We start from the raw sequence: 72,089 nt of genomic DNA, 5'->3' as shown, positions 1-72,089 counted from the left end.
CCAAATGATTCAAAAATCGAATGACTCCAAAAATCCATTTGCATGGAGTTTCTTCATGCGTTCCTTTCTAACATGACCTAAATGGCGGTTCCACAAATAAGTGGAATTCAAATCATTTGCCTTATGGCATTTTAGCGTCAGTGTTATGCATGTATGTTTCACCATTAAGATTTATAATAACTTATCCATCGTACATGGAGTATTGTCATAATTTAAACAACTCATTGTTTTCATTTGACCAGAGCAAAATAACAATTATTAAGTTCTTTATTATAAATCTGAAGGGCTAGGTAGAATGCCAAGGACGAACATAATAACACTTTATTTTGTTCCAGACGTGCATTATTACCACATTCCTTGTCAGTCACATAGGCCATTGTATTCTTGTATTGCGTTGTGTTGTATGACATCTCATACCAACCAATATGGTACTTATACCCAAGAATTCCATTGTGTGACCAATCAAAGAATACATTCATAACATGTATATCATCTATATACACCTGAGCTAGACTTCCTAGTCTTTTCTTTCTTTCTGCCAAAATCCTTTTGTAGTTTCTCTTTCGACTTTCCTCATATTTCTGAAAACACTTCAACATCAATAACTTCTAGGCTTGTTGGTCAAATACCAATAACCTTGAGGTTCGCACTTTGAAGTTGATCATCACATGACAAGTGTTCCGGATTTCACTATTACTAACTTTTTAATGTGATGAACAATTTCACTCATAATTTTACCCATCAAATCATGACAACTTCATGATGAAGCTACTATGGCTTACATGGATATGCGAATAATGTTAGTGCCCAACTAGTTGGAGGATCGGGACGCCTAGCGTCTTCAACCTTCGTACATTCCCATAAAACTTATGAGTTTATGTAGTCTCACTAAATTATATTCTATTATCTTGTAATAAGGTCTTAGATATCACATATATCTCACACCTTGCTTATTTCTGAAAACAAACTTTTCAGCTCCTTACTTTTCAAACGGATTTGAACATCATGTTTCACGGAGACAAGATAATTTTAGATACTAATTGAAACCATTGCTTTTCGAATCAGCAATTTGAGGATTATCAAAAGTTTGCTATAGGACTTAATCACTTCTTTATTCTTTAACAATACGGTACCAGTCCGTAAAGTTACTTGTCAGACTTAACAGTATTTCTATCTCAATTACAAGCCTAGCGTAAAGTAGAAAACGGATGCCAATTCTACAAAATTTAATTCAAATACAATTTAGACTTTGTTCAGGATAAATTTGAGTTTACTATTAATTCTTAAATTAACTAAGTGAACTCCCACTCAAAACAACATACCTCACGTTGCCTTAGTGATTACACGAACCAAATCCACTACACCAAGTCCGATCATCACGAGAGATGATGTAGCTTCAATGGCGAACATCGACATGTTCATCATATCATCTATATGATTCATGCTTAACCTTTCGGTCTACCGTGTTCCGAGGCCATGTTTGTACATGCTAGGCTCGTCAAGTCAAACCCTAATTTCCGCATGTGCAAATCTGGCTTGCACCCGTTGTATGCACACGTTGAGTCTATCACACCCGATCATCACGTGATGCTTCGAAACAACGAGTCTTAGCAACGGTGCTAACTAAGGACGAACACTTTATTATCTTGATTTTTAGTGAGAGGGATCATCTTATAATGCTACCGTCGCGATCTAAGCAATATAAGATGCATAAGAGGATTAACATCACATGCAATTCATAATGTGATATGATATGGCCCTTTTGTCTTTGCGCCTTTGATCTTCATCTCCAAAGCACGGACATGATCTCCATCATCAACGGGCATGATCTCCATCATCGTCGGCGGGGCGTCAAGGTCCATGGCGCCGTCATCACGGTTGTCCACCACGTGTAGCAACTATTACAACTACTTTGAAATAATACTACTACATGAAATATAAAGACAACAATAAGGCTCCTGCCGGTTGACACAATACAATAATGATCATCTCATACATATTCATTATCACATCATGGCCATATCACATCACCAAACCCTGCAAAAACAAGTTAGACGCCTCTAATTTGGTTTGCATATTTTACGTGGTTTAGGGTTTTCGAGTAAGATCCAATCTACCTACGAACATGAACCACAACGTTGATACAAGTGTTATCAATTGAAATTGTAAATTGAATCTTAACTATGGTGAGAGAGACAGACACCCGCAAAGCCACTTATGCAATACAAGTTGCATGTCAAGCGTGGAGCAGGTCTCATGAACGCGGTCATGTAAAGTTAGCCCGGGCCGCTTCATACCACCATCCCGCAAGATGCAAAGTACACATAACAAGAGACAACAAAAGCATCAACGCCCACAAAACCATTGTGTTCTACTCGTGCAACCAATCTATGCATAGACCTGGCTCTGATACCACTGTAGGGATTCGTAGCATAGAAAACAAAAATTTTCCTACCGCAAGAACGAATAACAAGCCAAGATCTAATCTAGTAGATGGTAGCAACGAGGTGAAGATCAACATACCCTCGAAGATCGCTAAGCGTTAACGAGATAAATCTCGTGGTGGATGTAGTCGATCACTTGCCGCTTTCAAAAGCGTGTAGAAGATCTTGACTGTGCCACAATCGGGCAGCACCTCCGCACTCCGTCACACGTACGGTGTTGATGACGACGTCCTTCTCCCCGTTCCAGCGGGCAGCGGATGTAGTAGATCCTCCTCGGAATCCCGCCAGCACGACGGCGTGGTGACGGTGGTGGTGGAGATCTCCGGCAGCGCTTCGCCGTAAGCACCGCGGGAGAGGATAGAAGAGGGGAGTGGCTAGGGTTTGGGAGAGGGGTCACTTGGGCGCCGGCCTTGGGTGCCCTTTGATGGTGCGGCTCTAGAGGTGGCCGGCCCCTTCCCTCTCCCCTTCATTATATAGGTGGAATCCCTAAGGGTTTGCCCAAGATTCGAATAAGACCCCAATTCAAAACTTTCCATATGGGCGAAACCTAGGGGAAGTGGGACTCCTCCCTTTCCTTCCCCTATGGCCGGCCATGGTGGTGGAGTCCACCATGGACTCCACCTTCCCCTTTGGTCGGCCGGCTAGGGTTGGTGGAGTCCATCCGGGACTCCACCTTCCATGGTGATTTCTTCCGGAAGGTTCTAGAACATTCTAGCGCCTTCCATAAATGCACCGGATCATTTCCAAACTTGGAAAGTGACTTCCTATATATGAATCTTATTCTCCGGACCATTCCGGAACTCCTCGTGATGTCCTGGATCCCATCCGAGACTCCGAACAACATTCGAACTCCATTCCATTTTCCATATCTACTTATAACGACATCAAACCTTAAGTGTGTCACCCTACGGTTCGAGAACTATGTGGACATGATCGAGACTCCTCTCCGATCAATAACTAATAGCGGGACCTGGAGATCCATAATAGCTCCCACATATTCAACGATGACTTCGTGATCGAAAGAACCATTCACATAAAATAACAAATCCCTTTGTCTCGCGATATTTTACTTATCCGAAGTTTGATCGTCGGTATCTCCATACCTAGTTCAACCTCATTACCGATAAGTACTCTTTACTCATACCATGATATGATATCCCTTGTGAACTAGTCACATGCTTGCAAGCTAATTGGATGTCATTCCACCGAGAGGGCCCAGAGTATATCTATCCTTCATTACGATGGACAAATCCCACTATTGATACAAGTGCCTCAACCCTATACTTTCCGAACACTTAATGCCACCTTTATAACAACCCATTTACGCAGTAGTGTTTGGTGTCATCAAAGCATCCATCCGGTGTAGGTGATTAACATGATCTCATGGTCGAAGGATTAAGTTACTATGCATATTAAAGCTTGAAGCACAAAGAACTAAATGACTTGATCATATGCTATGCTTACTATGGGTGTATGTCCATCACATCATTCACCTAATGATATGATCTTGTTATTAATAACATCCAATGTTCATGATCAGGAAACCATGATCATCAATTAATCAACAAGCTAGTTTAACAAGAGGCTTACTAGGGACTCATTTATGTTTACAAAACACACAAGTATTAATGTTTCCGGTTAATACAATTATAGCATGGGATGTAAACATTTATCATGAACACTAAGATATAACAATAAACACTTTTATTATTGCCTCTTGGGCATATCTCCAACACACCTTACAATGATTTGTTTGTCATTACCCCATATAAAAATATATATTTGTATCCTCGGGTCTGACAAAGCACTTAGGTATATTCTTAATGTTGTCCAATGATCATCATATGAATCATTCTGATATATGCTCTTAACACCTTGGAGCATAGGACATCTTATTGTGTACATATTATTCGTGATCTAAAATCACTTCATGTGCTTTTACTCATTGAGTGTCAAATATACTCAAGTTTTGTTTAAACCTCCACATGGAAAAGAACACCTTCTTGACGTTTTCATATTGAACTACTTCAATATTTATTCTATGTACTTTGACTTAAACTTATTATGCGCTTCAATCTATCTTCAAAGATCTTGACGCTAAATAGGTTTTTAGTCCATATCATTTCATTAAAGTTAATTTTCAATGAAACATTTTAATCATATCAAGTTCATAATTACATCATTTCTAATCAACGATATGTCATCTACATAAAGTATTAAAATATGTCCCAGCGCTCCCACTTAATTTCTTGCGAATGCAAGCATCTTCATTGTTTCTGATGAAATAAAAAATTCTTCGATTATTTCATCCGGTGAAGATTCCAACTCCGTGATACTCACTTCATCCATTGAAGTTTGTATACCTTTCTAGTATTCTACGGACTAGCAAAACTCTCAGCTGTATCTTATATACACCTTTAATACACACTTCTGTTAAGGAATGTATTTTGCCATCCTACTAACATATCTCATAAAAGAAATATGTAGAGATTACTAGAACAATCCGCATAGACTATAAGCATCGCTGCTGAAGATCTAATCTTATTGCAGTCAACTCTTTGAACTTTGTCAAACAATCTTTTGAGAAGTCGAGCTTGTTCAAGGATATTATATCCAAGTCTATTAATTTTATAGATCCATTTACTTTTAAAAAGTATTTATTCCTTCAAAAGGTTTACCAAGCTCCAAACTTGATTATAGATACTATCTTGGATTTCATGGCACTTAGCCATTTTAACGGAGTCAGGGCCCATTATAGCTTATTTGTATGTAGTTGGTTTATCATTGTTCGAAATCAATCCTTTGTCCACAAATCATTTATTTGATCACAAAGTAAACCATACCTACAAAGTTCAATAGGTACTTCGATCTCCATGACTAAAACATTTTGTAGACATGGGAGCCATGATCGTCGTGGCCGCTTCCGGAACCATTTCCGATGTTGCGCTACTCTGATCATCATGCTCAGGTTCATCAACCTTATCAAGTTCCATTGTCCTCCCACTCAAATATTTCGCGAGAAACAATTTATTAGAAATAAGCAAGAAACATCGACAAACACTTTTTTTGTCTTTGACTTCATAGTGGAAAGAATTCCCAATTTGTTCTCTAGGATAACCAACAAAGACATTTATCCAATTTCGGTTGTAAACTCATTTACTTATGCTATGCATACCAAAATTTAAGAAAGGACTATTAGGGTTTATACCCATGCCATAGCTCGTATGGTGTCATTTCAACGGATTATGATGATGCTCTATCTATTATATAATAAAAGCAAAATAAGGGTGTTTTTCGAGGCGTTACGTTAATCCACATCATCTAAATTATTTAGATGGTTAGATATATAATTGATGGCCCTGATTAAACTAAAATTACGTAACGCGTTGTTTAACGTGTACACGTTTGACATGTACAACATCCGCAAGTCATGCCATCTACCGATGGAAGATTATAAATTTTAAACAAGAGATTGGTAGTCATACAAGGATAAAACCGTTTAGATATGAAACTGCATGCGCACAGAATATGTCACGTTGTAACCAATCCCAAAATTTCCTTTCATTGCGTGCCTTTCTTTCTTTCCTTTGTTGATCGACCAGTCCATTGTATCTTATGATTTTTTTCCTTCTTTACACGTACCCACCCAAAGGAACGGAAAGAAATAAGGAAATCCGATCGCTAGCCCAAATGAACGGAAAGAAATTAGAGAATCCGATCGCTAGCTATACAAGTCTATTCCTTAAAAAATAAAGGCTACCTTGGTACCGAAATCCCTCGCTGGCGCTCGACCGCGCGAGCGGTTACTTCGCGCGAAGCGCTCGCGCGAAATGCGCAAATCAATTCCCTTTCCTTTTTTGTCGTTTTCTGTTACCCCGCGCATTAAATTGCGTTAATTAATTATAGCAGTAAATCCCGCGTATTTAATTCGTGATTCGTTGTCGCGCATAAATTACGTTAGTTAATTACGACAGTAAATATTGCACATTTAATTCGCTGGAGCAATTCTATTTCCATTTTTGGAGCGTTATTCCACATGTTTAATTTCGTATAGTACTAGTAATTTCGCGCATTTAATTCGCGAATTTAATTCCGTCCAGTTAATTCCTTTTTTTTTGGCAGTGTCATGTTTTGTCGCTTTAGTTTCTATTTTTTACCGACATCCTTTTTTTTCAATTCTCTTTACTCAATTCCCTTTTATCAATTCCCTTTATTTTTTCTATTTTTTCTTTCTACTTTTGTATATAAATTCATGTTATTTGGAGTAATTTTTTAAATTCCCTTTTTCGGGCTAGTGGTTTTTATAGGGGAAAATAACGGGTGGGGAAACCACTTGCGACTCAAATGAACTACCACTTGCAACTTAAATAAATATCACTTTTCAACTTAGTTAGCTTTTCGGGTCGGTAACTTTTCACATTTTAGCATTGATAAATAGCATGCATAAGGTTTGAAAACTTATGAGCTAAAAATATTGCTAAAATATTCGAAATGATATTTAACTTTTGGGGTTTGTAACTTTTTCATTTTACTCGCTGATAAATAATGAGACGTGGGGTTGATAACTTTTGGGCTAAAAAAATCGTCAAAATAGTTAAAATGAAATTAACTTTTCGGGTCGGTAACGTTTCTCATTTTACCGTTGATAAATAACGAGAAGATGGTTGATAACTTTTGAGCCAAAAAAATTCGCAAATTAATCTAAATGAAATTAACTTTTCTAGTTGATAATTATTCACATTTAACGTTGATAAATAATGCGAAAAGGGGTTGATAAATTGTAAGATAAATAATCGCTAAAATATTCTAAGTGAAATTAGTTTTTTGGGACGATAACTTTTCATATTTACCATTGATAAATAATGGCAGAGGGGTTGATAAATTGTGACCTAAAAATAGCTAAAATATTCTAATTGAAATCAGGTTTTCGTGTCGATAACTTTTCACATTTATCATTGATAAAGAACGGGACGAGGGGTTGATAAATTGTAAGCTAAAAAAGTTGCTAACATATTCTAAATAAAATTAGCTTGTTAGGTCGATAAGTTTTCACATTTACCATTGATAAATAATGGGTAGAGCGGTTGATAAATTGTGAGTTAAATTGTTTTCCAAAATATTCTAAATGAAAATAGCTTTTTGGATCGATAACTTTTCACATTTGCCGTTGATAAATAATAGGAAGGGGGATTGATAAATAACGGCAAGGGGGATTGATAAATAACGGGAAGGGGGATTGATAAATAACAGGAAGGGGGTTGATAAATTGTGAGCTAAAAAATCGCTATAATTTTCTAAATGAAATTAGCCTTTGGATCGATAAGTTTTCATATTTATCGTTGATAAAGAACGGGACGAGGGGTTGATAAATTGTAAGCTAAAAAAGTTGCTAACATATTCTAAATGAAATTAGCTTGTTAGGTCGATAAGTTTTCACATTTACCATTGATAAATAATGGGTAGAGCGGTTGATAAATTGTGAGTTAAATTTTTTTCCAAAATATTCTAAATGAAAATAGCTTTTTGATCGATAACTTTTCACATTTGCCGTTGATAAATAATAGGAAGGGGGATTGATAAATAACGGGAAGGGGGTTGATAAATTGTAAGCTAAAAAATCGCTATAATTTTCTAAATGAAATTAGCCTTTTGGGTCGATAAGTTTTCATATTTATCGTTGATAAATAATAGGCAAACAGTTAGATAAATTGTGAGCTAATTTTTTTTTCCAAAATATTCGAAATTTGTAGCCAAAATAGATCACATTTTTCAGTTTCCTAATTTAGAGCGATTGTGGCACCAACAATTTTCGTATAATAACGCACGCATCATACTGCATTTTTTATCGCGAATTGTTAAATTAATTGGTCAAGGATCATACTTTAAAAACCAACGCAAAGTGGGCCTCGTAGTCACTATTTCATTCGATTTTTTCTGTTTTTTCTACTTTAGAACGTGTTTACCTTTTTTGCTTTTTACCGTGTTGTTTATACTACAAAAGCATATTCGCGCGCTTTGTAACACAAACAAACTGCAGCACAGTTGGTCGACGCGCCGGGGCAAAGCAGTAGGTCGCGGGTTCGAATCCCAGCTCCCTCGTTTATTTATCGAGCGCGGTCTCTTAAAGGCGGAAATGGAAAAGAAGGGATCGATCGCGATTTTCTTTTCGGGAATGTCGGAAATCGACCGCTTCGCGCAAAGAGAGCGGTCAACCGCTAGCTAGGGTCGCCCCCTTGGTACCTCCGTAGAAAAGCTGAGTCCATACAGAATAAAAAATGGTACATGGCAAGATGCTAGCTAGAACGCTGAAACATGATTTCATGAATCTTTTTGCTATGCTTGCCATGATTAAACTAAAATTAGGTAACGCGTTGTTTAACGTGTACACGTTTGACACATATAACGTCCGCAAGTCAGACCATCTACCCAATGGAAGATTATAAATTTTAAACAAGAGAGCAGTAGTCATACAAGGATAGAACCGTTTAGATATGAAACTCCATGCACACGTAATAGAGTCCAGCTCCATTTCAAGCACACGGACCAGAGTCCAGCTCCATTGCACATGACAATGACATTGATGACATCATACATATTTTTTTCTTCCTTTTCACACAAGAACGGGAATTTATCTCCCGATTGCACAGTTTAGAAAAAAAGGAAGTGCATGTTTCAAGATTATTTATAGATTATTTAGATGGTTAGATGTATATAGTTGCTGGCCATGATTTAACCAAAAACCGGAAACGCACACATACCTGAAGCCACCTCCAAAAACTCAAAAGCTTATCCGTGCATACGATTTTAGCTTATGCGCACATGTTGTCACGTATAGGTGTACTTATATACGACACGGTGGCATCACAGAAAAAATATATATGCAAAGGTTGTAAAATTTGGCATATTTGGAATACCTTCCCACAAAAAATAAAATCATTGTATGATACACAACTATTTTTTAAACAACGAATAATAAAAAACTTGAAAGATAATTTGTAAACCTTAAATTAACCTCACATGTTTTGAAAATCCATATGATACATAATTAAGGGCCTCACATCATTGAAATTTACGATCCCCGATTTTAACCGATACTCAGATTTCTGACCGGTACCCAAATCCCTGGTCGTCGTAGATTTATAGTATGCAACCGATAATCGATAACATCTCATTGGAAATACAAAATCTCTTTGGAAAGAGTTGCGCCACACCCGAACATGAAATAGTGGGAAAGTGCGACCCTTAATCAATAATACTGCAGGTGAGCTGTCAAACCTCTAAAAGAAAAACATTACTATTAATAATTTGGTGTCTTTCTATATGATATAAGCAAAAGAAAAGATTAGCAAAAAAAGTAAAAAAGTTATACAGGCTGGTACAAATGTACGGTAGCATTGATCCGCGCTGACCCAAGAAAACATCATCCAACAGGCCCTAAGTAGACGGCTGGCAATCTATGCAACTTGCGCCGCAAGCCTCAAGCTCTTGCTCAGACCGAAGGTGCCTGACACTCTTCAGCCCGGACGTCCTCCATGATCTTCCTTTATCACTACCTCATGCGCCATTTGTAGACTCTATTTTTGGGCGAGAGAGAACGTCGCTGATCTGAATTTTGTGGATTCCTGGGAGCGGAAAAAACCATATTTCGAAGCTAGCGGTTTGCAAGAAAAAGAAGAAGTGGAGATGTAATCAATAAAGGGGATTGTTTGTACTACTTTTCAGAGGATGGGTGTACCTGGGTGAATTAAAATGGTAAGAAAAAAAAATAGTTCCTGCCCTTCGGTGCTACCAATTGTATCAGAAGAGTAAATCAATTGGCTAAGGAATTCGTGTCGGTGGGACTAGGAGCATATAGCGGACAAATACGTGGGAGAAAAGGTTGGACACACTACGCTACACATAATGCTTATTTAAACTTCTATACACATAATATTATGAAACTTTTTATTTGGCATCCAGTCCAAAAAATTTAGAGAGTTAAAGAAAATTATGATATTATATAGGTTTCTAACAAGCCACTTAATCACAAAGTAAGAAAAAGCACAATATGCATCGAGACCCACAAGCTCATTAGCTTTGAGCAAAAATAAAAGTGAACTAATTCAAAACATCCAAAAAAATATTTTAAAATATATATTAGCCATGAAATTCATTTCCATATTAATATATATAGATATGTTATTTAACATAGATCGATAATACAATATCAATTGAGTAGTAATTTTATGCATAAATATTGTGTTAGATTACAAAGTTATTATTTATATTCATACAAAATATTATAAAAATGTTATTATTTTTAGCATGCCATCCTAGGATTATATTAAATTCTAAATTAACTGGTTGTCTAGAGTTGTCTCTCTTTCATGGATCGTGTAAGAATCTAATAGACTATCAAGGTGTCGCACGCGCATGTGCGCGGGCCACTGTGCTAGTTTAGTGTAAAAGCGGTAGTCACTAAAGCATAAACCACAAATATATAATGGCATCATTTTAGTTTATTTCATCATTAATCCAACAAGGTTTGGATACGTCTTTCGAATACTCCATCATAACTATGGTGTTTCAAGAAACGTGAGTTGTGGAACAATTTCGTAACTCTCTTAGATGTTTGCTAAAACTCGTAATTCAAATATTTCCACCATGATCCAATCATATATATTTGACTTTTCTATTACGATGATTTCCATGAAATTTATTTGAATCTATCCAAATGTTTCAGACTTCTTCCTCATCGAATAAATATCTTTACTATTAAATCCCAATCGGTCTGGTGCGTCGTGCATCGCTGGTTGTTTTTCATTTTGGCCCCTCACAAATCTAGAAATCAACCCGCAGACCTTCTCCACGTCGTCAATCCTGTTCCCGAACTTCTCCGATTTTACCAGACGCGACGCGACCCCCGACCTCAAATCCCATCGGGTGGTGGTGAAGCATGTGAGGCCGGGGGACATGAAGGAGTCGCTTCAGGTCCGCGCCGCGTGCCGGGTTGCAGGCCAGCGCGTCTTTGGCCTGGGGTCTACGCGGGCCACGAGGGAGCGGAGGAGATGCTCGTGGAGAGATGGACGGGCACGGTAGGGCGCTGGTGCTGCTGCTTCCGAACAAGTCAGTGAGGAGATTGGGGGATGGGAGGAGGCCACGGAAGCAGAATTTCCTGCGTGGATAGGTAGAGTCGTAGAGATCAGATGGGGACGGAAAGCGGCTGTATGCTTCTCTTGGGGAGAGACGTAGCGAGATAGTATATCTACGGCTGTGTTGCTTGGCTGATTTCTGCAGGCTATTTCGTGATTTTCATTGATTTACTAGCTATGTACTGATATTCATGTCTGCAGCTGCTTTACTGAGACGTATGAGAGAAACCAGATTTTTTTAATACAGTCTTGCCTATTGCTAGATGTATCTATGGTCAAGTGATTTGGAAAGTCGATCCATCAGAATAGTACTAGCTGGTCAAGTACTACATCGACCAATAAGTTCAATCGTTCCTCTCGTCAGCATGCCTAACTGCCCAACCTAGCTACTCTATTTCTTGCTTCTCCTGATCCGATTGATCTGCCGCACAAGATGGAATGCAATGGTGCATGGCACCTATCCTATTTCTCACGTCCGCTCCAAGATCTTTGACCGATAGATATAAGAGCATCTCATAGCGGTCTCGATAGCATTTTAGGGGCCGGCATCGACAATGGGCTCGCACCGACACCCCAAATAGCGCCATCGCTTTTTCGAGTCTAATAGAAGCATCGGCAACCCGTGCCGGTCCCTTCGCGAAGGGCGTGAATCGGGCGCGTCGGCGCCTCGCGGCACGACGGTTTTTCGCGGGTAGGGACGTCTTGTCAGCGAGAAGACGGGACGGTTCGTATCGGAAACGACACGGGAAGGTTGGTCGTCGGCATTAATGGCCTTCCGCGCGGAAACCCAAGCGGAGACGAGGGCGGCGACTGGCCACGCGACGTCCACCCACCTTCTCCACGCGCCTTCAATGCGCGTCTGCCGCCTCCCTTAAAACCCCACCGGCGCGCACTTCTCTTCTTCCCCGCCTTCCAACCCTAGACGCCACCGTCGCAACCGCCGCGCAAACCTCCCTCGCACACTCCGTTCGGAAATAAGTATTGCAGATTTTTCTACCGATTTGTTTACACTCGCATATATGTGGACAGATTTTAGTGTGTACATGCGAACCTAAACAAATCTGCAACACTTATTTCTGGACGCAGGGAGTAGTATTTATACAAAGAAAAAACTATGGCCTGGATGCACGAGGGCTGCTCTCTCAGGTCAGTCTACTTACAAGCAAGTTTGAGATCTCCTCCTTACATATTTACTATTTGCATCAAAATAAGTTTGGAGATTGCATGAGTTAAATGTTACCTTTTTTGATTTTTTGACCATGTACACCATATTTCGAACAGGATAAAATAGTGCACTATACAAGCAAAGCCTTCTTTGTTCATCCTAAAGACCATCATAAATCTTAGTGGGAAAACAAGAGGAAATTGATTGGAAGTAAATCTTGTTTCTTGTAAGCCATAACATAGAGCATCATTGTTTTTCTAACAGTAGGATGAAACTGTAAGAATCTTAGTATTGCATATCTCCGGAGTAACAATACTACATGTAATAAGATATAAGACTTAGTGAATTGATAAACAAATATTGGAACAATGGAGGACCTTTATTTGTATTCGAAACCATGATGGTTCAACCAGCTACAAAAAAAATATATGTGCACGCCCTAAGTTAGTGTTACTATAAATAAATCCAACACAATTAATTTACACAAAAGAATCAGGATAGTGTTGGTTTCTGTTAATTATCTGCAGAAATTTGCATAAGTTCCATCATGACTACAGGCATTTGAAAACCATCCGCAGAAAAGAACACATATAAATCATGTCAGATTAAAGGAATTTTAGAGTGTGATTAAAAAATCAGACCTGTGACTTGGAATCAGAACCACCTCTGAACACAGAGCAGCCAATCAACTGTGCAAGATTCCATGCCTCTTCAATATGTGAAACACATATCCTGCATAACAGAAGATACGAGATGTGACGGAATTGAACTAAATATGCCAATGAAAATAAACACACGAGTGCATACTGTTACATTGTGAAGTATGAAGTGTAACTGAGACATAGTTGCATATACTCCCTCCATTTTTTATTACTTCGCGTTCTAGATTTAGTCAAAGTCAAAATTTATTAAGTTTGACCAAAACTATTGAAAAAAATATCAACAACCATAACACCAAATACATATAATATGTTGATATTTTCTCCTAAATATCTCGTCAAACCTTACAATGTTTGACTTTGACTAAACCCGAAACGCAAATAAATTGTGAAACGGAGGGAGTACTCAAAACATAGAATAATTACATATCCGAGCAAGGACATACCAATCATGTTTGTCAAGAACTGGAGGATCGGGTTTCTCAGGAAATTCAAAAACAACGGAAAATAATCCCAAATCACGGATATAGCACATTGCATTAACCGGATCTTTGCCTAACATCATACGGTCAACCTGGACATTTTACACTTGTCTAAAATTGGGACCTAAGGAAACATGGATTACAATAAGAAGCGTAGAAATCAAACCTCAATACCAATACGTTCTCTGCTAATCTTGCTACGAAGACCCGATTTCACCTCTTCATCAGAAGCGGCTTTTTTCAAATCTTCAGCTAATGTAAAGCTTAATCTAGCAGCTGCGAGAGATAAATATTAGCACATCAAACGAAAAATAAATGTTCGAAGTCGCTGCTCCACTATTTTAATTCATGACTAGATCAGGCATATGCACAGCCTCACAAGTAAATGAACTATGAATTGACTACTTATGAACACACAGAAAAGATTATTGACTTACCAGCTAGAGAAACATTTTTATTAGTTTTATTAAGCATATATTACCCCAGCAACGGACTTTACATGTCATATAAGGATATCAAGTCAACTTATACTCCTCCATAATCTTAATAGTTTAGATAATAGTATCATAAAAAAGATAATAAATATCGCAATAGAAAATTGCATGATGTTTCAATATACCAAATCGGATCGCTCGAAGAACCCGGAGGGGATCATCCAGGAATGTAGCTTTGGCAGGTGAAGGAGTAGCAATGAGGCCATTTTTCAGATCTTGATGACCTTCATAGAGTATAAGATCAATTATTATTATGTAGAAGCCTGAACTTAAAAACTGGTCACACAAATTTATAAACCTGTAATAACGACTAAACTCACCTCTTCCAGTCAAATCTTCCAATGATTTAGTTGTGATATTATAGAATAAGCTGTCGAAATTTAAATTTCAGAGAATACATCATAGGATACCATGTAGCAATGAAAGCATAACTCTAAATAAAAAACAATCTCATTTGAAAATGAAAACTGATATAACCTATTGATTGTTAGGTCCCTGCGGAGCGCATCTACTTTGGCTTCACAATTCTCCTGCTCGTCGAAAAAAGTATCACTGGTGGAAAAAGGGCCTTTGGTCGCGGTTCGCAACGGGCTTTAGTCCCGGTTGCGCAACCGCGACCAAATAAGCGCGACTAAAGCCCCCCCCCCCCCCCTTTAGTCGCGGTTGCTTACGAACCGCGACTAAAGGCCCATCCACGTGGGCGCCAGGCGTCCGTCGGGGCGGAGGACCTTTAGTCGCGGTTCGTCTGGCCAACCGCGACTAAAGGCCTCCGCGGGATAATTTTTTTTAATCCATTTGGTTTTCTAATTATTTTTCACTCCTTTTTTTTTCTTTTTTTTTCCACAATTTCTAGTATTTCAGTTATTGGCCAAGTTTAGTCACTAACTACACTTAATCTCTAGTCAAATTCCTCACCTGTGGTCAAACTTCCCGCTCGGTCACCCATCCTCCCACTACTCCAGCACTAGCACGCTTAACTTCTGAGTTCCATCCCGTCTCGTTTCCAAGTGCTTCGCGCGCATGTTGTTGATACTAGTATCATATCAATCCTATTAACATGTTGGGTCGATGTCACACTTCTTTATTGTTTGAATTTCAAATAATTATTTTAATAAACAAAAGTAATGATGTAATAATAATCTTGAATAAATAAATAAATATTAACTTTTTAAATTTATATTATAATTAATTTTTTAATTTTATAATTTTTTAAATATTTTTTTTTGCCAAACCTAAAACCTGAATTTCTGGCTAACTTTATGGTTAACTTTATGGTTAAGTAATAGTAATCTTTATGCAAGATGCAATTATTAATTTAAAATTTAAAAAAAATATAAAATACTGAATTTCTGGCAAAAACTAAAATCTTCCTGCTTTCATATTTTCATTTGGAATTTTGAGAATCTAAAAATTGGCTAACCGGGTAAACCCGGGTGAATTCGGATGTAACTTTTTCCCAGGATTTTTTTGATATATTATACGTTTTTTTCCGACGTCGTATGCAAAAGTTATTGCGGTTTTACCATTTTTTAAACTTTTTTTGCAAAAAAAATGAAAATTCGAATTTCTTAATTTCTCCGAATAGTAGGTTGCATAACATACAAGAATCTGAAAACAATTTTTTTTTTGAATTTTCTATCATTTTCTTTTGTATTTTACAAACCAAAACAAGGCGATCCACGGGGGGGGGGGGGGGTGCAGGGTGCGTGGGAGTAAAAAAACTTGGAAAAACCATTAGTCCCGGTTGGGGACACCAACCGCGACTAAAGGTTTTTCCACCGGCCGCATCCCTCCATAGCCCTTTAGTCCCGGTTGGTGTTACCAACCGCGACTAAAGGGGTACCCTTTCATCGCGGATGGAGCATTAGTCGCGGGTCGCCTCCCGAACCGCGACTAAAGCCTCATTTAGTCGCGGTTCGAATATTTCCGGGACTAATGGGGGTGGACGGAAGCCTCTTTTTCTACTAGTGCATGGCGGTAAATTGGTTGTAACAACTTTAGAAAGCAATGAAAGGGAAGGGGGGATGGAAATCTGAAGCGCGCAAAAAAATAAGTTGAACCCTACGAAATGCCCCTAGTAACATTGCAAGAAGCGTGTTTAAGAAATACATAACAACAATGGCAGCAAAACGAATATGCGAAGAGATGATCATACCACGATGGGAATCCGACTGTTTTCAGCATATGTTTCAGACCGCAAGTTGACAAAATCAATCGAGAATTCAAAGATTTCCATCTTTGCGGTTTCCAAGTGCTTGGATTTGTCAGGATTGCTGCAGGAAACAATAATATGCCACAAATTCATGATAAAAAGAATTTAATGCACATGTTAATGCGACAAAGTATGGCGCAATTAGGAGCATATGGATACTACTCTGCTTGGACCAGAGAACGGCCTTTCATGACATTGATGTTAAGTTTGAATGTACCACATGAACGTGTATAGTTTATGGGTATAAGGGGTTAGTCACAATGCCGGCCATTGCTGTTAAGTCTGACCAGAGAAGATACAAAATGGCAGTAGCCGTGGCGGTAGTAAGATTACTTGTCAGAATTATCAGCGCAATGAATAAAGATCGCATACCGTTGGCTAACACAAACTGTTTTCTGCTCCTCGCCTATCCACTCCAGGTATTTGTTGACTTGGCGGCAGAAATCTTGGCCCGTCATGTTGTTATCGAGCGCGATGTCGATGTCCTTAGACTCCTCCCCCAATAGCTGCCGATCGACAACATGCCAAAGCAAGGGTTAAGTCACGAAACCACATTGTAGAAATCATTTCATAAACTGCAAGTTAAGTCCAACGATTTTTATATATACAAGCCCAATCATATATAGATTTCGATACTTGTACCGTTCGTCTTCTAGAAAGAACTTTTACTGATCCCCATCCCCTGCACTGAAGGAAATAAAAAGCGATCATCCAGTCTAGGATTTTTTATAGAAACAACTTTTATTGATCCCCTACACTGAAAGAACTTTTAGTGAACCAATGTTTAGGGTTTCTTTGCAAGAAATGATACACTAGTGGAATCACACGTGGGCTGACAAATGGGGTCTGCAGCTGGGTCACGTCAGCAAATATATTGCACCATCTCCACCGGTGACCGTCTATGAGCCGCTAAGTCGTCTTTGATGACCGTAAATGCGTATTCTTTCTCAGTACGGTGATCTAATTGAACCCCACCGACAAGTTCGAGTACCCATCATGTTTTTCCTGAAATCTTATGAGCGGGCGCGTGCCAGACAGACGTCCCAGGCACACACACTAGGCGACAGCTATTGCGTCCGACTTTTACAGAAATGGTAGGCTAGCTGATATCAGGTGTCGTTTTTTAAAAAACTGTAACTTTTAAACTGTGCGGAGAAATTATAATTTGTTTTCACTTCTAAAATCTCCACGACGAGAGCTTCGAAACTAGACCACATTTTCATATGTTTCGACGAAATTTTTTAACAAGCAACTTTGAAGCGCGATAGAGCAACTTTATTGTGCAGCAAAACAACTTTGGTGTGCAACAAAACAACTTTGGTGTGCAACGAACATGTACACTTTTTGGTACACGAAGGCACAACTTTGGTGCTCGACAATAATTTTGGTGTCCATCGAAGCAATTTCAATGTGTGACGAAGCAACTTAAGTGCCCTGCAGAGCAACATTGGTGCCCGGCGATGCAGTTTTCGAACCCTGCAGAGCAACTTTGTCGCCCGACCGAGCAAATCTAATGTCCTGCAGAGCAACTTTGGTACTCGACAGAGCAAATTTGGTTTGTGATGGTCCAATTTTGGCGTCCAGCGAAGCAACTTTGGTGCTCAACGAATAAATTTTGATGAATGGCTGAGCAACTTTGGTGTCCAGCGATACAACTTTTATTGTGAATGTAGATTTACATTGTGCAGCAAAGTTGCTTCACCCCGCACTAAAGTTGCACCGTCTCGCATTATAATTGCTTTGTGGCACATAGAAGTTGCTTTAGAAAAAACTTCATCAAAATACATAGAAATGAGATCTAGTTTTGAAGAGCTCGCCGCAAGAAATTCATAAGTGAAAGCGGATCCTAATTTCGACATCTGGTGCAAAAGTTATATGATTTTGAATATTTGAAAAGGAAAATTAATGTGCATGATATCATCGTAGTGCATGTGCTACAATCACTGAATGTCTAACCATAAATAGCAGGCGTTCACACTGACAAAACTAGCATGCTTCCTTTTTTAGTCACCCGCTCGGATGCACCAGTAGGCACGCGGCCGCCCGCTAGACACATCCATGTTTTTTTGCCCTTTTATATTTTACTAGCAGAGTGACCGTGCGTTGCTACGGCTTTTCTAATAATTTTGCTTTTACATGTAGACACAATGCCATATGCACTTATCTTTTTAACATGCATTTCACATGGTGCTTTACTTGTGTGACAGTGTTTTCCTTTTGCTTTAACTATATCTCCATTCTTTGTAAGATATTCAGTCGGTTAGAGCATCTCCACCGGTGGCCCCCAAATAGGCGCCAGCAGGGGCGCCGGCAATGTTGTACGGGGGCGCCGGCGTAGCATCCTCTATTTGAGGATGCTGCTCCCACACCGGCACCCCCCATACGCCAGCCCCGATACTTAAAATGACATTTTTTAAATGATATTCATATGAAATTTGAACGAAATTTATACAAAAGTAACTCGAATTTAAACTAATAAAGCTAAAAAAATCTAGCAGCGCTGTGAGTCGAAGGTGCTGAAGTCGAGGTTGTTGCCGTCGTTGCCGTCGTCGCCATCGTCGCTAGATGGCCCGAAGGACCAGTCGTCGTCGTCGTTGGCCTTCTCCTCCTTTTGCGTCGGCAGCTCGGAAGGTCCGGCGAGGTTGACGAAGTTGGCGCCGTGGTCCCTGGCGGACCACACCGCCGCCTGCCGCGGTTCCATTGTGATCTGCTGGTACTCCTCGTCGACGGAGCGGCCGACGATGAAGTTGTGGCCGGGGAACTCCTCCGGGTCGTCACCGCCATGGAGGGCCGCCTCCATCTTGTTGGAGATATGCCCAAGAGGCAATAATAAAGTGGTTATTATAATATATCTTTGTGTTTATGATAAATGTTTACATACCATGCTATAATTGTATTAACCGAAACATTGATACATGTGTGTTATGTAAACAACAAGGAGTCCCTAGTAAGCCTCTTGTATAACTAGCTTGTTGATTAATAGATGATCATGGTTTCATGATCATGAACATTGGATGTTATTAATAACAAGGTTATGTCATTGGTTGAATGATATAATGGACAAACACCCAAATAAGCGTAGCATAAGATCAAGTCATTAAGTTCAATTTGCTATAAGCTTTCGATACATAGTTACCTAAGTCCTTCGACCATGAGATCATGTAAATCACTTACACCGGAAGGATGCTTTGATTACATCAAACGCCACTGCGTAAATGGGTGGTTATAAAGATGGGATTAAGTATTCAGAAAGTGTGAGTTGAGGCATATGGATCAAGAGTGGGATTTGTCCATCCCGATGACGGATAGATATACTCTGGGCCCTCTCGGTGGAATGTCGTCTGATTAGCTTGCAAGCATGTGATTAAGATCACAAGAGATGACATACCACGATACGAGTAAAGAGTACTTGTCGGTAACGAGGTTGAACAAGGTATGGAGATACCGATGATCGAACCTCGGACAAGTAAAGTATCGCGTGACAAAAGGAATCGGTATCGTATGTAAATGGTTCAATCGATCACTAAGTTATCGTTGAATGTGTGGGAGCCATTATGGATCTCCAGATCCCGCTATTGGTTATTGGTCGGAGAGGAGTCTCGACCATGTCTGCATAGTTCACGAACCGTAGGGTGACACACTTAAGGTTTGATGTCATTTTAAGTACATATGGAATATGGAATGGAGTTTGAATGTTTGTTCGGAGTCTCGGATGGGATCCAGGACATCACGAGGAGGTCCGGAATGGTCCGGAGAATAAGATTCATATATAGGAAGTCATTTTCTAGGTTTGAAAATGATCCGGTGTTTTTCTGGAAGGTTCTAGAAGGTTCTAGAAGAGTCCGGAAGAAATCACCATGGAAGGTGCACCCACCTTGGCCGGCCAGCCAAAGGGAGGAGGAGTCCCAGGTGGACTCCACCTAAAGGTGGCCGGCCACCCCACCAAGGAAAAGGGGGAGTCCCACCCTGAGTAGGATTCGTCCATATGGAAGGTTTAGGAGTTGGACTCTTATTCGTTTTCTGGGCAACCCTTGGTGCTGTTCCACCTATATATACATGAGGAGAGGGAGGGGGCCGGCCACCACCTTGGCCGCACCACCCAAGCCCCTTGAGGCCGGCGCCCCATAGAGCTCCCTCTCCCAAACCCTAGCCGCCCCCCTCCTCATACATCTCCCGCAGCACTTAGGCGAAGCCCTGCCGGAGATCTCCACCACCACCGCCACCACGCCGTCGTGCTGCCAGGATTCCGAGGAGGATCTACTACTTCCGCTGCCCGCTGGAACGGAGAGGAGGACGTCTTCATCAACACCGAACATGTGACCGAGTACGGAGGTGCTGCCCGACTGTGGCACCGTCAAGATCTTCTACGCGCTTTTGCAAGCGGCAAGTGATCGACTACATCAACAACGAGATCTAATCTCGTAGGCTTTGGAATCTTCGAGGGTTAGTCTCATGATCTTCTCGTTGCTACCATCTTCTTGATTGGATCTTGGCTTGTTATTCGTTCTTGCGGTAGGAATTTTTTTGTTTTCTATGCTATGAATCTCATCAGTGGTATCAGAGCCGTGTCTATGCATAGATTGGTTGCACGAGTAGAACACAATGGTTTTGTGGGCGTTGATGCTTTTGTTGTCTTTAGTTCGTGTACTTTGCATCTTGCGGGATGGTGGGATGAAGCGGCTCGGGCTAACTTTACATGACCGCGTTCATGAGATTTGCTCCACGCTTGACATGCAACTTGTATTGCATAAGTGGCTTTGCGGGTGTCTGTCTCTCCCACCATAGTGAAGATTCAATCTACTCTTTCTATTGACAACACTAGTATCATCGTTGTGGTTCATGTTCGTAGGTAGATTGGATCTTACTCGAAAACCCTAAACCACGTAAAATATGCAAACCAAATTAGAGGCGTCTAACTTGTTTTTGCAGGGTTTGGTGATGTGATATGGCCATGATATGATGATGAATATGTATGAGATGATCATTATTGTATTGTGGCAACCGGCAGGAGCCTTATGGTTGTCTTTATATTTCATGTTGAGGTATTATTTCAAAGTAGTTGTAATAGTTGCTACATGGGAGAACAACCATGAAGACGGCGCCATTGACCTTGATGCTACGCCGACGATGATGGAGATCATGCCCGTTGATGATGGAGATCATGTCCGTGCTTTGGAGATGAAGATCAAAGGCGCAAAGACAAAAGGGCCATATCATATCACATATGAATTGCATGTGATGTTAATCCTTTTATGCATCTTATATTGCTTAGATCGCGACGGTAGCATTATAAGATGATCCCTCTCACTAAATATCAAGATAATAAAGTGTTCATCCTTAGTATGCACCGTTGCTAAGACTTGTCGTTTCGAAGCATCACGTGATGATCGGGTGTGATAGATTCTACATGTGCATACAACGGGTGCAAGCCAGTTTTGCACACGCGGATACTAAGGTTGCCTTGACGAGCCTAGCATGTACAGACATGGTCTCGGAACACGGGATACCGAAAGGTAGAGCATGAGTCATATGAATGATATGATGAACATTTTGAGTGTTCGCCTTTGAAGCTACATCTTTTCTCGTGATGATCGGAATTGGTGTAGTGGATTTGGTTCGTGTGATCACTAAGACAATGCGAGGGATGTTGTTTTGAGTGGGAGTTCACCTAGTTAATTTAAGAATTAAAATTTGAACTCAATTTATCATAAACTTAGTTTAAACTCTTTGCAAATATGTTGTAGATCATGGCGTCCCCCTCCATCAATTTTAACCAGTTCCTAGAGAAAGAAAAGCTTAAAAGCAATGGTAGCAACTTCACCGACTGGTTCCGTCATGTGAGGATTTTCCTCACTGGTGGAAATCTGCAATTTGTGCTCGAAGCACCGCTAGGTTCCCCACCACCACCTGCAGTATCCGAGGAAGAAAAGAATGTTTACGAGACTCGGGTAACTCGGTACTCTCAAGTTCAGTGTGCCATCCTGTGCAGCCTAGAGGCGGAGCTCCAAAAGCGTTTTGAGCACCACGACCCTTATGAGCTGGTCCATGAGCTAAAAGCTATCTTTGAAACTCATGCGGCCGTGGAAAGCTATGAGGTCTCGAAACACTTCTTTGGCTGTATGATGGAAGAGGGTAGCTCCGTTAGTGAGCACGTGCTCGCTATGTTCGGGCATGCGAAGAAGCTCAGTGACTTGGGGATAGTGATTCCTAACAAGCTGGGTATTCATCGTGTACTCCAATCACTGCCACCTAGTTACAAGAACTTTGTGATGAACTACAACATGCAGAACATGAATAAAGAGTTACCTGAACTCTTCTCCATGCTGAAATCTGCTGAGGTGGAGATACAGAAAGAGCACCAAATGTTGATGGTCAACAAGACCACCAGTTTCAAGAAGCAGGGTAAGTCTAAGAAGGGCAACTTCAAGAAGGGCGGCAAGAAAGTTGCTGCGCCTCCTGAGAAGCCTAAGGCTGGCCCTAAACACGATCTTGTGTGCTATTCGCAAGGAGAAGGGGCACCTTTGGAAGCGTAATTGCCCCAAGTACTTGGCTGATCTGAAGAGCGGCCTTGTCAAAAAGAAAGGTATATCTGATATACATGTTATTGATGTCTATCTTACTGGTTCTCGCAGTAGTGCCTGGGTATTTGATACTGGTTCGGTTGCTCACATTTGTAACTCGAAACAGGAACTACGGAATAAACGAAGCCTAGCGAGGGACGAGGTGACGATGCACGTTGGAAATGGATCCAAGGTCGATGTGATCGCCGTCGGCACGCTCCCTCTACATCTACCTTCGGGATTAGTTTTAAACCTCAATAATTGTTATTTGGTGCCTGCGTTGAGCATGAACATTATATCTGGATCTTGTTTAATGCAAGACGGTTATTCATTTAAGTCAGAGAATAATGGTTGTTCTATTTATATGAATAATATCTTTTATGGTCATGCACCTGAGTTGAATGGTTTATTCTTGTTAAATCTCGATAGTAGTGATACACATGTTCATAACATTGATGCTAAGCGAATTAAATTGAATGATAATTCTACTTATATGTGGCACTGTCGTCTTGGTCATATTGGAGTGAAGCGCATGAAGAAACTCCATTCCGATGGACTTCTTGAGTCACTTGACTTTGAGTCACTTGATAGATGCGAAGCATGTCTAATGGGAAAAATGACTAGGACTCCATTCTATGGTACAATGGAGCGAGCTACAGACTTATTGGAAATCATACATACCGATGTGTGCGGACCAATGAGTGTAGCATCGCGCGGTGGTTATCGTTATGTTCTAACCTTCACGGATGATCTGAGTAGATATGGGTATATTTACTTTATGAAACATAAGTCCGAAACTTTCGAGAAGTTTAAGGAATTCCAAAGTGAAGTAGAAAATCAACATAACAAGAAGATTAAGTTTCTCAACGTTACGATCGCGGAGGCGAATATCTGAGTTATGAGTTTGGCATGCATTTAAAGAAATGCGGAATACTTTCACAGTTGACACCGCCGGGAACACCACAGCGCAATGGTGTGTCCGAACGTCGTAATCGAACTCTCTTGGATATGGTTCGATCTATGATGTCTCTTACCGATTTTCCATTATCGTTTTGGGGTTATGCTTTAGAGACAGCCGCATTCACTTTAAATAGGGCACCATCTAAATCCGTTGAAATGACACCGTATGAATTATGGTTTGGTAAGAAACCTAAGCTGTCGTTCCTTAAAGTTTGGGGTTGCGAAGCTTATGTAAAGAAGTTACAACCTGACAAGCTAGAACCCAAAGCGGAGAAATGCGTCTTCATAGGATACCCTAAAGAAACTATTGGGTACACTTTCTATCAGAGATCCGAAGGCAAAATCTTTGTTGCCAAGAACGGATCCTTTCTTGAGAAGGAGTTTCTCACTAAAGAAGTGACTGGAAGGAAAGTAGAACTCGACGAGGTTGTTGAACCTTCTCTCATAGATCAGAGTAGCGCAGTGCCGGAAGATGTTCATGTGCAGCCTGCACCGACAGGAGAGGAAACAAATGATGATGATCATGAAACTTCGAACGAGGAAGCTACTGAACCTCGCAGATCGACGAGGGAGCGTACCACTCCTGATTGGTATGATCCCTGTCTAAATGTCATGATTGTGGACAACAATGATGAAGACCCTGCGACGTATGAAGAAGCAATGATGAGCCCAGATTCCAACAAATGGCAAGAAGCCATGAAATCCGAAATGGGATCCATGTATGATAACCAAGTATGGACTTTGGTAGACTTACCTGATAGCCGTAAGGCTGTCGAGAATAAATGGATCTTCAAGAGAAAAACAGATGCTGATGGTAATATTACTGTCTATAAAGCTCGACTTGTCGCAAAGGGTTTCCGACAAATTCAAGGAGTTGACTACGATGAGACCTTCTCACCTGTAGCGAAGCTAAAGTCTGTAAGGATTTTGTTAGCAATAGCTGCATTTTTCGATTATGAGATTTGGCAGATGGATGTCAAAACGGCGTTCCTTAATGGTGACATTGAGGAAGAGTTGTATATGGTACAACCCAAAGGTTTTGTCGATCCTAAAAATGCTGACAAGGTATGCAAACTTCAGCGTTCCATTTATGGACTGAAGCAAGCATCCCGGAGTTGGAACCGACGCTTTGATAAGGTGATCAAAGACTTCGGGTTTATACAGACTCATGGTGAGGCCTGTATTTACAAGAAAGTGAGTGGGAGCTCTGTAGCGTTCCTGATATTATATGTAGATGACATATTATTGATTGGGAATGATTTAGAACTACTAAGCAGTGTTAAAGGTTATTTGAATAAGTGTTTTTCAATGAAAGACCTTGGTGAAGCAGCGTACATTTTAGGCATCAAGATTTATAGAGATAGATCAAGACGCCTAATATGGCTTTCACAGAGTACATACCTGGACAAGATTCTAAAGAAGTTTAGAATGGATGAAAGCAAGAAAGGGTTCTTGCCTATGTTGCCAGGTAAGGTCTTGAGTAAAACTCAAGGTCCGGCTACGGCAGAAGAAAGAGAGAGGATGAACAAGATCCCCTATGCCTCGGCAGTAGGCTCTATCATGTATGCCATGCTGTGTACTATACCGGATATCGCACATGCTATTAGTTTGACCAGCAGATATCAAAGTGATCCAGGAATGGAACACTGGACAGCGATCAAGAATATCCTGAAGTACTTGAAAAGGACTAAGGATATGTTTCTTTGTTATGGCGGTGACCAAGAGCTCGTTGTAACCAGTTACACCGATGCAAGTTGGAACACTGATCCTGATGACTCAAAGTCTCAGTCTGGGTACATGTTTATATTGAATGGTGCTGCAGTAAGCTGGATGAGTTCCAAGCAGTGCACGGTGGCGAAGTCTTCAACTGAATCTGAATACATAGCGGCTTTGGAGGCTTCATCGGAAGCGGTATGGATGAAGAGGTTCATTGTTGAGCTTGGTGTGGTTCCTAGTGCATTGGACCCATTAGTCATCTATTGTGACAACATGGGTGCCATCGCCAATGCACAAGAACCAAGGTCACACAAGAAACTAAAGCATATCAAGCTGCGTTTTCATTCGATTCGCGAGTACATCGAAGATGGTGAAGTAAAGATTTGCAAAGTACACATAGATCTGAATGTGGCAGATCCGTTGACTAAAGCTCTCCCTAGGGCAAAGCATGACCAACACCAGAATGCCATGGGTGTTAGGTACCTTACAATGTAATCTAGATTATTGACTCTAGTGCAAGTGGGAGACTGTTGGAGATATGCCCAAGAGGCAATAATAAAGTGGTTATTATAATATATCTTTGTGTTTATGATAAATGTTTACATACCATGCTATAATTGTATTAACCGAAACATTGATACATGTGTGTTATGTAAACAAGAAGGAGTCCCTAGTAAGCCTCTTGTATAACTAGCTTGTTGATTAATAGATGATCATGGTTTCATGATCATGAACATTGGATGTTATTAATAACAAGGTTATGTCGTTGGTTGAATGATATAATGGACAAACACCCAAATAAGCGTAGCATAAGATCAAGTCATTAAGTTCAATTTGCTATAAGCTTTCGATACATAGTTACCTAAGTCCTTCGACCATGAGATCATGTAAATCACATACACCAGAAGGATGCTTTGATTACATCAAACGCCACTGCGTAAATGGGTGGTTATAAAGATGGGATTAAGTATTCGGAAAGTGTGAGTTGAGGCATATGGATCAAGAGTGGGATTTGTCCATCCCGATGACGGATAGATATACTCTGGGCCCTCTCGGTGGAATGTCGTCTGATTAGCTTGCAAGCATGTGATTAAGATCACAAGAGATGACATACCACGATACGAGTAAAGAGTACTTGTCGGTAACGAGGTTGAACAAGGTATGGAGATACCGATGATCGAACCTCGGACAAGTAAAGTATCGCGTGACAAAAGGAATCGGTATCGTATGTAAATGGTTCAATCGATCACTAAGTTATCGTTGAATGTGTGGGAGCCATTATGGATCTCCAGATCCCGCTATTGGTTATTGGTCGGAGAGGAGTCTCGACCATGTCTGCATAGTTCACGAACCGTAGGGTGACACACTTAAGGTTTGATGTCATTTTAAGTAGATATGGAATATGGAATGGAGTTCGAATGTTTGTTCGGAGTCTCGGATGGGATCCAGGACATCACGAGGAGGTCCGGAATGGTCCGGAGAATAAGATTCATATATAGGAAGTCATTTTCTAGGTTTGAAAATGATCCGGTGTTTTTCTGGAAGGTTCTAGAAGGTTCTAGAAGAGTCCGGAAGAAATCACCATGGAAGGTGCACCCACCTTGGCCGGCCAGCCAAAGGGAGGAGGAGTCCCAGGTGGACTCCACCTAAAGGTGGCCGGCCACCCCACCAAGGAAAAGGGGGAGTCCCACCCTGAGTAGGATTCGTCCATATGGAAGGTTTAGGAGTTGGACTCTTATTCGTTTTCTGGGCAACCCTTGGTGCTGTTCCACCTATATATACATGAGGAGAGGGAGGGGGCCGGCCACCACCTTGGCCGCACCACCCAAGCCCCTTGAGGCCGGTGCCCCATAGAGCTCCCTCTCCCAAACCCTAGCCGCCCCCCTCCTCATACATCTCCCGCAGCACTTAGGCGAAGCCCTGCCGGAGATCTCCACCACCACCGCCACCACGCCGTCGTGCTGCCGGGATTCCGAGGAGGATCTACTACTTCCGCTGCCCGCTGGAACGGGGAGGAGGACGTCTTCATCAACACCGAACGTGTGACCGAGTACGGAGGTGCTGCCCGACTGTGGCACCGTCAAGATCTTCTACGCGCTTTTGCAAGCGGCAAGTGATCGACTACATCAACAACGAGATCTAATCTCGTAGGCTTTGGAATCTTCGAGGGTTAGTCTCATGATCTTCTCGTTGCTACCATCTTCTTGATTGGATCTTGGCTTGTTATTCGTTCTTGCGGTAGGAAATTTTTTGTTTTCTATGCTACGAATCCCATCACATCTCCCACCATTGCTTCTTCTTCGCCAGCAGAGGTGATGGCGAGGCCGCGGCGTCCTCCTCCTTGAGGCGGCGGCGGTGGCCCGACCCCGTCGTCCGACAGGCCGGAGCAGAGGACGCGCGCCTCGCCCCGTCGCGGATGACGATGCCTCCGTAAGGAGGCGCGGGCGCGGGCGCGGCCGAGCGCGTGCGGTCGCCGCCGGATGCCGATGATCCGCTGCGTGAGCTCCCGGACGCTGCAGTCCTTTCTGACGCCATCTGCAGAGTCGGCGCCGCCGACGCCATGCACTGCGCCAGCGGGAAGTACAACAACACGCGCGGTGGGTCGCCGCGGGTGCGCTGGCGGAAGCCGTACTGCCGCAGCGTATCGTCGACGTCGCGGCCGTGCCACCAGGAACGGCGGCCGATGTTGTTGAAGCGGTCGCTCGCGCGTCCGGCCTCCCGCGCGAGCTCGACATCGCGCTCATCTTCGAATCGCCGCGCCCAAGCCGGGCTGTCGAGCGCGTTGGCCGGCAGGTTCCTCTCCGCCGGCGTCAGCAGGTTCCGCCGTTCCCTGGCGAGGGCCCGCATCTATGGTCCTGCCGGTGGCGACGGTGGCACGGCGAAGCCGGCGTTGGAGACGTGCCAGCCGTGCGGCAGCTTGTACAGCGCTGGCACGGGGATGCGCTGCCAGTACAGTACATCCGCCTCGTTGAGGCTAAGCTGCAACGAGCGGAGCACGCCGCCGCCGCTGTCGCCGGCCTTATCGTTGTGCGCCATCGTCGATGCGTGCGAGGGAGGTTTGCGCGGCGGTTGCGACGGTGGCGTCTAGGGTTGGAAGGCGGGGAAGAAGAGAAGTGTGCGCCGGTGGGGTTTTAAGGGAGGCGGCAGACGCGCATTGAAGGCGCGTGGAGAAGGTGGGTGGACGTCGCGTGGCCAGTCGCCGCCCTCGTCTCCGCTTGGGTTTCCACGCGGAAGGCCATTAATGCCGACGACCAACCTTCCCGTGTCGTTTCCGATACGAACCGTCCCGTCTTCTCGCTGACAAGACGTCCCTACCCGCGAAAAACCGTCGTGCCGCGAGGCGCCGACGCGCCCGATTCACGCCCTTCGCGAAGGGACCGGCACGGGTTACCGATGCTTCTATTAGACTCGAAAAAGCGATGACGCTATTTGGGGTATCGGTGCGAGCCCATTGTCGATACCGGCCCCTAAAATGCTATCGAGACCGCTATGAGATGCTCTTATATCTATCGGTCAAAGATCTTGGAGCGGACGTGAGAAATAGGATAGGTGCCATGCACCATTGCATTCCATCTTGTGCGGCAGATCAATCGGATCAGGAGAAGCAAGAAATAGAGTAGCTAGGTTGGGCAGTTAGGCATGCTGACGAGAGGAACGATTGAACTTATTGGTCGATGTAGTACTTGACCAGCTAGTACTATTCTGATGGATCGACTTTCCAAATCACTTGACCATAGATACATCTAGCAATAGGCAAGACTGTATTAAAAAAATCTGGTTTCTCTCATACGTCTCAGTAAAGCAGCTGCAGACATGAATATCAGTACATAGCTAGTAAATCAATGAAAATCACGAAATAGCCTGCAGAAATCAGCCAAGCAACACAGCCGTAGATATACTATCTCGCTACGTCTCTCCCCAAGAGAAGCATACAGCCGCTTTCCGTCCCCATCTGATCTCTACGACTCTACCTATCCACGCAGGAAATTCTGCTTCCGTGGCCTCCTCCCATCCCCCAATCTCCTCACTGACTTGTTCGGAAGCAGCAGCACCAGCGCCCTACCGTGCCCGTCCATCTCTCCACGAGCATCTCCTCCGCTCCCTCGTGGCCCGCGTAGACCCAGGCCCTTCATGTCTCCCGGCCTCACATGCTTCACCACCACCCGATGGGATTTGAGGTCAGGGGTCGCGTCGCGTCTGGTAAAATCGGAGAAGTTCGGGAACAGGGTTGACGACGTGGAGAAGGGCTGCGGGTTGATTTCTAGATTTGTGAGGGGCCAAAATGAAAAACAACCAGCGACGCACGACTCACCAGGCCGATTGGGATTTAATAGTAAAGATATTTATTCGATGAGGAAGAAGTCTGAAACATTTGGATAGATTCAAATAAATTTCATGGAAATCATCGTAATAGAAAAGTCAAATATATATGATTGGATCATGGTGGAAATATTTGAATTACGAGTTTTAGCAAACATCTAAGAGAGTTACGAAATTGTTCCACAACTCACGTTTCTTGAAACACCATAGTTATGATGGAGTATTCGAAAGACGTATCCAAATCTTGTTGGATTAATGATGAAATAAACTAAAATGATGCCATTATATATTTGTGGTTTATTTGGGATTTAATAGTAAAGAGAAGATAATCCCAATCGTAGATTTCGATACCTGTACGATTCGTCTTCTAAAAGGAACTATTTACTGATCCCCTGCACTAAAGGAAAGAAAAGAAAGGGCGATCACCTTGTCTCTGACCCATCCGCCTGCGACGCGGAGCTGGGTTCCGGGGCAGTAGCGGTCGACGGCGCCCGCTGCTCAAGGTCTGTGAGCACGATGCCCGGCTGCTGCGCCTCCACCGCCATGGCGGCGAAGGGGCGGTGGGCGGACCGGAGAACCCGAAGGCTGGACGCGCTCAGCTTGGTGCCGGGTTGAAGGGGAAGCAGCCGTGGCGAATCGAATTGGCGGCAGCAGAACGGCGCCAGCGAGCGGCGAGTTTTCTTCTCTCTTGAAAACGGTAGGTTACGTGGGCGCTACGTGTGGAAACTGAAAGCCCAGGGGAGGCCTATTCTCCTCTCGGCCTGCTCGATCTGGTGCCAACTCGAAGCCCATCAAACAGTGCCCGGAAGGCCGCTTCTCCGTTCGGCCCGCTCCGGGTGTCCTTCTCCTGAGCGGTCCGCCGTCCCAGCTCACCGTACGGGCTTTTGTCGCGAATTTTTTTTAAATAATACGATTATTTTATTTAATTCCAGGAATAGCGCGCGATTTCAAAAAATTCGAAAAGTGTGACCCGGTCGGTCAGCAGCCGACCGATCGGACAGCTGCGGGCCGATCGGCCGACTATCGACCGATTGCAGGCGGGCCAGGTGGGCGTCAGGGGGGGCAGGGCCCTGTCGGTCGGCAGCTGACCGATCGGTCGGCAGCTGACCGATCGGCCGGCTGGGGCCCGACCCTGCATGCATCTTCAGCCGCGGCCCGCAGACGCTCCCCGCGCGCTGTTCACTTTCTTCTTCCTTCCTCTTTTCTTCTTCCTCTCGCTCTTCGTCGGCTGCACACGAGAACAGCTCAAAAAACTCCGTTTTTCGCAGATCCCCAGTGATTTAGCCAATAAAACTTCACCATTTTGCTGGTATTAGTTGAGGGAAGCCCGATCTACAGATGGGTTAGGGTTTGGAGGCGTTTGGTGGTGCTGTTTAGCAGCAATGGTGATGAAGTGGTGGAGGTTGATGGTGGTGTAAGGGGCTGAGCTGCTGCTGTGGATTGGTGGTGGTGGTGAGCTGCTGCGTGCTGTTCGTGCTGCTGCTGTTGGAGAGGCTGCTCACGCTACAAGGGTAAACCCTAATCTTTGCATATTAGTGTTAACTGTGTAGGTTTATGTGGGCTGGTTGTAGTGTTAGTGTATGTATGTGCTTTGTAGTAGTTACGTTTGTTGACGTGGGCGGAATTTTTTTAGGTGAGCAAAGATGGCAGATGTAGTGAAGATAGTATTTTACTATGGTATGGGTAGTGTCCGATCAAATGAAATGGGAGTTGATCTGAGTGAGTTCAAATATGTAGAGATGAGTATGACTGCTCCTAGAACATGGACAATTGAGCAGGTGAAGGACTGGTTGACAGAATGTTTCGGGCTTAATCCTGAAGTGCATACAGTGGGTGTGCATGCATTGTGGACTAAGTCGGTATCAAACATTTTGTGGTATCTGAGGCCTGTAGATGATACCTCTAAGTGGGTGAGCTGGTTAAAAGGGTCTGAAAGGAGAGGAACTAACCCTGTGGCATTAGTTCTTCCGGTGGCGAAGGAGGTAGCGCCTCCTGAAGGCGGTTACAGTGAAGGAGGTGGTTACGAATCAGGTCAGAGCAGTCAAGCACCCGGCGGTGGCGGTGATTACGAGCCTGAACAGAGCAGCCATGGGGAAGATGTTTATAGTGGTCAGGGTGATGGTTACACAGGAGAAGACGGTGAGGTTGATGGTGACGAAGAAAATGGATACAGGCAGAATCAGATGGAAGAGGAAGATACAGAAGGTGAAAGTGATGCTGATGATTCTGATGCGTCTGATGATGGGGAGGAGGTGCCTATTCCTGGCAGATGGAATAATAACTTTTCGTCTGCAATGACAATCAATGATGGCCTTGATTCTAACTGGGAGTATCACCAGAACAATATCGCCGTAGGGGCCCTGTTTCCGTCGAAGCGGCATATGCAGGATGCAATAATTAAGTGGGCAATGGCGAGCCAGAGGCAGCTGAGAACAACCGTGTCATCTGGAAAATACCTGACGATGGAATGTGTGGACATCAATTGTCCCGGAAGGGTGCATGGGTATGTTCCTAAGTATGACATAACATGGCGTGTGAGCGACTTTGTGCCGCACAGTTGTGAGCTTGCAAGTATCCGCAATGATCATTGCAACCTGTCGTCTAATCTCATAGCTCGGCTGCTGTACACTGAAATAGTGGAAGGGCAAGCCATGAGAGTAAACGCCATACAGAAGAATGTTAAGAAGCATCATTTTTACACCATTTCTTATGGCAAGGCTTGGAGGGCTAAGCAGAGGGCGATGGAGATGAGGTTTGGTTCGTTTCGAGACGCATACGACGCTGTTGTTCGTTTGCTGCAGACGCTGCAGGCGAGGAATCCAGACACATATGTGAACATCCAGGACTTGTTTTTGCCGGAGTCCCCATCTTACAGGGTTCTGCATAGAGTCTATTTCTCGTTCGGTGTATGCATCGAATCATTCAGACACTGTCGACCCGTGTTATGTGTCGATGGCACGTTTCTGACCGGTCAGTACAAGGGTCAAATCTTGACCGCCATTGGAATGGACGGAAACAATCAAATCGTGCCACTCGCTTTTGCTTTCGTGGAGAGTGAGAACACCGAAAGCTGGTTATGGTTCTTCAGGCAGCTGAAGATTTCAATTGTAAAGGACAAGCCGAATGTTTGCATCCTTCATGACAGGCATGCAGGTATACTGAAAGCTATTAAGACACTAAAAGAGCCTGCGCAAGAAACGCCATGGATTGACATTGAGAGCCGTTGGTGCATGCGCCACCTGGGGGCCAATTTTTACACACAATTCAGGAACAAGAACCTTATGAATGTCTTCAAGAGGCTGTGCATCCAGAACCAGCAGTGGAAGTATAATTTTTTGCGTAGCAAACTGCAGGAGTTGACGAAGCAAATAGTTGTGCAGAGGAAAGCAGCTCGAGATGCTAACATAGCAGCACATATTCAGGCAGTTGCAGCAGGAACAACAGCGGTAGAAGCACCAGTTGACGAGGCACCCGAAGGTCTGTGCGACTTGCCCGGATTTGACCCGCCTGGAACAAGGAGAAGGCAGGGAAGGCAGATTAAAAACTTTGAGCAGTGGATAGAGCATGAGCCTACAGAGAGGTGGTCTTTGTTGCACGACACACATGGAGCTAGATACGGCGTCATGACAACCAACCTCGCAGAGTCGTATAACTTTGTGCTGAGAGGCAACAGAGCTTTGCCACTTACAGCTATAGTAGAGGGTATTTTCATGGGCACAGTTAAATATTACAGAGAGAGACGTGAGAAGGCTCGGATGCATATGGTGAACAACCCAAACACACCATATTGTTCGAAGATTATGGAGTACATGCATAAGAAGAAGGAGAAAGCTAAGCACCTCGCTGTTGTTCAAATTGGGAATGTGGAAAGAAGGTTCGAAGTCCGCTTACCTACAGATAGGTTTGGGTGTGGTAATCCGCAGAGAACGCATGATGTGAAAATTGGCAATGAAGAATGGCCAACTTGCGATTGCACATGCAACAAACCAAAGTTGCTTCATCTACCTTGCTCACATGTGTTAGCTGTTTGTGGTGTCCTGGGGATGTCGGAAATCTCGTTCGTCTCTCCGTATTACCTGAAGGAGGCCGTGCTGAACACCTGGACCGGTGAGCTCGAAGGATTTCGGTCAATGGGAAATTTCAACACTGTAAACCCTGGTGAAAGGCGATATCTCCCAGACCCGACGCTACTGAGGACAGGCATCGGTAGACGGCCATCGCAGCGCATCCGGAATGATATGGATGAATCTGAAGCTGGAGGGCCAACGAGACAATGTTTCCTATGCAATCAATTTGGTCATTGGGACACTAATTGTCCAACCTTCGGCACTGGCCCAGTAGGAAGGGGGCAGCGAGGCACAAGGGGACGTCGCGGGAGGGGAAGAAACTAGGCGGCGAGGCGGTACTTTGCAATTTTATGTAGTGAACAATGAATTTGTAATAAGTATGGAACTACTTTGCAATTTCAAATGTGAAACTATGTTACTGTAATTTATGTAGTGAACAATGAATTTGTAATAAGTATGTAACTACTTTGCCATTTTATTGTGGTCATGTATGTCACTTAAATATATATTCGTATTATATCCTGTCAATTTTGCAAATATGTTTTGTTGTTTACAGAAATGGCAGGAAGATCGTTGCTCAATAGGGACCTTGAGAAGGCGCACCGTGCGGCGAAGCTAGAGGCAAGCCCTGGTAGCCTCCCCACACTGGTGACACGCGGGGCTAATCAGAATTGGCAGATACACCCCGGTTGGGTTCAGAGGTATGTGGGATTATATTTGATTTATTCAATTTGAAGTACTTGCACATACTAATTGGATTCTTATATGAATTTGTAGGTTGAAGTGGGCTGGACTTCTACCTTTTGCTCGGTTGGTTGAGGCCACTATGTCGGAGGTCATCGGTGAGCGAGGGGGCACGCCGATCAAGCGCCTTCAGTACGACCACTCCCTGCTGACCAGCCTAGTGGATCGGTGGAGGCCCGAGACGCACACGTTCCACTTTCGTTGGGGAGAGATGGCCCCTACTCTGCAGGACGTGTCTTACTTACTAGGCCTACCGTTGGCGAGTGAGGCTATAGGTCCGCTGGCAGAACCAGTGGACTGGGATGAACAAATGGCTGCACGTTTTCAGGGAATTCATGTGGGTCAGCCTGAGTTTCTATGTGAGGACCATGGTCCAAAGTGTGACTGGTTACTCAACTTCGAGGTAAGCATTGTTATAAAAAAATTATTTATTGTTCATGCGTTGTTATAGCTAACATCTTTTTTTTCATCGTTGTAGGTTTCACAGTTCACAGCACCGATGAGTGAGGCACAAATCACTAGGAGTCTCGAGGCGTACCTTATGTGGCTGCTTGGGAAGGTGATGTTCACAGAGAACCATCAGACCACCATCAGCAGGCGCTACATCCCCATTGCGCAGGAGATAGCAGAGGCTACAACCCCCGACGACATCATACCGCGGAGTTGGGGTTCCGCGGTTCTAGCAGCCACGTACCGAGGTTTGTGCAATGCTTGTACACTTGTCTCCCCCAAGTCTGGCCTTCTTGGCTGCCCACTGTTGTTGCAGTTGTGGTCGTGGGAGAGGTTCCCAATTGGTTGACCAGACATAGATGCTGAACGCCCTTTCGAGGCAAACGGGTTCGATGATGCGGACCGCATCGATGTGCCTACGTTCGGTATACTTTGGACACGTCGCGAGGTACGTGTAATGACTGTAGTTCTTTTGTAATTTATACCACTACATGTGTACCTGACTATAGTTCTTTTTCTGTCTGCAGAGACGATTTGCTCGCGACCAGGTCAGGAACTGCTACCCTGCGTTCACGGAGCAGTTTGACGTGCTCGATGATAGGGCGGTGATCTGGGAGCCCTATACGGCGGCAGCCGTGCATGCAAGATACCCCGGCGGGATCTCAATCCTCTGCTATAGAGATTGTGCGTACTGGATGACACAGTCGAAGATCATCTTCGATGTGTCCGTGGAGGTAATGGCCCAGCAGAGGATCATGAGACAGTTCGGTTCTCGCCAGGTGATCGATCCTCCTCCACCGATAGTACCTCTCCCTGCCTACGTCCACAAGTAAGTTTAGAGCGTCCCTAAGGTTAAGATTGTTCACCATGGTTCGGCTTACTGACACAATAATTTTCTGCAGGTACAACAGGAAGGGTACGAGCCACTCCTCGACATGGTGGCTTCAGCGCGTTGGCGCGTATGTGGATGAGTGGCTGACTGCGACAACACACCTCTGGCGTCACGATGAGCAGTTTGATCCACAGGAGTTTCAGGCATATCTGCAGAGGTACACTGCAGCAGCGCGAGTGCGCCTCATCCCGCCGACAGATCCAGCTGAGGCACCTCCAGCGTCTATGTACGATATGTACCCGACTCAGTCCACAGCCGGTAGTCGACAGCACGCGGTACGTACTACTTTTCTATTCCACCAACATACTTGTCGTTTATATGTTGGGTTCTACGGTTTATATGCTACCATGATCTACCATGATTTTCCAGGGCCAGATGACTTCAGACTTACATGATGAAGTCGCACGGTACACACGTCAAGTGTCCAGTGGGCCTCTTCTGCAGCCGCGCGACCAGCAGGTGTCCTGGTTGAGGCGTCTCGAGGAGAAGCTACGCGGGATCTACTCGGCTATCACGTGCAGCCGTAGTTCCGATGTCGTTCAGCGGCACCTCCTTCCACCGCGGCCCTCCACACGACACGATCCACGGCCTCGTCTCACGCCGACGGCGACACCCAGACCACCACCTCCTGACCGGGCAGGAGGTTCGTCGTGGCAGCAGCAGCACACTCCTTCGTCCGACGACTTTCACTACCAGCAGCATGGATCACGGCCACGTGTCACACCGACAGCGACACCCAGACCACCACCTCCTGACCAGGCAGGAGGTTCGTCGTGGCAGCAGCAGCATCACACTCCTTCCGTCGACGACTTTCACTACTTTCAGCAGCAAGCTGCTTTCGACGAGTGGCAGCAGCAGCAGGCTCCTTTCATGGGAGGAGCAGGATACTCGCAGGGTATGTACTATTCTAGCTCTTGTGTTCCATATAAACTATACTCCACTTAGTTTCACATCACTTATGTTTCGTGCCACAGGATACACACAGCACACTGCGTCTAATCCTTCATGGGGAGCTAGTGACCAGGATGCTGAGCACATGGAGTATTACAGCACGCAGCAAAACTATGTCGGTATGCAGACTCCTCCACCAGAGCCCACACAGGAGACGCAGTACGACCCCGAGTCCGGGTCCTGGATCCCTGCTCGCAACGTCAGGGCCCCGGACAGGTTCGGTTGGACACCCCGTGCTACGCCACCCCCACGACAGCCCAGACTACGTCGTCCCCCCGGCTGATGTATCACCTATGTATGAGACATTTATGTATGCATTACTCGTGTATGAGACATTTATGTATGCATGACTTACGTATGAGACATTTATGTATGCATGACTTCTGTATGAGATATTTCCCGCCACTTATCTCCCGCTCACATCTTCCGTTTCGTGCTAAATCAATACTACTTTATTAAAACAGCGTACGAAATTAAGATACAATAGAGATGAAATTTAAATACGGCTTATCACTACAACAGAATTTAAGATACATCAAAAAACTAAAACTTAAACTAAGAACGCAACACACCCTTTCCCTTGCCCTTCGACGATGCAGCTTTCATGGCCTTGGTGCTAGGCTCGAAGTCGTCGTCCGAGTCGACGACTGGCGGTGCAGCACTTTTGCCCTTCGAGGACTTGGCACTCTTGCCCTTCGACGATGCAGCTGTCTTCGCCTTGCTGCTAGGCTCAAAGATATCATCGTCATCCTCACTCTCAACCGCCCACCGTGCTGGATATTTGAAATCCATTTCCCTTTCTTTTTCATTCTCCCATGTGAGTGACTTCCACTTCTCATTCAACCTGATAAGCTCACACCTTATTTCCCGTGGGCTACGAGCAGGCATCTTCTTGAGTGGATACCCATGAGACCAATTCTCAAATTCCCTACCCACCTTACGGAGCAAGGCGTCGCTACTGATGAACTCCTCGAATGTCTCTACCTTACTCTCCCTCATCACTTTGCGGGCCTCCTCTAGAAGAGGTTTGGCCATGAATTCATTGAAAATATGGGGGGGGATTCTTATATGGGGGATCCATCTTGTTGAGAGAATACACTGAAACACAAAGAAACGGTGGGGGGTATTTATAGGCTAGAAGGGATGACGTTCGGCGGGAAGATGTGAGCGGGAAAAATTGGGCGGGAAAAAGTGGCGGCAGATTTGGGCGGGAATAAATGGCGGGAAGATTGAGCGGGAAAAATTGGGCGGGAAAAATTGGCGGGAAACAAACGAGCCAAAATTTCTGACACAACTTTTTTGCGGCAAATTCATTTCACATTAGTACTAAAACTGAAATTAAGATACATTGCAGCTGAAATTAAAATACGGCTTATCACTACAACGGAATTTAAGATACAACGACAAACTAAAACTGAAATTAAGATACATAGCCAGTACGGCACATCACACTACTTTCCTTGCGTCCACCGTGGCCATTTTCCAGACTTGTCGCCGCGTTGTTCTGCCGCTTGCGCCTCAGCAGCTCTTTCCCTTAGTCTCTTCCTCTCCGCTTCACGAGCCTCCCTGCGCACCTCTTCCTCTGCAAACCTACGTGCAGCCTCATCATCCATCCTCTTCTGATTCACCTCGCGATTACGAGCTTGTTCCGCCCTTAGTTTCTGGATCCGTCTCTCTCGCTCTGCTTTAGCATTAGCACGGGCCTTTTCCTGACGCTCCTCCTCAAAGAACGTTGCCCACGCACGCCGGTGTTTCTCCTCAACCTCCTGGCGCGCCCAATCCGGCTGCTCCGTGTCTATCCAGTGAAACCATTTGCATAGGGGCGGGGGAGACTGCAACACAAACAGTAACATTAAATCACATTCATAAATAAATTTATGCCTACATAAAATTATGTCGAAATATACCGGCGGCCTGGTGGACGACGAAGCTGAACTACGGGGTGGATCATGCTCATAGCTCGCACACATAAAAAATTTCATGCCGAACTTGTCGGAGAAATCCTCCACCTGCTTAACCTTAGCAAGACGGCCGCACCAACACCGCTCCGCAGTCACACCCGGGGGCAAATTTGCAGCCTTCGCCTTCACCGGCCTTAACTCCTGGTCAGAGCACGGCACACTCATGATGGCTAAGGTTGAGCCAACAGAAAAAATAGAGAGATAGTAGCACTTCTGCAGCGATGAGTGTTGATGCCTGCTTTTATAGGGAAAAATCCGAGAGCGTGGCGGGAAAATATAGCGGGAGATGGTGGCGGGATAAATTTGGCGGGAGATGGTGGCGGGAAGAAGTGGCGGGAAGGGTGGCGGGATAAATTTGGCGGGAGATGGTGGCGGGAAGAAGTGGCGGGAAGGGTGGCGGCAAAGGGCGAGAGGGAAATACGGCGGTGTGAACGGGAGCGGGAGAAGATATGGCGGGGGAGCGGGAGAAGATATGGCGGGAAAATAACGGGGAGAAGTGACAGCAGATATCCCTGCTAATAAACCTAAACTAAATCCATGCAGGGGGTGGGACTATAGACCGCCGATCGGTCGGTAGCTGACCAATTGGTCAGCTATCGACCAATTACTTTCTGCATGTCAGAGGGCCAGAGAGCCGACTCCCAATAGGCCGGCTACTGACCGATCGGTCAGTAGCTGACCGACCAGGTCACAGTTTCGCAATTTTTTCAAATCGCGCGCTATTCCTAGAATTAAATAAAAAATTCGTATTATTTAAAAAAAATTCGCGGCTTTTGTCCATCTTAGCAGACGCCGCTGCTTCCGCGATGCCTGACCGGTGTTACGAGGAGGAAGCCCCGAGGCGGGTGAATGCGCCTCCGCCGGGGAGCTGAGCCGAGCTTAACCATGATCTATTCGCCGAACCAGGCAGGTCGCGGCGTGGGTCGGTTCGGCTGCTGCTCTCTTCCCGTGCTGCTTCGCCGCAGGTATCGTTCAACCCGTGATCCTCCGTTCTAGCTTTTTCAGCCCCAAAGTGTCAAGAGAATCCGACGAAATGTTAATCGTTCAATTCCATCTGCGCTCGACCCTTTGAATGGTTAGACGAGGATAAATCGAAATTTCACCACAAAAAAAATATTGAAACTTCAAATTTCACCAGTTTGATGCTATCTGAAATTCTGAATGTGATATAATACTGTGACTGGCCTGAATAGCTCAATTAAAAGTATATTGCCCCAATTTTGCATAATCCAAGAACCGCGACTCGGCATAATCCATGGGCGACGAAAGATATATATGTTATGGCAAAACCTTTTGCCAGAGCTTTCCCTGCTTGCTGCGTACAGCATCAGTCAACGATATTTTTACTCGCAGCTAGGCGCTGCTGCTGCATTTTTTTTCCTTTTCAAATGGTGCTAGTGCTGCAATTAACATGTAACAATAGATGGTGCTTGACTGGTCGCTACTCACAGATCATAATCTATCGCCATTAGGACAGTGAACCGAATCCTATCCTCCTTCGCACAATTTTACTACAATAAATGAACATTGACTAGTAGCTCCAACGAAAATTAGCTGATATGGCTGTCTGAATTCTGATGGCACATATGATCAATGTCCAATGGGAAAATTATACAAGGTTCACGATCGCACGCAACTGGTCTCGCACGTTGGACAAGCATTGCTTCATTGGAGCGAATGACCTCGGGGAAAAGGATAGCCACACATAAATCTGAGTGAATATTTATTCTAACCTCATATGTCACCACACTACCTTCAGACGGGTTATTGGCGTACCGTAGTAGTAGCGTACCACTGTACCGTATATATATTTCTGAACTGTTTGGATGCCTGAGCACAGGTTGCAGGTTCAGAACTGTGTTAGACTAATGGCTTCCATTCGTTGGGCGCTATTGCTCTTTCTTGTACAACTCCCCACGCTAGCCACCTCCAGCACTCACGGTGATCGTAACCTCACACCATGGTGCCATCCTGACCAGGCTGCAGCGCTTCTCCAACTGAAGCAGTCCTTCTTGTTTGCAGCAACTACGGCCACTCTCCTTCCGTCATGGCAAAATGGCACCGATTGCTGTCTCTGGGAGGGCGTTCGCTGCGACGCTTCTTCTGGTTTTGTCACTGAACTCGATCTCAATGGGTATGGCCTGTACAGTCGTCATGGCTTGGACCCTGCACTTTTTAGCCTCAAATCCCTTCGACGTCTCGACCTTAGCATGAACTATTTAGGGGATTACAGCTGCAACATCTGTGGGAATCAGAATTTCGAGAGCCTCACTTCCCTAACCCACCTCAACCTCTCCAATTCGGGTTTGGTTGGCCAGATACCTCTCGGCATCAGTAAACTCGTTAACCTTGTCTCCCTGGATCTTTCAAGTCATGCAGTTTTTGGTGACGGTGGTGATCTTACCTCTGTAGATGGCAGTTCTAACTATCTGCAGGAAGCAAATTTTGAGTCACTAGTAGCAAACCTCAGCAATCTAAGAGAGCTCTACCTTGACGAATTGCAGATAATGTCTAGCAGCGGTGAAGATTGGGGCAAAGCTCTTGCAAAATCTGTTCCTCATCTTCAGGTCCTTAGCTTGAGAAGATGTGGGCTGAATGGTCCTATTCATCATTCCCTCGCAAGCCTCCGTTCTCTCGTTGCTATCGACCTTGGATCCAATTACTTTCCTGGTCCAGTTCCAGAGTTCTTTGCGGATTTTCTCAATTTAAGTGTGCTTCAACTTTCAGATATGGAACTTCAGGGGTGGTTCCCTCAGAGATTTTTTCAGCTCAAACATCTAAGGGTCCTCGATTTGTCCTCAAACCCGAATCTCTCAGGGCATTTGCCAAACTTTTCCCACTCAAGTTCTCTAGATACTCTGAGGCTAGAGGGGACCAACTTTTCCTATTATAAACCAAGTTCTTCTGCCAATTTCAAGCTATTGAGGGAGTTAACTCTTGATGGAAAATTTATATCCAAGGATTTTCTCTCTTCAGTCGGTGTACTTGGGTCTTTATGCCAGTTGAAAGTCACTTTGATGGACTCACAAAAAGATTTGGGATCAATTTTATCATGGATTGGAGACCTCAGGAACTTAATGAGCTTGGAACTCTATGGGTGCAACTTCTCTTGGACAATGTCTTCTTCCATTGGTAACCTGAAGGCCTTAAGAAGCTTGAAGATGATTGATTGCAACCTCCCTAGGCCCATACTGTATGAAATTGGCAATCTCATTAACTTGCAAAGCTTGGAAATATCTGGTATGTTTGGCTGCAAATTACATGGTTCACTTACATCTTCAATAGGCAACCTCACAAATTTAAGAAGCTTGTATATGATGAATTGTGAGGCTTGCGGGACAATGCCATCTGCAGTTGGTTATCTCATAAACTTGAGAAGGTTGGAGATCTTGTCGTGTGAGTTTGCTGGGAAAATACCATCTACAATTGGTAACCTCACTAATTTGAAAAGCATGGTTATTTCGTATAGTCAGTTTTCTGGGCCAATACCTTTGGCAACTGGGCAACTCAAGGCACTGACACGGCTAACTATTGAAGACCGGAGCATTTCTGGGAGGATACCAAGTTCAATTGCCAATTTGACTCGACTGGTACAATTACAAATTACAAATACATTTCTAAGTGGTAAGATTATAGATCAAATCCCAAGTCAGCACTATGGTAATATTTTTCAGAAGCTACCAAGTAATTTAAAAAAATGGACAAGATGAACGGCTAAACGAAATTTGTTATTCTCAATACTTGTAATTCTAATCCCTCAAATAGAGGATAACTACAAAAAAGAATCTAGGATTCAAATAGTTTGTTAATAAACACATGTTCTACAATTTCCAAACGACTATTTACCATTTCTCCCTGACATATATTTTTCATTTAGCTATAATTTTGCTTCTGCGACCAAATTATGTTACCAATATCATCAAGTACTAGAGTTGCTAGGATAGAATTAGTTAACATGCATTTATTGGGTCATGATAATGCTAACCTAGCTAGTACGTTTAGAGGTTCTAATGTTCATGGGATATAAGTTTGACAGGGCCAACTAAAGCATTCAATGAGATCCTTTTTTGATTGATGCTTAGGTTATATGTTGTGCTATAATTATTTCTATTTGGGACAAGTTGAGTATGAATTGTTTTATTTATGTAGCTTTCTTTTAACCCGTTTGGCTATTTAGATTCGATATTATATAGTCTATGCATAACCGTGTTTAGTTTAATTTTTAGAGAAGCTGCTTCTTTCCTTTTGTTTCTGTTATGTTTTTAATGATGCTAGCTGGATTGAGTGTTGAATTAACTTGTTCTATCCCACCCAAGAAAGTCCAACTTTCGTCTCTGAGCTCTTGTGGAAGTTTACTTTTCATCCTTTTTTTTTGCTAGTCCAAACCAAAACCCTGAACTCTTGAAAATGTTAACATCCCACCTGACCCGAGAAATGCGTTGACATGGACAATGGATACCACTTCTCCTAACCAAACCGTGACTCACCTAGTCACCCTCCCAGTTCCAAAACATGAGGAAAATAACTGAGCCCTGACCCAGTCAAGTTCTTCTCTCTCTCTCTCACCATGCTGGACACCATAGCTCTGCCACGCTGTGTCGCCCACCAAGCCAACCAGCACCTCACTGTCTGCTCCCCTTTGCTTATCACTACGTCGTTCCTGTGCTCTTAGAGCATCTCCAGCCGTTTCAGGCCCCCAGGCCGAAATCCGGACTTAACAAACGTCGGATTGGATGAAAAAAAGGCGTGGGTGGCAGCGTTTCTCCAGTTGCACCCCGACATTCTCCCATCAGCGGGGATAGTTTCAAAAAATCGTCTTCCCGCTACACAAAAGCATCGCCCAATAGTTCGGCGATCGGATCAGCCACATTCCGGCGATCGAACAGAAACTAGACGATAACAGGAACATCGGCGGTCCCTTCCTGCGCCTTGTCTGGCGCGGAATCGGGCAGCGATGCGTCGTTGGTCGCCGGTGTCGCAGCGGCGGGAGTGGACGTCGAAGAGGAGGGCGAAGCAGTCGACGGAGGCCGGAGGATGTCTTGGCGATGGGCGTCGTACCAAGCCCTCGTGTCCTCGTCCATCTTGCCGTCGTTGCCGCCGACCAGGAACGCCAGGTCGGTGTTCCTCTTCTTCGCCGCGGAGGTTGCCTTCATCAAGGCGATCCGGACGCCCTGGTTGGCGAGGATCTCCTTCCACCGCACGTCGTACTTGTCTTCCCTCCCGGCGGCGTGCGCCCTTGTGTTGGCCCAGCACTTGTCGAAGGACGCCTGCAACCTTTCGGCGGGATGGCCCGCCTTCTTCAGCTCTTTGAGCTTCTTCTGGTCGAGCTCGGGGCGGCCCTCCGACGTGGTAGGGGCTGGAGCGTCGGGGTTGTACTGCTCGTCCTTATTCTTGGCGAGGTTCCGGCGTACGTCCGCCCAATTCTCGCAATTCTCGATACGGCGCGAAGACGTTGAGGTACTTGAACGTCTGGCCGTCGGTGTCATCGCGGTACATGTCGAAAGCACGGCACATCTGCAAGACAGGCCGGCGAAACAAGATTAAACCTCGGCGATCCATGATCGACGGACGGCAAGGCGAGCTAGCTCACCTTTTGCTCGAAGTCGGCACTGCTCTCCGGGCGAGATTCGATCTCCTCCTGTATGCCGTGCCACTTTCTGCACGCCGCCTGCATGATCCCCCAATGGGTGCCCGTTGCCTTGTCGCCGTGCACCATCACCGTCTTGTTGAAGTAGGGATCGACGATCTTCCGTTCGTCGAACGCCAACTTGACCCGCTGCCAATACGTCTCATAGTTTTGAATGGCGCCGGTAATGCCATTCATGGAGACGGTCTTCCAAGCTTCGGCGAGGAACTCCTCTTCTTTGCCCGTCCATTTGATACGCGGCTCGGCCGGCGGCGAGTTCTTCTTCCTTTTCTTCTTCCCCTTCCCAGCCGTCGTAGGATCAGGCGCGTCATCCTCCTCGCCGACGGCATGTTCTTTTTCTTCGTCATCAACGTCTTGGGTGTCGTCTCCAAACTCCCCGTTCGGATCGTCGGCGGCACCCCGTGACGCGATGGCTTTCGTCGCATCTGGCCTCCTCTTGCATGAAGAAACCTGGGCTCGACGCGGCGGCCATGGAGCCCGCCGTGATCATCTCGTGCATCACACCATCGTTCGGCGGTGGCATCCCAGGGTTGGAGATGGAGAGCGGCCCTCCGTGCAGGGCAGGCGAGATGCCCTCGTAGTCGCCGCCGTCGTACTCTGGCGGCGACGGCGTAAACCTCGATACGCCTGCGACGTAGTTGTCGTGGAACATGGCCGGTGACGCTGGCGAGAAGGTCAAAGGAGAGCCGATCGTACCTTGGATTGGCCATGGACCGGGGAATACGCCGACGCGCGGCTGGCCCATGTTCATGGCCATGGAGATCTTCCTCGCCTGTTCATCCGCCACTGCCGCCCTCGCCCTCTTCGCTATGAGGTTCTTCTCCCTCTCCGCCCTGCCACGAGTTTCAGCCTGGCGCCGCTCCACATCCGCCGCCCACCGTGCGTTTGTCCATCCTGGCGGCCTCTCTTTTGCCGCACGCGGCTTCCTTGCCTTCTTCGGCGCGCCGTTGTCGACGATCTTCTTCGGCCTCATGGTGGTGGAAGGGAAGAGGAGGAGCTGCAATTGTGGGAAATGGCGGAAGCTCTTTCAAATTCGGCGGGAAAAAAGGGGATATGCTGCGCATTTTGGAGGGAAAACAAAAAAAAGGAGGGAACTAGCCCTTCTGCGACCGACACCGCGGGCCTGCTCGACATTTCGCGCGTTTTTGTTTCGTACGGACTCCACGAGCGCACCCCGGGTGGCCGGGGATGGCCTGGGCTCTCCAGATGGATTAAGAGCCTATTCCGGGGGAAAACGAGGAAACGGGGGCGTGGCTGAGCCGAATAACGCCGTCCGGATGGAAAAAAGGGTGCCGGGGGGCTCGTCGGGGAGACGGCTGGAGATACTCTTAGCACCAACCCACCATGTTACCTCTTGAAGGTAATTGGATAGTAGTGCCTTCCACACGAAGGAGCATGGCGGCATGAATTGACCACATGATTCCTCCAACAGGCATGATGATGGCAGAGTGTCGCCGAAGTGCATGATGACGACGCTGAGCTTGACATCACCCCAGTGAGCGGGGAGATGCGGACAAGGTAGGGCATTGGCGAGCGGGGTGGTAAACAGGACAAAGGAGCTCGAGGGTCGATGCAAACGAGCAGGGCGGCACGATGAACTAGCTGGACGGCAACAGAGTGGGATGGTGCAAGCTCTTGCATGGAGATTTCGATTAGAGGGGTGGGATTTTTATTGGTTGGAATAGCCGGTCTAGATTCAATTCCAGTTCAGTCTGACATACTAATATTTTTGTGCCACTTGTTGTCCACGTAAACTTTTTCGCGGGTTAGATGCGATATGAACTTCCAAGAGTTCAAGGTTTATTTCGGTACAAATAGAAGTTTTAGGACAAAAAGTAAACGTGCTGAAGAGATCATGGGTGAAAAGTAAACTTGACCAACCAGAAGTTTTTTAAAAGTTAATTCTTGCTAGATTGAGTGTTGACATAACTTATCAAATCCCACCCTTCAAATTTGGCTACAACTCTAGAAGTGTCTAATTTATTACCCTAACCCCCTCCATGTCTTTGGGCCCTGGCCTGGGCGCCCCGTGGTGCTCCACTACTGGGGGTGATAGAAAACTCAAGTGGTGCTCCTAGGAGGAGACTGGTCCACGATTACCCTAATCACGTGCGAAATCTAGGAGTAGAATGCAAGAATTTTCAATAACATTTACTTCATGCCGTTGTGGGTCTTCTAAAATTTAGATGAAAGGAAGGCATGGTACACGGCTGGTGGAGGAGATTGTATCTTAGGTTTCCCCTTTTTTCCGGTGTTTTCTTTGGCTTCGGGCACCTGCATGTTTTGCTCTTTCTACATTAATATTAAAGGCAAACCTTTTTTTCGTAGTTAAGAAAACATATTTACATGGGGATGAGATTATGAAATGTGTTAATTTTTCCTGTGGGCACGTACACACACAAAATGGCCCATACAGCCTCAAAACACTAGCATGTCAGCCAAAAGGCCCACAATATTTTGCTCTCAGGTGAGGGGGTACCTCACAATTAACTTAGTATGTCATGTGGGGTGTCTAGCTTACATCTTGACCATTGTATAGGGTGGATTCATAATGAAGGTATGACTCGGCCATACTAACTTTAGTTTGAACTCATAGATTCCATTGATATGAGAGGACTGATGAGCTTGTCATTTTAGATTATTGGGTTCTATAATTCTTATGTCAATTGGGTATGTTGTACTTCAATTGCAGTAGGAGAAGAGTCATCTTATGATATTTTCATTCTTTGTGCAGGGGAAATTCCAGCATCCCTTTTTGCTCTGCCAGCACTACGCTTCTTGAGACTTGATCAAAATCAACTTTCAGGTCCTATAGAAGAGTTTGATGCGGCGTCTTCATGCTTGATTGAAGTGGTATTGAGCGGTAATGTATTGACAGGACAGTTTCCTAAGTCGTTCTTTCAGCTGGCAAGTTTGACAGGTCTAGAAATCGACCAGAACAACTTCGTAGGTTCGGTGGATCTTTCATCCTTCGGGAGGTTAAGAAAGCTCACTGCTTTGGATCTTTCTCACAATAAGTTTTCTGTTATGATAGAGGAAGGAACTAACTCTTTGTCTACCTCTCTGTTTGGATTGGAAACCTTGGGGCTTGCATGTTGCAATATAACCAAATTTCCTAGTTTTTTGACACATCTTGACAGCATGTCTTATTTGGACCTTTCTTGCAATAGAATCACTGGGGATATACCGAAGTTGATATGGGAGAGATGGAACAATAGCCTCTTCCAGTTAAATCTTTCACACAATATGTTCACCGGTATGCAACTTACTCCATATGTTCTTCCTTTCGGTAGCTCCTTGGAAGTTCTTGATCTTAGTTCCAATAGTCTTCAGGGACAGATTCCCATGCCAAAATTATCAGCAGAATATTTGGATTATTCACACAATAATTTCTCTTCTGTTCTTCCAAACTTCACTCTGTATCTCAGTCGTACCAACTATCTCAGGATGTCCAACAATAGTATAAATGGACATATACCAAATACAATCTGCGTTTCCAGGCTAGATGTCCTTGATCTGTCATATAACAACTTTAGCGGGACGATTCCTTCTTGTCTGATAGAAAATGCACGACGGAGCGTACTAAATTTGAGAGAGAATCACTTGGAAGGGACGATGCCATCTAATATTTCAAGTGAATGTACTTTCCAGACAATAGATTTGCATGGCAATAAGATTGAGGGGCTGCTTCCAAGGGCACTTTCTAACTGCAATAAGTTGGAGGTTTTTGACATTGGAAACAATCTAATAGTTGATACTTTCCCATCTTGGCTAGGGAAGCTTTCCAGTCTGTATGTTCTTGTCTTAAGATCCAACCGATTCTATGGTTCCGTAGATGACGTTATCGGGAATTACCGACACAGAGGGCACTTCTCTAGCTTGCAAATTGTTGATCTTGCCTTGAACAACTTCTCTGGCAATTTGAATTCTGAATGGGTTGGCCAGCTGAAATCAATGATGGCTAAGTTCAATAGTAGCGGAGATATTGTCCGTGCTACAAACTTATCAGGTATGGCGGAATTTTATCAAGATTCTACTGAGATCACATACAAGGGGTCCTACATGACATTTGAAAGGATCTTGACTACCTTAACAGCCATTGACATCTCAAATAATAGATTGGAAGGTACTGTTGAAATATTGGGCCCACACTTAGTGGCCCATAATAGATTTCAGATTTTCCCTATAAATCTCAAAGCCCACATAGTGGTAGCCTTGTGAGTTTGAGTCCAAGTTGGTGGCAGCTCACTAGGGAGTGGCAAGAGGTGGGAAGTTTAGTCCCACATGGAAAGTTGGGAGAAAGTTAGACCACCTTATAAGGTGGGTTGTTCCACCACTAGTAAGTGAGTAAGAATAGGAGTGGTTCACGCGCGCTCCTCCTCCTCCTCGCTCGTCTCGACACGACACGACACGACACGACGCGCGCCGCGCTCGTGGTGAGTGGATTGAGCCTCGAGCCGAGACTTTCCTTTCTTTTTGCAGTTCAGGAAAACGACGGACGCGTCGCAGTTAGTCGGTTCGGGTCGCTCCCGGACCGTGGGCTATCTGTAACCGACTCGAAACGTGCGTGCGACGTGGGCGTGGCCCACGTTGCCTAGGGTTTCCTGAGCCTATATAATCTCTTGCCCAGCTACCGCAGAAATATATCTAATACACGAGTTAGGGTTTTGCCACCTCTCTCTGCTTGCGCCGCCATCATAGCCTACTCCATCCCGCACGCCGACGTGCATCGGCGAACGGGAGAGCAGGTCTCCGGAACCGCTCGTCCTTGCGATCCTGTACGGGAGAGGGCGAATTAGGTTTTTGGGAAGCGCTCTGCGCGACTGCTCAAGCTCTTCATCACGGGTCGTCTTCCGTCCAAGTCGGGCGGTGCTGCCTACCGTCGTCTTCAACGCCGTCTACTTCGACCCGTCGTCCCTGTCGTCAACAACGTTGTCATCAACAACGTTACTGCTGCGACATCATCTGCTACACCTCCACCGCCACCTCCACCAGATCGGTACGTGCGACATATCTCGATCTGTTTAGAGATGGATGCTTTACCGTTTGCGATGCTGCTGCTCATGTTGATCAATGCATCTAGTATGTTCGAGTTTCACATGTTAGTAGTTGCTGTTATCATGTTTTATATTCAGGAATTAATCATGGAAATTGTGCCTAATTATCCAACAATCCAAAAACCTAATTGTAGGCAATTTCCTGAGTTAACAATGGCTGGTTTTGCTGATGCACTGAGGCCGGATAAGTTTACCGGTGTGCACTTTAAGAGGTGGCAGGTTAAGGCCACGCTCTGGCTTACTCATCTGAAAGTATTCGAAGTTAGTAATGGTTTACCTGAAGGAACTATATCTGACCAAGATCAGAACAAGTTCAAGGAAAACAATACTCTCTTCATCGGATGCGTTCTGAGTATTCTTGCTGATCGTCTGTGTGATGTGTACATGCACATAACAGATGGTAAAGAGCTCTGGGATGCACTGAATGTTAAATTCGGTGCAACCGATGCAGGCAGTGAACTGTACATCATGGAGAGCTTTCATGACATCAGGATGGTGAACAACCGTTCTGTAGTCGAACAAGCTCATGAGATACAGTGCATTGCGAAAGAGCTTGAACTCCTTAAGTGTACCTTACCTGACAAGTTTGTGGCTGGATGCATCATTGCTAAGTTGCCCCCTTCATGGAGGAACTTTGCCACAACTCTCAAACACAAGAGACAGGAGATATCAGTTGAAAATCTGATAGCGTCTCTTGATGTTGAGGAGAAAGCTCGGGCTAAGGATACTACTGAGAAAGGAGAGGGTCAGTCTAGCGCCAACATGGTGCAGAAGAAACCCTACAGCAAGAATAAAGGGAATAACAAGCCCTCCTTCAATAAGCCTATGAAAACTACAACCTTCAAGAAGAAGAAGATGATAAACAAAGCAGATCTGAGCTGCTTTACCTGTGGAGAAACTGGCCACTTTTCTAAGGACTGTCCAGAGAGGGCAGACCGCAAGAAAAAGGCGAGGCAAGTCAACACGGTGACCACTAGCAATGCTGATGGGTACGGTAATCTCTTTACTGTTCTTTCGGTATTTCAATCTCCATGTTGGTGGATTGATACAGGTGCTAATGTTCATGTGTGTGCTGACATATCCATGTTCACTTCTTACCAGGTCGCCCGGGATTCTTCCGTCTTGATGGGGAATGGGTCACATGCTTCTGTTCGTGGTGTTGGCACGGTAGATCTGAAGTTCACTTCGGGGAAGATCGTGCAGCTGAGGAACGTGCAGCATGTCCCTACTATGAACAAGAATCTCGTTAGCGGCTCCCTTCTATGCAGAGATGGGTTTAAGGTTGTTTTAGAGTCAAATAAAGTAGTTGTTTCCAAGTTTGGACAATTTATTGGTAAAGGCTATGAGTGCGGAGGCTTGTTCCGCTTTTCGCTTTCGGATTTCAGTAATAAGTCTGTGAACCATATTTGTGGCAATGTTAGTGATGATACCAGTGTTTGGCATTCTCGTTTATGTCACATTAATTTTGGTTTAATGTCTCGGCTATCCAGTTTGAGTTTAATTCCGAAGTTCACCATTGCCAAAGGTTCTAAGTGCCATAGTTGTGTGCAATCAAAGCAACCTCGGAAGCCCCACAAGGCGGCCGAGGAGAGAAACTTGGCACCTCTAGAACTCATACATTCTGATCTATGCGAGATGAATGGTGTGTTGACAAAAGGTGGAAAGAGATATTTCATGACATTGATTGATGATGCGACTAGATTTTGCTATGTTTATTTGTTGCGAACTAAAGATGAAGCTTTAGACTACTTTAAAATTTATAAGGCCGAAGTTGAAAATCAACTAGAGAGAAAGATAAAGCGTCTTAGGTCGGATCGTGGTGGTGAATATTTTCCTAAGATCTTTGATGAATTCTGTGAGGAACATGGCATTATTCATGAGAGGACGCCTCCCTATTCGCCCCAATCAAACGGGGTTGCCGAGAGGAAAAACCGCACGCTGACTGACTTGGTGAATTCCATGTTAGCCACTGCTGGTTTATCAAAGGCATGGTGGGGGGAGGCTTTATTGACTTCATGTCATGTCCTGAATAGAGTTCCTAACAAGAATAAAGATAAAACCCCTTACGAGGAGTGGGCTGGGAGAAAACCATCACTTTCGTATTTGCGCACATGGGGATGTTTGGCGAAAGTCAATATTCCAATTACTAAGAAGCGCAAACTCGGACCAAAGACAGTGGATTGTATCTTTCTAGGTTATGCTCCGCGGAGTGTAGGCTATAGATTTTTAGTAGTTCAATCCGAGGTACCTGATATGCATGTTGATACTATTATGGAATCTCGTGATGCAACATTTTTTGAGAATATGTTTCCTATGAAAGATATGCATAGCATTGCTAGAATTTCTACTGAGATAATTCCTGAGTCTAGTCCATCTAATGAGTATTTTGAACAATCATATGAGAATGTTACTGAGAAGGATGACAATGAAGCTCCTAAACGGAGCAAGAGACGGAGGATTGAAAAATCCTTTGGTGATGATTTCATTGTGTACCTTGTGGATGATACTCCCACGTCCATTGCAGAGGCATATGCATCTCTAGATGCAGATGACTGGAAAGAAGCTGTCCATAATGAGATGGACTCGATTCTTTCTAATGGAACTTGGGAGCTATCAGAACGACCCCATGGATGCAAGCCTGTGAGATGCAAATGGGTGTTCAAGAGGAAGCTAAGGCCTGATGGTACTATTGAAAAGTACAAGGCGCGGCTTGTAGCTAAAGGCTACACACAGAGAGAAGGCGAAGATTACTTCGACACCTATTCACCTGTCGCTAGACTTACCACCATTCGAGTACTACTGTCCATGGCTGCCTCATATGGTCTTATCGTTCATCAAATGGACGTTAAGACAGCTTTTCTTAATGGAGAGTTGGAAGAGGAAATCTATATGGATCAGCCTGATGGATTTGTAGTAAAAGGTGAAGAAAGAAAGGTGTGCAAGTTGCTGAAATCTTTATATGGCCTAAAACAAGCACCTAAGCAATGGCATGAGAAGTTTGACAGAACTCTAACTTCTGTAGGCTTTGTTGTCAATGAGGCTGACAAGTGCGTTTACTATCGCCATGGTGGGGGCGAAGGTGTTATACTGTGTTTGTATGTGGATGATATTCTGATATTTGGTACAAACATGAAAGTAATACACGAGGTCAAGTCTTTCTTGTCAAAGTGTTTTGATATGAAAGATCTGGGAGAAGCTGATGTGATTCTGAACATCAAGCTTATTAAGAACGAGAGTGGGATTACTCTAACGCAATCCCATTATGTTGAGAAGATCTTGAGCCGGTTCGGCTATATTGATAGCAAGTCTTCTCCAACACCTTATGATCCCAGTGTGACATTACGCAAGAACCGGAGGATTGCCATAGATCAATTGAGATATTCTCAGATCGTTGGCTCACTCATGTACTTAGCGAGCGCGACTAGACCTGACATCTCTTTTGCTGTTAGCAAGTTGAGTAGGTTCATGTCAAACCCGGGTACTGATCATTGGCATGCACTTGATAGAGTCATGCGCTACCTATGTGGTACAATGAGTTATGGGATTCACTATTCAGGGCACCCAGCTGTGCTTGAAGGATATAGTGATTCAAATTGGATCTCTGATGTAGCTGATCTCTACGCCACTAGCGGGTATGTATTTACCTTTGGAGGTGGCGCAGTGTCATGGAGATCTTGCAAGCAAACCATATTGACGAGGTCAACTATGGAAGCAGAACTTACTGCTTTGGACACAACCACTGTTGAATCAGAATGGTTGCGTGAGCTCTTGATGGACTTGCCTGTGGTTGAAAAACCTGTACCGGCAATCCTTTTGAATTGTGACAATCAAACTGTAATTGTCAAAGTGAACAATTCTAAGGATAACGCGAAGTCATCAAGACACGTCAAGAGACGTTTGAAGTCTGTCAGGAAATTGCGAAACTCCGGAGTAATAACTGTTACGTATATTCAAACAGACAAAAACCTGGCAGATCCCTTTACAAAGGGACTATCACGTAATGTGATAGAAAGTGCATCGAGGGAGATGGGTTTGAGACCCGTTGATGTTACACCATAGTGGTAACCCAACCTTTGTGATCGGAGATCCCGTGAATTAGGACCTGGGAAGAACAAACTAGTGGTTTAATTGAGGAGAGTGTTATGTAACCATCTCTATGTGAAGATGCACAACTCTCAATTGCTGTAAGGCAGGTTGGCAACAAGCCTTAATGTGTTAATGTTGGCTATTTTAGCAAAGATGCTGTCCTACAGAGCATTCTTGAAATAACACACCTATATGAGTCCGATTGTTAAACGTCGCAATCTATGAGATTTGGGTGATCTCTAGTAAACTCATGAAGAGACCACGAAGTATGACGCATATGCTTCACCCGCGGGGTAGGCTACTGGCAGCCATGTACTGGTTATGACTTTGAGTGAAACCCTGTTCACGCAAAACTTGCAATTCAAGGCTTAGTCCATTGTTCAAGTGTGAATGGATGTAACTTAAGGTTCTAGGCGGAAGTTCAACTTAACAGTCTCCGCTGAAACACTGGTATATAAACAAGCAGCGAGTTTTGGTAAATCTCTAAATGGGGATTTGAGATCTGGTGGGGGATTGTTGAAATATTGGGCCCACACTTAGTGGCCCATAATAGATTTCAGATTTTCCCTATAAATCTCAAAGCCCACATAGTGGTAGCCTTGTGAGTTTGAGCCCAAGTTGGTGGCAGCTCACTAGGGAGTGGCAAGAGGTGGGAAGTTTAGTCCCACATGGAAAGTTGGGAGAAAGTTAGACCACCTTATAAGGTGGGTTGTTCCACCACTAGTAAGTGAGTAAGAATAGGAGTGGTTCACGCGCGCTCCTCCTCCTCCTCGCTCGCTCGTCTCGACACGACACGACACGACACGACACGACGCGCGCCGCGCTCGTGGTGAGTGGATTGAGCCTCGAGCCGAGACTTTCCTTTCTTTTTGCAGTTCAGGAAAACGAACAGAGTCCTAGACGGACGCGTCGCAGTTAGTCGGTTCGGGTCGCTCCCGGACCGTGGGCTATCTGTAACCGACTCGAAACGTGCGTGCGACGTGGGCGTGGCCCACGTTGCCTAGGGTTTCCTGAGCCTATATAATCTCTTGCCCAGCTACCGCAGAAATATATCTAATACACGAGTTAGGGTTTTGCCACCTCTCTCTGCTTGCGCCGCCATCATAGCCTACTCCATCCCGCACGCCGACGTGCATCGGCGAACGGGAGAGCAGGTCTCCGGAACCGCTCGTCCTTGCGATCCTGTACGGGAGAGGGCGAATTAGGTTTTTGGGAAGCGCTCTGCGCGACTGCTCAAGCTCTTCATCACGGGTCGTCTTCCGTCCAAGTCGGGCGGTGCTGCCTACCGTCGTCTTCAACGCCGTCTACTTCGACCCGTCGTCCCTGTCGTCAACAACGTTGTCATCAACAACGTTACTGCTGCGACATCATCTGCTACACCTCCACCGCCACCTCCACCAGATCGGTACGTGCGACATATCTCGATCTGTTTAGAGATGGATGCTTTACCGTTTGCGATGCTGCTGCTCATGTTGATCAATGCATCTAGTATGTTCGAGTTTCACATGTTAGTAGTTGCTGTTATCATGTTTTATATTCAGAAATTAATCATGAAAATTGTGCCTAATTATCCAACAGGTACCATTCCTGAGTCAGTTGGACGGCTTGTTTCACTGCGTCTACTAAACATATCGCACAATGCCTTCACCGGAAGAATTCCATCCCAGCTTGGTGGCATGACTGATCTGGAGTCGCTGGACCTTTCTTGCAACCAACTCTCAGGGGATATTCCGCAAGAACTTGCAGATCTCACCTTTCTGAGCGTCCTGAATTTGTCTGAGAACCAGTTGGTGGGTAAGATACCACAATTACGCCAGCTCTCCACATTTGAGAGTAGTTCATTTGACGGCAACTTGGGACTGTGTGGACCACCATTGTCCAACCCCTGCAGCGTTTCACCCGCTCCTCCAAGTGAGGAATATTTGGAGGAGTCCTCTCATATCGATGTTGTCTTGTTTCTCTTCGTGGGACTGGGATTTGGTGTCGGATTTGCAGCTGCTATTCTAGTGAGATGTGGCTGGATCGGCGAATGGTTTTTAAAATCCGTGAGAGCTTTGCAGACCTGAATTACTTCCAAGGGCAAGCATGCTTTGCTGAAAGGAGATATACACACGTGAGGCATTGAAGCCTAATGTGGTTTCCGCATATATACGTGTGTGCGTTTTCTCGTTTTCTGTAGCCTTTGGTACTTAAGTATTGTAAGTGTGGATTAATAATTCGCACTCATGCGTGTATGCAGTGCTCTCATGTATCAAGACAACTACACCTATCTGTATTGTATACTCTGTGATAGCTTTGCTAATTGGCTTTCCATGCACTAGCCTGCGTGTCAAGGTGCTAGGTATACTATGATACTGTCTGGCCTGTGATGTTTTCCTGTATATGTAGTGGGTGATTGTGATAAGCATAGTTACAGGGAAATTCCCTGAATTCCATAATTATGTACTATTTTAATCTACTGTATCTGGTCAAGTTTATGTGCTAGCTTTTACTGGAGATTGCTTCGAAGTGCTCTTGCCAAGCATGCTTCCTGGAAGGGTGCTGTGTTTATTTCTTTTTTGATGTTGAAAGGAACACCATGTATTCTATTACTAGTTCATCGTTGTGTAAATCGGCATCTACAGCGTCCATTACAAAGTTTGGGAAATGGCCAAACCATGTGCAGCTAAAGTATATGCTGCCATAATACAAGTCCTTGGACATACATCAACTTTTAGCAGGAATTTGATTTCCTGTAATAACACAGCACCCAGTGCTGCTCAGTGCTCTTGTGATTGCTTGCTTTGCTTCGGTGGTGCGTTATTTCCGAGGTTCACTTTGTATAACTCGCATGCCCAATTCTATGGTTCAGCGGCTATATTGTGCTGTGGAACATAAACGTGCTGCTGGAATTCGTAGCTTGTATTTTAGGTATACTGTTTTCCTTAGTCGTTTGAGGCACGGTCATTGTCATGGCATACGAAATCAGGAAGGTAATTTACTGGAAAAAGGTTCTTTCCGCTCGTTTTGGGAAGCTTTGGCTGGTATTATTTTATTTTTATTCTTTATTTTCTTTATTTCTATTTTACTTGTTTTTTCTTACAGTTTTTTCGCTTTTTATTTTTTCTTCTTAGTTAATTTTTATTACTCGTTTTGTTTTAATAAAAATCATATGAATACACGCACATTTTTTTAATAATTATTTTAGTGTACGATAAGTGATTTTTGAAATCTCGTGAATATTTTTTTGAACTATGTAAATAATAATTAGGGTGTGTCTATGTCTCAGTTGACTGAGATTTTCTTAAGTCTCCCTAACTCGAGAAAAGTCTCAGCTCGATTAAAGAAAAGTGCAATCTGGCTCGATTGCACATTTCTGGCAGAAAAGTGCAATTGCATTTTTTTAATAGAAAAGTGCAACTCAAGCATATTTTTGTAAGTGACTTCGACTTAAAAAAATCTCAGTTGACAGACATAGCAAAACCGTAATAATTATTAAAGTCAATGAAGGCCGCCTGTTCTTCGGCTCGTTCTTCACCGCTGTGGCCTGCGATGTGGCTGCCGGGCCCGTCTCCGAGCCCCTCCATCTGGCGCCCTGGCTGCTCTCACCGGCCACCGCTTACCGGACTTTCTTCCCCGCCGCTCGGGATCCGGTCTTAGGGGAGGCCGCTGCTTCGCCATGGCGCGCGGTGTCCCGTCCAAGTGGCAGGCGATGGTGCCTCCGTCGGGGAGCCCAGCCACAGATGGATTCTTCGCCCCCACACCAGGTTGCCGTTGAGGCTGATTCTGCCGTCTGTGCAGGACGGGTGGGAGCTCGTGCTGCTTCGTCGAAGGTACCCGCAAAAAAAAAGGTACTACTGTTCTGTTCAACCTGTGCTGCTTCGTTGGAGATGTGTTTAATTCCATTCTCTCCTATGATCCACCGAAATATTATTATCCAGTTCCACCTTCCTTCGATCATTTGTACAAATAGTGTTGCCTGCTTTTAGAACCCAACAACTGCACCACTCGATGGTGGTTTGAACTGGGTGCCGTAGGGACAGTCAACCAAGTCGCCATCCTCCTTGCCACAATTTTCTTTAGAGTAATGAAACAATAACTAGTAGCTCCAAAGAAAATTAGCTGACAGAGTGTCTGATGACAACATACATATGGTCTCTATCCATTGGAACATAATCTATAAGTCTCTCGCAAGTATATAGTACAAGTCTTGCTTCGCCAGCGCTTTTTTGTCCTTGACACATTGTATTATTTCAACAACTTGAGTCTTGAGTGAAGACCTGCACAAACATTGATTAACGCGACTTCTGAAAATGCTGCTTCATTATTTCTGAACCTCTTGTTCCCATTCTACTATGTTTATCTTCTCTATAAACCCCAGTGTCTTTGAGTGGTTGGACGATACTACTCTTTCTTGCAGTGCTTACCGCATTACCCAGCTCTAGCAAACACACATTGGCGGTTTTCACCATTACATTATTGGGGATGGAGCATTCAGTCTTGACCATTTCTATTTTGCTTTGATTACCCCCTCTATAAAAAGCCTTGCAAGGTCCAGGCCTTCCTCTCAAAGAGATAAGAAACTACTGCGCTGCCATGTTTAAAGTTAAGCCACTGGCTTTGATCGATTGGTTAATACTACCATTTCTTGCAGTGCTTCCCGCGCTAGCCACCTCCGGCGTCCAAGGTGATGGTAACCTCACTCTCCGATGTCATCCAAACCAGGCTGCAAGCCTCCTCCAACTAAAGCAATCCTTCTCATTCTTCCGTTACCCTAGCCCCCTTGAGTCATGGCAGGATGGCACTGACTGCTGCTTTTGGGATGGTGTTGGCTGCAGCAACTCCTCGGGCCATGTCACTGCTTTGGAACTCAGTGGGTATGGCTTGTACAGCGAGGGCCTTGACCCTGTGATCTTCAAGCTCACCTCGCTCCAACTACTTGACCTTAGCATGAATAATTTTGGCCCGTACAGTCTCCCGGCAAGTGGATTTGAGAGGCTCTCCTTGCTCACCCACCCGAACCTCTCAAATTCAGTCTTTCGCGGTCAGATACCTGCTGGCATCGGCAAACTTGCCAACCTTATCTCCTTGGATATTTGAACTACCTATGATGATGCTCCTGATGATTCTGTTTATCGCTTTGATACCAGCTTCTTTGATGTTGTTTCGCCCTGGCTGCAGGGTCCCAACTTCCAGAACCTAGTTGGCAACCTCAGCAATCTCAGAGAACTCTACCTTGATTTCGTGGATATGTCTAGCAGCAGAGATTGGTGCCATACTCTTGCTAAATTTCTTCCTGATCTTCGAGTCCTTAGTTTGAGGCACTGTAATCTCGTTAGTCCTATTTGTATGTCCCTCTCAACCCTCCACTCCCTAACTGTGATCAACCTCGAAGGCAACTTCGGTATATCTGCTGCTCCCTTTCCAGAGTTTTTCATGGATTTTCTCAATTTAAGTGTGCTCAACCTTGCTGGAACAAATCTCCAAGGGCTGTTCCCTCGTAAGACCTTCAAATCAAAATCTCTACGCGTTCTTGATTTATCTGGGAATCGGGGTCTCTTAGGACATATGCCCAACTTCGCCAACACAAGCTCTTTAGAGGCAATGATGCTAGATGGGACCAATTTCTATTTTGCAAAACCGAGCTCTTTTAGCTGTTTCAAGTATTTGAAAGTGTTAAGCCTTGATGTGAATTTTGTTCATGTGGAGCCTCAACCTTCACTCGGTATTATCAGGTCTATTCAGCATTTGGAACTCTCTCAGATGGACTCTACAAGAAATTTAGGGCCCATTTTGGCATGGATTGAAGACCTGCAAAATTTACGAAGCTTAAAACTCCACGGGGTTAACTTCGCAGAAACATCTTCGTCTTCAGTTGCCAAACTCAAGAGCTTGAGAAGCCTGGCAATCTGTGAGTGCAGCTTCACTAGGCCACTGCTATCAACTTTAGGTAATCTAGTAAATTTGAGAAGCTTGGAGATTTTCAATTGCATATTTGGCGGTCCAATACCATCTGCAATTGGCAACCTCACAAACTTGAGAAGTTTGAAAATCAATGGATGCAACTTTTTGGGGTCGATACCATCTTCAATTGGCAATCTGATGAGCCTGAGGAACTTGGAAATAAATTGTATTACCGAATATCTTGATATCCTTGTTGGCTCTTTTGGGCCAATACCAGCTGCAGTTGGCAATCTTAGTAATTTGGAGAGTTTGGAGATCAATTACTGCGGGTTTTTTGGGCCAATACCAGATGAAGTTGGATTACTCAAGAAGTTGACCGTTCTTCGAATTGGACAGTGTAGCCTCTCTGGACGCATACCAAATTCAATAGTTAACCTAACTCGCCTGATTGATCTAGATCTTTCATCTAATCTTCTCAGCGGTAAGATTGTATATCTTTACTCTTTTATGATTGATCTTTTAGATTTTTGTTCCTCTACATATGATATTCTACATTTTCAAGATAAGATATAACTCATCCATACATATTGCAAATGCCATATTTAACAACATCGCTTAGATGTATGCTATGTTTTACGGAGTTAAACGTCCTTGTCTTTTGGGAATGGGTGTTCAGTGTCTTTGCTTATTGTGGTAGTATGCGATAGATGGATACTCCAGGAGGCAAATAATGTAACCAGTGACACTAAGAAACACACATTTTCTGAATATATGGTGGGTATTTTGTGAACAGAGATACAACATAAGTAATAGAGGGAGTGCTACGTTGGTAGTTCTAGTTGGATATTTTTCATGTCCTTAAAGAAGTAGTGCTCTCGGAGTTCATTATAAGAATATGACTTTTTAAAAATGCGTCACATATAGTTTATAGTCCTATTTCAAATTATGACATAAAATATAATTCAATGTGGATTTTCGTAGGTGTTCTGCTCAACTTATTTTCTTACCTGCTGGAAAATAGCCACGGAAATAGTAAAATTTGGTTAGCCAAACAATATTATAGGCAAAAGCTAGTTGGGCAGGCAGGAGTATCATAATCCGTGTAATACCAGCCTTAGGAAAAGAGAAAAACCAACGCTTTAGCTTGCAACACAAATTTATAATAATTCATGTCCTATTGTGCACTTTCTCGGTAACAGTGGCATACGCCTAAAGCATCATCATGAAAAGGAATAGAGAGATTATTGTATATCGTTAGTGCACCTAAGATGAAACCTGAGGTGGAAGGAGAGATAACTGAGAGAGATGGGAGGATTCTATCTCGTGCAAGATACTACCAAATTATGAAAATCAAAGAGTGGTTTATTGATATTGTGGACTTCGTATGCGCCTTTCAGTGTAGCCAAATATCGGAGACTATATGTTACACACTCGTGACTCACATGTGGACATATATTCCCTAGTGAGTCAGTGCAGCTTCTTCACCCCGTCGTCCATTGTCACCCTATCTTGTGACCAATCCATCCAAAACTTGGATCGCTGCCAGCCAATTTGCCTTTGTTCTTTTCTTGAACTGAAGATTTGTTAATCTGTGTGCATGCTCCTACATCTTGTAGTAGATGAGCTCTTGTGTCAGACATCTCATATGTGCAGGGGAACATCCACAGTAAATAACGTTCTTTACTCATTATGCAGATGAGCTTCCAACGTCTCTTTTTACTATTCCACCATTGCAACGCCTAGATATCCACTCCAACCAGCTCTCTGGTTCTTTACAAGACTTCAACGTAACTTCTTCACACATGGTGTATGTGGACTTAAGCATAAATCAGTTGACAGGAAATATTCCAGAGTCATTCTTTCAACTCAAAAGTTTGGCATATATCGATATTGGCTGGAATAACTTGGTAGGGGTGGTGGATCTTTCCTCATTTTGGAGGTTGGCAAGTGTCATTTATTTGTGTCTTCCCCACAACAATTTATCGGTCACGGACATGGATGGAGAAGGTAACAGCTCTCTGTCTACCTATCTCCCTCGAGTTACCAATTTACGATTAGCAAGTTGCAATTTAACGAGATTTCCAAGTTCATTGGCGCATCTTAACCAAATGTCGTCGTTGGACCTGTCATGTAATAGAATCAGTGGAGCTATTCCAAAGTGGATATGGGCGACATGGAACCGTAGCCTTACATACTTGAATCTTTCACACAACATGCTCAGCACTATGCAACTTAATTCATATGTTCTCCCTTTCAATCGGTTGCATACTCTTGATCTCAGTTCCAATCAGCTTCAGGGGCAGATTCCAATGCCAAGCCCACCAGCAGTTTACTTGTATTACTCAAACAACAGTTTCTCTTCAGTGCTTCCAAACTTCACCCTGTATCTTGGCTACGAGTTCAGAATTTCTAGAAACAACATTAGTGGACATATACCTGACTCAATTTGTGGTTCAGTTATCAGTATCCTTGACCTATCTTTTAACAACTTCAGTGGGCGGATACCTTCATGTCTGATAGAAGATGGTCACGCAAGCGTGTTGAGTTTGCGGGATAATCAATTTGAAGGTTTGCTGCCTAACAATATCAAAGATCAATGTAATCTCCACACATTAGACTTGAACAACAATAAGATCAAAGGGAAGCTTTCAATGACACTAACCAAGTGCTTGCAGCTTGAGTTCCTTGACATAGGAAATAATCGCATGGTAGGTACTTTCCCGTCATGGTTGGGGAAGCTTCCCGTACTTCGTGTCCTTGTCTTGAGATCCAACCGATTCTATGGCTCCATGGGTGGTTATCTTGACAGAGATGACAAATCTGGAGAATACTTCTCTAGCTTGCAGATTCTTGATCTTGCCTCGAACAATTTCTTTGGTAATTTGAGTTCACATTTGTTTGAGGGTTTGGAATCAATGATGACAGAGATGAACACTACAGGTCTTATTGTGACTTATGAAGGTGGATTTCATGGCCATCCATATCAAGATACTGTCACAATAGCGTATAAAAGCATCTATAGGACATTTGATAAGATCTTGACCACATTAACAACAGTTGACCTGTCGAATAATTCATTTGATGGTGCCATTCCTGAATCACTTGGTAGACTTGTTTCCCTTCATGTATTAAACTTGTTAAGCAACGCCTTCACAGGTCATATTCCACATGAACTTGGCAGGATGACTCAACTAGAATCACTAGACCTGTCTAGGAACCAGCTTTCTGGTGATATACCGGAGGAGTTAACAAATCTCAACTTTCTTGGTATCTGGAACTTGTGCAACAATCAGTTGGTGGGAAAGATACCTCGGTCAGGTCAATTTTCAACATTCCAAAACAGTTCATTTGAAGGCAATCTCGGGCTGTGTGGACCGCCATTATCCAACCCATGCAGCTTTTCCCCTGTTCCTCCAAGTGTGGCACATGTGGAGAAGTCGTCTAATGTGGATGTCATGTTGTTTCTGTTCACCGGGTTGGGCTTCGGCACCGGATTCGCAGTGGCCATTCTGCTGAGATGTGGGCGGACCGACAAATGTTTGGTTAAATCCGCAAGAGGTTTGCGGACCTGATCTGAATGCTGGAGAATGTTTCGAAGTATTGTATGCATATAGGTTAATAATTAGCATCCGTGTATGATGTATGCAGTGCTTGAATGTAGCAAGACAACTACGCCTTACTTGTATGTATTGTATTCTCTGAGATTGTCTGGCGTACATGTACTAGCTTCTTGTGCCAAGGTTTGGTCATTGTCTAGTATTTATTTGGGTGGTGTGATTTTGTAGTTTGAGTTTCAGGGTCAAGTCTATCTGCTAGCCTTTATATTACTAAAGATTCTTGGTTCATTGTGAAAAAAGAGATACTACGATCGATATTGTTTGGTCTATGATGTTTTCTTGTATTTGTATAAATGGTGTGATTCGCAGAGTTGCAGGAAATTCCATAATTGTACTTGTATGGGCAGGTTTGAGAGGCAGAGTTATGGGGAATTCCACAATTGTACTTGACTCTACTGCATCTGGTCCGTCCATTTGCTATAGCTTTAACTAGGGTTGCTTCCAAGCATAGTTTTAAGTAGCCGGCTCTAGCCTTTCGAACAAGGTGCGGTTAAAGGCATGCTAATGCTAAAAGGTGGCTATAGCGGGCTAGCTATAGCCTTTTTTAGAGGTCGCGGCTATATCTTATAGCTGGCTATTTAAAACTATACTTCCAAGTATTTCTACGAAGCATGGTTTCCTGGAAGGGTGCTTCTTTCAATTTTGAAGTTCATATTTTCTTCCTGGTTCTGTTTACAAAAAAAAAAACTACTGTATTGCTGGTTGAAGAACTCAAACATGTACCAGCTTGTTGTGCCAGCGTGATGCTGTGTCGATCTATATATGTACCGGATCATCAACAGAAGAAACAGTTGTGCCGCCCAGCGCAGAGAAAGTGCGAGTCTGGGGAATAGCCTCTGTTTCAGCTTTGTGGTGCGACCGAAGATGATCCCTACCTCGTCCCGGCGAATTTTTGATAGATCAGACCACCTGTCCCAGTGAAATGCCAGAAAAGACCACCTCTCAGTGCAAATGCCAAAAGTGTCGTGGCGGCAGGCTGGCCAGCCGACGCGTGGCACATGCCGCCGCAGCCGGTGGCGGCAGGGCATGCCGCCGTCACCCCCGACGGCACGTTGGGCTGTCGAGGCTGCCGTCAAATGGCGACGTCGACGTGTGTACCTGCCGCCCTCGCTGGTGGCGGCACGCTGGCGTGGTGGGGGTGCCGCCACCAGCTGTGGAGGCATGCGTCGGCGCTCCGACAGCCCGGCCGGCACTGATTCCGATGCTGCTTTTTCCAGGATTTGCTCACTTTTCTGCTGTTTGCACTGATTGAGGGCAGTTCCCGCTTAATTTTCCCGCCTAATTCTCCCACACGATCTGTCTGTCGAGTTTGCTATAAAAGTAGGCGTCGATATTATTTGGTACATAAGTGCTCATACCTTAGCCAGCATGAGTGTGCCTTACTCAGACCAGGATTATCGGCCGATAAAGGGGAAGAATGCAAGCTTACCACCGGGGATTAGAGCAGAGAGGTGTTGGTGCGGCCGCCTTGCGAAAGTGGAGGTGGTGGATTTTTCTGATAAGTTCGGCATGAAATATTTCATGTGCGCGAACTATGATCATGATCCACCCGCACAAACAAGTTCATCATCCTCGAGGCCTGCGGTATGTTCTAACAGCATGATTAAAAATCATATTTGTATATCATTCATTTTCGTTTATTTACCGTCTTATTTGTGTTGTGTTGCAGTCTCCCCCGCCCCTTTGCAAGTGGTTTCACTGGATAAACAATGAGCAACCGGATTGGGCACGCCGTGAGGTGGAGGAAAAACAGCGGCGTGCATGGGCAAGGTTCCATGAGGAGGAGCGTTGGGAAAAGGCTACTGCTAATGATAAAGCAGAGAGAGAGACAGATACAAAAATTAAGGGCGCAGCAAGCTCGAAATCGTGAGATGAATCAGAAGAGGATGGATGATGAGGCTACACGTAGGTATGCAGAGGAAGAGGTACGCAGGGAGGCTCGTGAAGCGGAAAGGAAGAGATTAAGAGAAAGGGCTGCTGAGGCGCAGGCAGCAGAAGAACGCGGCGACAAGACGGGAAAATGGCCACGCTGAACGCAGGGCAAATAGAGTGATATGTTGTAGTAGCTATGCATGTTAATTTCAGTTTAACTTTCTCCTTGTATCTTAAATTCCGTTGTAGTGATTAGCTGTATTTTATTCTTAGCGTTTATTTTAAGTTGTGGTGTTGGCAGTACCGATGTATCTTCATTTCGATTGTAACTTAATTTTATGTTGAATAATAACGCGAAATTATAGAAATGTGTGTCTCTCAGAAACATACATACACATATGTCTCATACATATGTCATACATAGGTAGGAATAATAGTAATATGCCACAGTTGTGAACATATCACGCTTGTCGATGACGGCGTGGTGGTCTCTGCTTACCACCAGAAGGCGACCAGTGACGTGGTGGATGATGTTGGCGCAAACCTCGGCTGTACTGTTCGTCCTCATCATCTGAGTACGCATCATCGTTCTGTGGTAGAGTTTGTAGTACGTACTGAGATTGTGTCGCTGGAGGAATTAAACTACATTGTGTGCTCATAATGTCAGCTCCAAAGAATTCATTAAATATCCCTTGATTCTCAGGTTGACAAGAAGTTCCAGCATAGTATTGTTGCTGCATATGCTCACAACCCTGTGGTGAGGTCATATTGTGGCCGAAACCAGCTACCATGTTGGGCCAAGCAGGATCAAAAGATTGCTGCGTAAAAAAATGAGTTGTAAGTAATAAGCATGATTATTTTTTACGCGAGAAATTATATATTAAAATTGCTGCGTAAAAAAATGAGTTGTAAGTAACCAGCTACCTGTGGAGGAGGCATATTGTAGCCCAATCCAGCTTCCATCTCTGACCAGGCGGGATCAAAAGATTGATGCGGATGGAAAATGTTCGTAAATAATAGGCATAATTTTATGTTGTGTGAGTGATTATTCATAAAATATGAACATACGCGAGTGGTGTTGTCGATGTTTGAAGTCTTCCCTTGGGTGTATGAAAATCGTTCCCCGAACGGATTAGTAGAGATAATATTCTCCTCCTATTTTTAGTGCACAGAAGATGATGTTTTTGTAAATCTTGTAGAAAAACATATGACCGTTTGTAATTTCTGATGTATCTGATAATACCTGTGTGTCACCATGGGGTGGAGATAGGCGAGCTGATTGTGAGCGGTCAAGTAGAGATGGGTCGACGCGTGCATATGATGGATTCCGCGTAGGCGGTTGGCTCGTACGCGCCATAGTGCTCATACGCGCCATACTGCTCGTACGCGCCATACTGCTTGTACGCGCCATACTGGGTCTGGCCGACGGTGCGTCTGGCATGTCGTACGCTCGCGTAGCAACATCATCGTCTCGAGCGCAACCAAATTGAATGGATCGATGGCGCGACTAGAGGGGGGGGGGGGGGGTGAATAGGCGCTAACCAAATTTTATGTCTTTTTCAGTTTTAAGTGCGATGCGGAAGTAAAGGTGATAGCTTTAGCGACTATAGTGAACCTAGTATGATGCTATGCGATGCAACAAGTAAAGGAACCACAAAGTAATAAGAGATATGGAGCGGGACAACCGGGGAGCGGAGAAGAGACGCGATTTGTTTCCCGCAGTTCCTCCCACAAGAGGGAGTACGTCTGCGTTGAGGAGGTGTGGACCACAAAGGTCCAACGGCCACACAGGCCTCACCTTCTTCCTCGAGAAAACCCCACGAAGGAGCTTTCCCTTCTCCACTAAGTAGCCGGTCGAGGCGGCGGTTCCTTTACAAGGTTGGGGCGAGCTCCACAACAACGGAGGCTCCCAACACCCTATGGGGCTAGCACAACTCCAAGCTAGCCTCCATAGGAGCACATCCTCAAGGAGTCCCACAACAGGAACCCTAACATCAAGATCCACTAAGGACTAGGTGGTATTGGTGAAATCTCTCTTGGTAGAACTTTAGATCGGGTTCTCCTCCGCCAACCCTCAAAGTTTGGGCATGATTGGATGGATGGGGAGGGAGATCCTCAAGAATTTGAGCTCAGCTGCAATGGAGGAGAGAGAGAGAGAGAGAGAAGACTTGGAGCGGGCTGGGGAAGAACGCCCCCTTTTATAGGGGCCTACTAATCCAACCGTTATGTGCAATTCCCGCACGACCGGTACTACCGCTCATGGGAGCGGTACTACCGCTCTGTGACTTAGTCTGGCCGCAGAACTTGACACGTGGGGCTCAAGCGGTACTACCGCTTGAGGTACCGCTTGGGTACCGCAAGGGTCTCTGCGAGCCCCGGACTACTCCCCGGTACCACAACGGTACTGGGGCGGTAGTGTCGTATCTTATATTACGGTACCTAAGCGGTACCAAGGCGGAAGTACCGCTTGGGAGCGGTACTACCGCTTGAGGTACCGTAAAGGTACCGCAACGTGTACTGCGGGCCATTCCACGTGCAAGCTCAGAGCGGTATCTGGTACCGGTACTAGTAGGGATAGCGGTACTACCGCTATTGGTACCGGTACTACCGGGCTTGCTGGAACTGCATTTTGCTCTTTTCCTCTCCAACCATTTAGCTTCGCGACACACACGCAAAACCAGAAAACCTATCAACTACTCTTGAGTCTTCTGATCCTGTGATGTCTCAGCGAGGACACCGTGCACCTGCAAATCTTATAAAGGCAACTATGCACACGGTGAAATACATTCGAGTGTTGTCACCAAACACACAAAACACTATGGATAGAACTTGTTCTTTCAATCTCCCCCTTTTTGGTGTTTGATGACAACACAAGAATTTGCAATGTAGCACAAGATATTATGATAAGATCAAGATTTGCAAAATATAGACGGAGCTCCCCCTAGATGTGTGCATAGTTTGGATATGCATTTGAATACAAATGCACAACATCCTAGGTACAAAAACTCCCCCTAGATTTTACAAACCAAGCACATATGCAACAAGGATATATGACATAGAACATATAGCATATGCACCACTTGAGGCAACACAATATGGTACAAGGGGTTTGAGTGCAAGTGACATACCTTTGCCTTGAGAAAAACCAAACTCCAACAATTATGCCTCCAAATAGATGGTGTAGCCACAATAGATGAATACCGAAAGCCAACATAGGCTACTACCATAATAAGTCTTATTACAAACCGGGAGATCCACGAAGAGTAGCAAATGTATCAAGCACGAATACGAATAAAGTTCAAGATAACTAGGGATAAAATGTGATGCCAAGGCCGAAAAGACCAAAAAGAAGCACCAAGCCCTTGGCATCCCCAAGCAAATTCCCGGTTCCTAATAGAACGACTTCTCCCCCTTTGGCATCGGAACACCAAAAAGGGAGAAGAGGCATGCTAGCGTCCCAAGGAAGATCACTCGTCGTCGCTGCCCTCCTCATCGTCATCGTCATCCTCGTCCTCGTCTTCATCCTCATCTTCATCTTCAACTTGAGCTTTGCCATGAGGTGGTGGTGATGGCCAGGTCCAATCCCTCTCGGGAATGGAGTCTTCGGAGCTAGTCCACTTGTGCTTGGACTTCCACTCCCCGGGAGGGGTGATGATATCCTCGGAGCCATCGGAGACAGGGATGTTCATATGAGCCATCATTGCCTTTTGGCGTTGGCGGATCTTCTTGTTTTGCACATGGGCGTCATACATCCGGTCTTGGAGGTCTTCATTGAAGCAAAAAGACTTCTTGAGGCGCGAGGTGAGCTTGGCAAACCAACCCTTGGTCTTGATGGATTGATGGACATAGTCGGAGTCATCGCTATCGGCTACCTCATCTTCTTTGTCCTTGGGGGCCTTGGGGCCAAACCTTGGCAGCTTATGAGTCTTGATAATGGGGCTGCGCACAGGGTGAGTAGTGAGGAGACCACATTGAGTGAGGAGGTCTCCACGCCTTGCTTGTTCCCACTTGAGGCAAATCAACCTCATGATGTATGGAGCGTATTGGGGAAGCTTGCGAAGGAAGGCGCAATCACGCATCTCATGCCAAATGTAGTCCATGCAATCTAATTGCTTGCCGCTGCCTTGGTTTTCTTGGGTGAGCACGAGGAGATTGACAAGGAATCCGTGGACTTCATCGTGGTTGGTGTGCTTGGGGTTGATGGTGTTGCGGTAGATGCGGTTCATGATGTCGTAGGTGGGAGGAGGTCATATGCACTGCCGCAAAGCGCTCGCCCATCAATGTAGAGATTGACCATCTTGTCTTTGCTCATGGGCTTGGGTTGGAGATGAACCCGGAAGGCGTTGCAGTTGTTGTGAGCAAGTTGGTAGCCAAGACCATGTGCAAACTCTTCCCAAGAGGCCCTCATGAGGTGCTCCTTGGTCATCCAAGTGAGAGAGCGGTCACCATTCTCATCAACTTCAAACACCACGGTGGCATAGAATTGGCATATGATTTCCTTGTTGTATGGGTGGTTGAAGGTCATCAAAGGATCGAGCCCAAGTTCTTCACATATGGCCTTTGCTTCGCCAAAATACTCGGGCTCCGAGTCAAGCTTCTCCATGCTAATAGAACATTGGGGGCAGCAAGCAAACTCTTTCTTCCCATAGATGTCATTGTAGATCCCCTCTTGATATTGATGGTAGAAGTAGGGGTTGGGGCACAGCCGGTTGTTCTTTTCCACCAAATATGGATTAACCTTGCGGACCTCCAAGAATTGGTTCTTGGACAACTCATCCATATGTTTTGTCGGTCCGGTGGTGGTAGCCTTCCTTGCTGCTGCTGCTCGTTGATGCTTTGTAGTCCTTGGTGAGATGATCTCATCTCCTTCTTCTTCCCTTTGACGGCGAGAGACGGGAGGATTTCTTGACTTTGGGGCACGGGGCTTCGATGAACCTGTGAATCAGCAGAGATTGTAGAGGGAATAGGGGGTAAGTGCACAAGCCCTGGATTTGCAAAGCATAGGACACTAACAAGCAGCTAGGGTGAAGAAAAGCATAAGCGGTAGTACCGCAATCCGGAGCGGTAGTACCGCTCCCAAGCGGTAGTTCCGGTCAAAGTGACCGGTACTACCGCTCGAGCTCAGCACCACCAGATCTAGATTGTGGTCCAATGCATTGAGGTACCAGCTTCACCACAAGTTGCTAGCTAGTATCACTAAACATGGAAAAGCCTTCTAGGATGATTCTCCACCAAGAGCTCCAGCAAACCCTAGCCTATTCTTCTAGGGAATCCAACAAACCCTAGAGAGGGAGGTTCAAGTTCATACCGGAGGCCATGGTGAAGAAGGAGGTGGGGAAGCTTCTCCACGGAGGAGATTTGGCCGGGGATGGCCGGAGTAGGAGATCGGGGCCGGTCTCCTCGGAGTTCTTGAGCTTGGGCGGTGGAAGTTGACTTGAGGTGGGTTGGGGAAAAGTGGTGGATTGTGAGATCCAGCCCGACCCGGTACCTTAAGTCAAATCCGGAAGCGGTAGTACCGCTTGCGAAAGCGGTAGTACCGCTTCCCGGTACCCAGGCGGTAGTACCGCTCCAGGGCGAAATCCTGACAGCTGTCAGGACATTGCAGAGGGGCGGTAGTACCGGCCTGGACACCGGTAGTACCGGTTACCAAATTTCAAAAACTCCAGATTTTGGTGTAGACTTGTGCTTTTAGACGGAATGGCTCAAGAGGTAGGAAATGGGCTTGGGATCAGAAGATGTAACTGGTAAGGTACTCTTCAACCAAGCTTGCAAGAGGTCAACATGAAAAGCCAAGCTTGGGTGAATCTCCCGAAAAGAAACACAAGAAAAAAGAGAACAAGAACCAAACACAAAAGAAGGCAAAAGAATTTCAATAAAAAAACAAAGAAAATCAAGAAGAACCAAAGAGAACATAAAACTCCTCAAGGAGGAGGTGCATGAGGTCACGTAGATGTATCTAGGACTCACAACTAAGACTCAACATGAAGCTCATTAGTCACTTGATTGACAAATAGAGTATGTTTTGGATTTCTTTATGCATTATGGGGGGAGGGATAGCTCAATAAGTTTAAACCGCACCCCCCCTATGTTCATGCGTGCTACCCAACAAGACACTAGTTATAGAGTGGTATATGCGCACGACGGTCAAGCAAGATTCGATGGATCAATGATATTTAGCTCATGCCTCAACTCAATGAATCTCTTCTCATCCAATGGCTTGGTGAAGATGTCCGCCAATTGATCCTTGGTGCCCACAAAAGATAGAGTGATATCGCCTCGAGCAATGTGATCCCGAATAAAGTGATTCCGTATCTCAATGCGCTTCGTCTTGCCATGACGTACCGGATTGTAAGCGATCTTGATGGCGCTTTCATTGTCGCACAAAAGAGGCACCTTGCTATACTCAAGTCCATAATCCCGCAAGGTTTGCCTCATCCATAAAATCTGAGCACAACTACTAGCCGTGGCAACATACTCGGCCTCGTCGGTAGAGACGGATACGCAGTTTTGCTTCTTCGAATACCAACATACCAAAGATCGCCCAAGGAAGTGACAAGCACCGGATGTAGACTTTCTATCCACCTTGTCACCGGCCCAATCCGAGTCCGTGAAACCGCACAAAGAGAAATCCGTGTCACTCGGGTACCAAAGACCAAAGCGAGGGGTATCAACTAGATATCGAAAGATCTTCTTCACCGCCATAAGATGGCTTTCCTTCG

At 44.8% G+C, this 72,089-nt stretch overlaps 2 protein-coding genes and 2 pseudogenes across 2 annotated transcripts; 3 read left to right on the top strand and 1 right to left on the bottom strand.

Moving 5' to 3' along the window:
• Positions 1–12,582: 12,582 nt before the first annotated feature.
• On the bottom strand, positions 12,583–30,629 carry LOC127340913 (CCA tRNA nucleotidyltransferase, mitochondrial). The gene is made up of 10 exons (XM_051366684.2): positions 30,570–30,629; positions 16,960–17,093; positions 16,531–16,648; positions 14,853–14,905; positions 14,696–14,745; positions 14,501–14,599; positions 14,048–14,157; positions 13,846–13,973; positions 13,382–13,472; positions 12,583–13,153 (listed from the first exon to the last, which is right to left on the bottom strand). The coding sequence occupies exons 2-10, from the start codon at positions 17,043–17,045 to the stop codon at positions 13,079–13,081; spliced, it is 810 nt and encodes a 269-aa protein (XP_051222644.1). The 5' UTR covers positions 17,046–17,093; positions 30,570–30,629; the 3' UTR covers positions 12,583–13,078.
• Positions 30,630–41,033: 10,404 nt separating this feature from the next.
• LOC127340912 (uncharacterized) lies at positions 41,034–56,438 on the top strand. Its single transcript, XM_051366683.2, has 3 exons — positions 41,034–42,832; positions 47,590–48,981; positions 55,577–56,438. Exons 1-3 carry the CDS (start codon positions 41,035–41,037, stop codon positions 56,062–56,064), a joined length of 3,678 nt encoding a protein of 1,225 aa, XP_051222643.1. The 5' UTR covers position 41,034; the 3' UTR covers positions 56,065–56,438.
• Positions 56,439–58,367: 1,929 nt separating this feature from the next.
• On the top strand, positions 58,368–59,748 carry LOC127340911 (receptor-like protein 6; annotated as a pseudogene).
• A 2,709-nt stretch (positions 59,749–62,457) lies between these two features.
• LOC139830067 (receptor like protein 27-like) lies at positions 62,458–63,680 on the top strand (annotated as a pseudogene).
• Positions 63,681–72,089: the final 8,409 nt, after the last annotated feature.

This window comes from Lolium perenne, chromosome 3 (genome assembly GCF_019359855.2).
Source record: "Lolium perenne isolate Kyuss_39 chromosome 3, Kyuss_2.0, whole genome shotgun sequence".
NCBI classification, from domain to species: domain Eukaryota; kingdom Viridiplantae; phylum Streptophyta; class Magnoliopsida; order Poales; family Poaceae; genus Lolium; species Lolium perenne.
Note: the sequence above shows the minus strand (reverse complement) of the source record. Positions and strands in the feature narration are given on the sequence as shown.

Coding starts and splice junctions, on each gene's coding strand:
- LOC127340913 (XM_051366684.2), bottom strand. CDS start 17,045: ATGACGGGCCAAGATTTCTGCCGCCAAGTCAACAAATACCTGGAGTGG. Junction 14,158..14,500: donor TCTTCGAGCGATCCGATTTG/GTATATTGAAAC, acceptor TATCTCTCGCAG/CTGCTAGATTAAGCTTTACA. Junction 13,974..14,047: donor GAGAACGTATTGGTATTGAG/GTTTGATTTCTA, acceptor TAAAATGTCCAG/GTTGACCGTATGATGTTAGG.
- LOC127340912 (XM_051366683.2), top strand. CDS start 41,035: ATGCCTGAGCACAGGTTGCAGGTTCAGAACTGTGTTAGACTAATGGCT. Junction 42,833..47,589: donor TACAAATACATTTCTAAGTG/GTAAGATTATAG, acceptor TTCTTTGTGCAG/GGGAAATTCCAGCATCCCTT. Junction 48,982..55,576: donor CTCAAATAATAGATTGGAAG/GTACTGTTGAAA, acceptor ATTATCCAACAG/GTACCATTCCTGAGTCAGTT.